Source organism: Vitis riparia, chromosome 6 (genome assembly GCF_004353265.1).
Source record: "Vitis riparia cultivar Riparia Gloire de Montpellier isolate 1030 chromosome 6, EGFV_Vit.rip_1.0, whole genome shotgun sequence".
In the NCBI taxonomy this organism is placed as follows: domain Eukaryota; kingdom Viridiplantae; phylum Streptophyta; class Magnoliopsida; order Vitales; family Vitaceae; genus Vitis; species Vitis riparia.
Window position 1 is genome coordinate 6,736,116 of NC_048436.1, and position 72,089 is coordinate 6,808,204.

Genomic DNA, 72,089 nt, shown 5'->3' on the forward strand with positions numbered 1-72,089 from the left:
ATCGATACCAAAACTAACAATAGGCATCGAAGTCAAACTCTCCCTATGATATTGATATTTTAATATGGAACTAGTTGATATTAGAATGAGGCCCTCAATATTACTTTTGATATCAATATTCACTACTTTGAAATTTATGCCATTTTTTCAATCATCTCATTCTTTACACACTACTCGAGAATCCTTAAGTCGATCTTTGAATAAAAAATTGGCAAAAGCCCTTGGAAAATAAGATCAATACCCCCACAAAGTCAAGAAATAGGACGATACAAATAGAATAGATGAGTATGTATGTATTGTGCTTCTAAAGATAAAATTAAGAGTCTACAAAAAGCTTCGAGGTAATATGTGATTGTGTTGATTGAAGATTAGAGAAAGTTTGCTAATAATGATTATTGTTGGTCTAATTGGAAGCATTCCTAAAATGATATTTACTTGTTGCATAACCAAGTTTGGAGCAAATTTATTACTTGATAGGTTACGATCATGTGTGCCATTTGTAACTAAATGAAAAGAATTTGTTATCGTGTCGAGAATAAAATTGCTAACACATTTTTGGTTTTTTGAAACATGAAAGAATGCATGTGTTGTTGGTCCAAAAGTGCTCAAAAGTAGAGATTGTGCAAGATTTCTTACCTTGTTTTTAGTGGAATGTTGTTAGGGCTTCAAAAATTGTGGGGAAAATGCATGAGGGAAGGTTAAGAATTTTGAGTTTGGAGTACCATAACCTTGAGTAAGCATTATTGTTAGTTAAGAAGATTATACCATATGTTACTAAAAATTATTAATGGATTGTGATGCTTGATTACTAAAACAAGACGATGATATTATGATCCTAAACCTTTCAAGGTATAGTGAACACATTTGAATCTTTTATGTACTTATTGATGATAGCAAGAGAATCAAAAAGTGATTTGATTTGAGAGAGAATTGTTGGTAGTGGTCGTTCCCTTAAAGATACATTAAAGCTCCTTGAGAAATTAGGTTTTCCTTGTTGCTAACAATTGCTGGAATTTTTTTCAAGTGTCTTCCATCCCTCTTTTTCAATTTTAAAGGCAAGTAGTTAAAGATGCTAAGAACTTTGGATTACTCCGTTCCTTGTGCTAAATCACATAGGATGCATGCAAACGATCTTAGGCTTCTCTAAATCTAACATAATGGAAAATAATGGTTTGAAAAATTATAAACATATTAGATTTAGAGATTTAAGTTTCATAGTTACAATTTGGATGTTCCTAAATCGGTTTATATCCAATGAAGACTCTGAAACCGCGGTCATCATCGTAAAATTTGTCTACCCAACTATTTTTCACCCAATCTCTCCTTCCTAGGTCTTGGCATGAGAGAATGATAGATTTTTCTTTCTCTAAAGGGTGTCTAGGGTTTCTCTCTTTGGAATTTCAGAAAACTGAAATGCAAAACTGAAACCCTAATCTCTAAGAGGGTTTATATAGGTTTCCATGTTGCCTTAAGTGACTTGAGCCCAAATTGGGCTTGGGTCACCTAATTTAGCTTATTTGGGTCCTAATTAATTAATATGCCCTAATGGACTTTAATTAATTAATTATCTCATTCTAAAAAGCTAATTCATAAGATTTAGCACAACCTTACATTTTTACTAAAATACTCTTATGCATACTTATGAATAACATACCCAAAATACCCTAAAAAAGTATCCCACCATGAACAAAAAGCTCGAGTAAGAACCATTAGGACCCATAGGAAAATATTGGATCCCTCAAAATTTGATTTTGAAGTTGACTCAATACTCTACTAAAGAGAGTCAACTACACTATAGTATTTTATAAAGTTACAACGAGACAACGTTCGGGTTCGTGACCTACTATCCATTTCATGCAAACTTGCCATGAATTGGAGTTCATAATCTAATAAGATAGTGTTGTAGGAAATCTTGAATTTCTCCATCTCTATCCTAAGCTCAAGTTAGGTGCATGAAACCAATCTTAAGGTTTCTAGATCTTGACAATGGAAGCGAAAATATGATTTTTAATAATCAAGGACTAGAAAAATAGTGCTATGATGTTTTTAGCTAATCTAAATGCTTCTAAATTGATTCCTTGCAGTGAAAAAGATGTTTGAATATTTTAGAGATCTCATACACCCAAGTCTTTCACTCAATGACTCAAACCACAACTTTGACACTCCAAAGAGTGGACTTTGGAAGGAAGAATGCCTTAACTTTCTTTCATTTTTTATGGAAATGGAAGATGAAAATCAAAAGCCTTTAAAAACCCTAACACCTAAAGAGGTACTTATAGGTTCCCCTAATGGACATAAGTGACTTGAGCTTACTTGGACTTGCGTTGCTTAATTTACTCTAAAATGGGTCCTAATTAATTAATTAACCATACATGACCATCTAATTAATTAATTAGCCTAATTCAGAGACAACTGAATGGGTCTCTCTTTTATAGAAAGTATGAAGGAGCATTCCATTAGTAGGTTTCCCTTTTATAGAAAGTAAAGAGGCGATTTACAAAACATAACTTTAATATTTAAATTAAAATTATTTTAAAGAGAACTTTCTATTAATATTACAAAGTATATTTTAGATTTAAAAATAGTTTTAAAAGTATCATATTTTAAAAAATATATTTTAAAATTACTGTATTTTTTTTAAATCCCGAAATAAATCGTAAAAGTTTCTCTCATTTTTAGAGTTATTTGGAGATTTTTCTGTAATTTTTTTTAATATTAACATATTATTTTTTATTTAATATTTTAAGTCATATTATATATATATATTTTTTAATTCATTTCTTCTCCAAACCTAAAATTACTTTTTTAATAAAAAAATTTTATTTCATAAATTAATTGTCATAAATTTATTTATTTTTTAAATAAAATAAAATAAAATAGATAAAAAAATTATAATTCTTAGAATATGCATAATTCCTCCACTTAAAAGACATGGGAATTAATGTATAAACTATCTTATCACTTATCTTATGCAATGTACCATCTCATTACTTATCGTATTTCATCTTATTACCTATGATATTAGTATTATTTCATCAATTATAAGTGGTTTGAATGGACTGTTCTTACCTCATTTCAAAACATACTTGAAATAAAATTTACTATCCCACGTCTTATTATATCCCATATCTCATCATCACATGATTCTTTCACATTCGTGTCAACAAAACAAATTCTTTCGGCCACATCGTTCCTAGGACATGTTTGGATCTATCGTATTTGAATTATAACCAAAAAAATGAGAAATAAGAATATTTATTGTCATAAAAATTAAAATATGTTTATAAAGATTTTAATCAAACAACCCTTTTCACTCCATTCCAGCATGACTAACCCTCACCAGCATTCTTCAACAACCACCTTGATTTAATCAAGAACACCTATTGTGACTTTGCCATTGAATCTATGTTTATTTAAGAGGGGTTCTATTTTTCTTGGCCTATGGTCTGTAAACAAGTGGATCCCTTGACCAATGTTTTGTTTGTGCTCTCTACTAAAAAGTAATAATCATCCTAATGTTTAGCACCCCAACCAACAAATCAAATTAATCACCAACCACATCATGAAATTATGTTACACATGGATCATGCCCACTTTGTTCATCAAAATGGTCAAACATTTGAATAGGTGCTATCATATGCATCTCATTGTGATTTGACATCTTAGCCTTGGTATATGACCCTTCGGTTCCATGCACAAAAGCACCACCAATCGGATAGTTACATGTAATATTTCAATGATCTTTCGTATTTTTTTATAATATTTTTGTAATATTAAAATTTTTAGTCGGTCGAAAGAGACAAGACTAAAAGCAAAGTATAAATAAACGAGAACAAAATATATGTATATATATATAATGTGATTAATCTTACTTTTTAATAAATATTTTTTTTGATATTATAACAAGACATAATAATGGATGAGGTTTAGGTATTGAAGTGCTTTTTGTAGCAACTTATATTTTTAATTTAAATATTTAAATTATTAAATTGTTTTAAATTTAATAAAAATTTATATATTTGTTTTAGTTTTTTAAGATAAACTTTCCCCTTTGAAAGTTAAAAAGAATTAGGACTTGTTTGAAAATGAGAACAATTTTCTATTTTTAAGAATAAAAAAATAAAGAAAATACATTTGATAATAAAAAACTGTTTTTTATTTTCTTTTTTTAATAATAGAAAATAAAGTATTTTTAGATAATATTTTTTAATTGTTTTATGCTATTTTTACTTGTTTTTTAAAAAGTGTTATAAAAATAATTATGTAAATATATAGAATGATTAAAAATAAAACACTAAATATAAAACTTATTTTTAAAATATATTTAAAAATATTAAAATAAGTCAATAACATTTTAGATTTTAAATTGGTTTTTGTTTTACAAAATATCATAAAATAGTTTTCAAAAATTGTATTTCATAAACAATTTTTAAAATTATTTTTCATAACTATTTTTGAAAATGATTACCAAACATATCCTTATTGATCAAAATTGTTTTTCATAAATGTTTTTGAAAATAATTACCAAACATGTTCTTATTGATTCTCTTGTAAACTATTATTTTATTCAATAAAAAAATATTTTATATCTAATAATTTTTTAATAATAATATTATTATTTCTTTTAAAATTAAAAATTTTACTTTTGAACTAGCTTTTAATTAATTAAATAAATAAATTTATCCTAAATTGGGTCTTAAGTAATATTTTTTTCAAAATATTAAATTTACATTATTTATATATTGAATTAGATACAAATTATTAATTTAAACTAAAAGGTAAAAAAATCTTTATACCTTCTCATTTTTAATAAAATCAAATAGGTTTGGTTATTGCGTGCATGAACTGTTGTATGTCTTGGGTGCAAATGGTATCAGAGTGATTTTCTACTTGAGAACCGAGTGGTGTTACGAGTTGGAACAGTAATTAATCGTAGATTTAGTCCTAACTTAGTTCGGGTTGAATTTCGGATTGGTCAGCCTGTGATAAGCGGTGTTTAAGGGCAGAAGGAGCGTAAGTCCCGTGTTGATCCGCTTGTGGTGGTTCCTGTTTAGGAAATTATCTGAATTGATTAAGGATAAAATCGTGATTATTTTCTGTTACAATGAGTAATATTATAAGGAGATTAAGTAAAGGTAGTTCTTCCAGATCTCTTAGGTCTAATGATAGTTCTGCATCTTCATCAGTTAATTCTGCACATATATCACTTGCACAAAATATTGTCAATAGTCAAGAAATAAATATAACACAAATAGAAAATCAATTAAATAATTGGTCAATTCCTCACATGAAAATTAATACAATATATCAACAAGGAAATTTTGAAATTAGCCAAAATTATTCAATAAAAACTGAAGAAAAAACTATATCTCTTAATCAAAATTTAGAAAGTCTACAATTATTAAGTCAAAACTCTATTAATCATCATAGGAAGAAATTTAATTATATTCATATAGGATTAGTTCAAGTTGCAATAAAACCTTTGTTTCGTCTAGGTCTAGATATTCCTGTTTTTGTTTGTTTAAGAGACGTTAGGTCAATAAGATTTACTGATTCTGTCCTTAGCATGATTGATTCAAACCTTGCCAACGGTCCCGTTTATTTTAACTGTTTTCCAAACTTTTCCATGATTATAAATGACCAAAGTATTCTTTCAAGTTTAACCTTAAACATTAAAACCAAAAATATGAATTTTGTAGAAGAAGCTCAAACTATAGCAATAATTTATAGGATATATTATAAAGTCATGACAACTCAATTAAATCCTAGAGCTATATGTCAATCTGTTAAAGATAAAACATTATTATTACAATATAATCCTAATAATACTCAAGCCTTTGTTCCTAAAAAATTAAAATGGAATGAAATTACTCAAGGAGGTCAATGGGAATTAAAAGATTTAACTCTTCCAAAAACCAATTAAACCTTTAACAACTCCTTCAAAAATTATACAACATACAGATGGTACTATTCAAGTAGAATTTAGTCCAACCTCTAGATATTCATTTAGTCAAGATTTTATATCTGCAAGACCTTCTACCTCAAATCCTAGTCTAAATGGTGTTGATTTTACTCCAAAAATTCCTATTCCTGTATATCAGCAACAAGAATCTCCTTCTGCGTCACCTACTCATTCTGATATGTATCCAAATCAAGTCAATATTATCCATAAGAAAAATTATAAAAAGACTCCTTTTACTCCTAATATAGAATGGATAAAATCAGATTATTTTGCCCCTTATAATAATACTAAAAGAGCTTATTTTCAATCATTTCCCCCTCAAACTAGAAATGCATTAAGAAAATAATATGAAAAATATATGAATCAAAAGAAAATTACTATTCCTTTTTTCTATTGGTTTTTCAAACTTAAAAAACAAAGAAAACAAATTATAACCTTAAGAGATAAAGAAGGACATCAATTAGCAATAAAACACTCAGAACATGTTCAAAAAAGAATTTTAACAATAACTTCAGAATTAGGTTCACAACCACCCTTAAATAATCATCAATTTAATTTTGATAATAATTCAATTTCTGCATCACCCTTCAAAATTCCAAGAACCAAAAGATGAACAAAGTCCCATAATTTACAAGGATATTAGACAAGTTCAACAACAATTAAATTATACAAATCATTCTCTTCAACATCTAAATCAACAAACAACAAAAATTTCTAAATTTTTGTTTTCTTTTACCCCGGGAGGGAAGATAGGAGAAACAGAAACATTATCATCAAAATCCTTAAAAATTTCCTCAACTTTATCATCATCATCATCATCTTCTAAATCTTTAGAACAACCTTTTATTATTCCTATAAATGCTGCAAAATCAAATATTCAATTATCCACACCAATAGAAACAATGTTAAAAGAAATACAAATTAGATTAGACAAACTCAATATTAATGGTATTAAGAATCAAATTCAAACTATAACAAAAGGAAAATCAGAAATAAATAAATTAGAAGAACAATTCAAAATGTCTCCTGATTCAATAGAAAAACCTCCTGCAACAGTCAATGCAATTTCTAATAATTTTGTAAGTAGAAAAAATTATTATTCAAAACCCTCTTTTCCTGATGTCCAATTAAAGGATAGAAATTATCAATTAACTGCTAGTTATGATGGTAGTAGTTTTTATGAATGGAATATAGATGGAATGAGTGAACATCAAATAATTAATTTACTTCATGAAATGATGATGGCTGCTAATGCTTATAGAATCAAAACTAGTAATTTTGACTTTCATGCTGCCGGTGCCCTATTAATAGGATTCATTGGTTTACTTAAAGGATGGTGGGATCATTATTTGAGTCAAAATGATAGAGAATACATATTAAATGCAAAAAAGACAATAGTTAAAGAAGAAGGAACATCAGTCCAAACCTATGAAGAAGATGCTGTCAATACATTAATATTTGCTATAACAAAACATTTTATAGGAGATCCAGTTTATTTTCAAGAAAGAACTTCTAAAATCCTTAATAATCTTAGATGCCCAACACTTCAAGATTTCAAATGGTATAAAGATATGTTTTTGGTCAAAGTTATGACAAGACATGATTGTGGAAGTCATTATTGGAAAGAAAAATTTATATCAGGTTTACCCACTTTATTTGCAGAAAAAGTTAGACAAAGAATAAGAAATATTCATAATGGTAGAATTCCTTATGAGTCATTAACATATGGAGAATTAATTACTTTTGTCAATAATGAAGGATTAGCCCTTTGTACAGATCTTAAATTAAAGAGTCAAATGAAAAAAGAAAAACAAGATAGTAAAAAAGAATTAGGAAAATTTTGTTCATATTATGGTTATGATACAATAGTTGCTCCTTCAAAAAGAAAAAATAAACAAAATAAAATAAAAAGTAAAAAACCATACATAGAGTCAAAATTTCAAAAGAAGTTTGTAAAATCTACTCCTAATAAATCAAAATCTTCAAATAAAACAACTTTAAAAAAGAAAACACCAACATGTTACAAATGTGGAAAAGTAGGACATTACTCAAGAGATTGTCAATTAGAAAACAAGATTAATTCATTAGAAATAAGTGATAAACTTAAAAATCTAATGATAGGATTAATGATTGATAAAGAAAATGAAGAAACAAGTGAAAATTATGACTCAGAAGAAGATAATCAAATACTAATAACACAAGAAATATCAAGTGAAGAGTCAAATATAGAAGAAGAATCAGATAATAAAAAAGATTGTGATGGTATTTGTGCATGCTCATATAAATCAATAAATGTGATTTCAAAATATTCAACAACTCATTTTAATATCATTATTCGAAAATATGTGCCTCTCATAAACTCAATATATTTTCAAATTTGGTATGATAAAGACAAAACCATTAGATATTTGTTTTATTCTTCAATAGAGATACTAAAATTTGAATTTTGTCTACAGATGGAGCAAGAAAGAATTACATTTGGGAAATTTACTCTTCTAGTAATTCCTGAATGTAATCTGTCATTCCAGATTCATAAAGACATAGAAGGATTAGACAGATCACAAAAATGCATTTTAGACAATTTCTGGAATGCAAAAAGTAATATTCAAAAGTTGGAAGCTTTAAATGCCTTATCCTTCCATTTTAAACAGTTAAATGATAAATTAGAAAGTTTTTCTAACCCTTCAAGTTCTAATAAACATTGCACCCCAATGGATACAGATCTTGAAAATTTTATTTGCAGGGAAAAAACAGAAGAATCCAAAGATGCATTTTCAATAGCTTTTCAAAATGAATTTCAAAAAGAACTTTCAAAACCAAATGAAGATTCAAAACTTTATGAGGAAAGCTAAGAATGTCAAATTTCCAGATTTTCATTTTTCAAGTTGAAAAATTTGGACATTCTTGAAAGCATTAGACAGATGATCTGTGAAAAGGCTAAAGCTACAGGGGAAGCAAAGCAAGAGCATATTATGCAAATCCTTGTTGACTGCAGCACTTTTGGAATTACTATTCAAGGGATGAGCTTCACTTGGATTTCTTATTATGACAACACTTATAATAATTGTCCAAAGATCGATCCCTTGTGTAAGGAAATTCCATTAAAAAGGCATGAGTATAAGTGTGCTCTTACTTACAGTATTTGCAAAGCCAACATTGACTTAGACAGTTACAAAGCAATAATCATTAAATTCAAAAATGAGTCTATAGAGCCAACTCCTTCTCTTCTCATGGATTATGGAGTTCTTTATCAACTAATTTTCTCTCATCCTAATCAAATCGATGGATTTGGAAGAAAATTAGCAGTCTGTGTTTTAAATGCTTTCATAAGAGATTTTAAAGTAGTTGAACTCATCATAGAAAGTAAACCTCCTGAATGGTCAAATGATGGAGAAGTTTACCCTGCTCAACACCTCATCCTTCTCAAAGCCAATCAAAGAAAATATCAATTGTTCGGTACAGAGAGCCATTGGCCTTGTACTAAATTTGTCCTCAAAAAACAAATCAGACATTGGAGGTCAAGAATGATTTCAAGAAATCTTGATGCCGAGATTTATAGTTCTTCTAACTATAATCTCATTGCTGAAGACAACAATCAAAAAATCATTTCTTCAATTTCCAGAAGTCCCTCTTCTTTTTCAGACTCAATTTACTTATCTTGTTGATAAGTACAGAAAGGAATATGTCCTTGAAGAAGAAGCCAGAAGAACTTTTGAAAAATATCTCTTAGAAATGCTCAGTTAAGAGATATCAAGAATTTTTTGTACATTTGTAATTATCCGGTAGTACAAAAAAAAAAATAAAAAATTAAATTGGTTTTTGTTTTACAAAATATCATAAAATAGTTTTCAAAAATTGTATTTCATAAACAATTTTTAAAATTATTTTTCATAACTATTTTTGAAAATAATTACCAAACATATCCTTATTGATCAAAATTGTTTTTCATAAATGTTTTTGAAAATAATTACCAAACATGTTCTTATTGATTCTCTTGTAAGCTATTATTTTATTCAATAAAAAAATATTTTATATCTAATAATTTTTTTAATAATAATATTATTATTTCTTTTAAAATTAAAAATTTTACTTTTGAACTAGCTTTTAATTAATTAAATAAATAAAATTATCCTAAATTGGGTCTTAAGTAATATTTTTTTCAAAATATTAAATTTACATTATTTATATATTGAATTAGATACAAATTATTAATTTAAACTAAAAGGTAAAAAAATATTTATACCTTCTCATTTTTAATAAAATCAAATAGGTTTGGTTGGTAATTAATATTATCATTTTTTTTCCTTGGGATAGTATTTTTTTTAATGAATTTTAAAGGCAAAAGAAAATTTTCGAAAAGGAAAAATATCATTTCACAAATATAGAAATATAGAGTAAGAAACTTTGGAAAAAGCCAATGACTGTACAAAAATCAGTTTTGCTCGGCATTAACTACGACTAGATTGTGAATAGGAAAATTGGATTTGCCAAATCCTTTTTCACATCCGGTTTTGTGGGGTTTGTCTGCAACAACTGAAGTGCAGCCATGGCTATGGCTTCATCACAATTCTTCTGCGATCACCAACTTCACCCTTCCTGCAATTCCATCAGAAGAACCACCCTCCCTTCATTTAGACCACATGGGTCATCTTCTTTTCGCCCAAAACCCCAATTTCAGAGGACTCCATTTCTCAGAGTCAGGGCTTCTGCTGGTAGAAAACAAGTGGAGGTTTGTGGGTTTTCATTAGTTCTATGTTTGGTTGCTGAGAAACTGGAGAAAAATGGAAGAAAATGAAAACTTCAAACTTGGGAATTTTTTTTTCTTCCTTTTTTTTTTTCTTGGGATTTCTAACCGACCAAACAGAAATTTTTTTTTGTCTTGAATGAAACTTTTGAAAAATTTCCCGATTAATTGTTTCTTGGTGAGTTTATAGATAGTGTATAATCCAGATGAAAGGATAAACAATCTAGCAGATGAAGTGGATAAGAACACTGGGCTTTCAAGGCTCACTCTATTTTCACCTTGCAAGGTAATCGACATATGTTACTTTGAGTTGAACTTACTTCAATTTTTGGCTGAAAGTTGAATTTGGTATTTTGTGGAGTGCAGATTAATGTTTTCCTGAGAATAACCGGCAAGAGAGCAGATGGATTTCATGATTTGGCATCTCTCTTTCATGTATGTATGCTCAATTGATTACTTTTTTTTATTCCAGATCCTGTTTTAGTCATCAAACAAAATAACAAAGGCATTTTTTAGAGAGCATCTTGGAAGTTCTTCTTAATTCCATTTGAAGAAGGCAAAATTTGGCTTTTATTTTCACTCCTTATAGCAGGGCAAAATTTGGCTTTTATTTTTGAAATGTTATCTAACCTGTGACTAAGAAAAAACAGGAGTCCATTTCCTTTTGCAGCTGTTGATTGAGAAGTTCGTTATTGTTGGGTTCACTTCTAGTTTTGCAAATACATCTTCTATTATTCTGCAAATAATCGATCATGTGCCATTTTCTTCCTCAAGGTAATCAGTTTAGGAGATATAATTAAGTTCTCTTTGTCGCCATCAAAAACAAAGGATCGCTTATCAACCAATGTGCCAGGGGTCCCCCTTGATGAAAGTAATTTGGTAAGCCATAACATACTATATTCTGTTGTATATCTCTTCTTATTTGTGATCATAATATTAGAATTTTATGCATTTGCAACCTCCATTTTGCAGATCATAAAGGCACTTAACCTTTACAGGAAAAAAACTGGCACTGATAACTACTTTTGGGTAAAGCAACTCAGCTGAATTTTATTAATTTTTTCACCTTTTTTGTAAAAGAGTTCATAGAATGATATCTATTCATATGAGATGAAAATTTTATTTAGGAATTGATTCTGAATATGTTATCCATTTCAAAACTGTGGGCAGGTTCATCTTGATAAAAAGGTGCCGACTGGGGCAGGGCTTGGTGGTGGCAGCAGTAATGCTGCAACAGCACTGTGGGCAGCAAATCAATTTAGTGGTTGCCTTGCCACTGAGAAGGAACTCCAACAATGGTCAAGTGAGATTGGTTCGGATATTCCATTCTTCTTCTCTAATGGAGCAGCTTTTTGTACTGGCAGAGGTGAGGTATGTCTTCATCTTACATGGGATGTAGTTCAAAGTTGACAATTGTTGCCTTCCAATGTTCTCATCAAACTTTATGGCTGCACAAAATCATATTGCAAAACGTTTTCATATTTTAAGAATAGCTTGCGAACTGGACTATGTTAGAAAGCATATATAACCATGTGATATTGCTTATGGCCTGTGGTAATGATGCCAACCAAAGAACAATGAAGTTGTGGGATGCAAAATTCAGTCCAGCTCTTTTAATGTTGGAAGGTGGTCACATGGGGACATCAGGAACATAAAGTTCTTTTTTATAAACAGAACATTATTTATTTTTCTTTTGTTTTGTTTTCTTTTCATTTTCTGCTTTTCAGTTTACATACTCGTATGAGAAAATAATTTTTGCAATAAGATTGGTGGAATTCACCAAATAAAATGTTAAAGAGCCAAGGCACTGCTCATGCTTCTTTGGGTTTTGAATCTGTCATAATCATGAGCAAATTAATTCCATAATTTCCATCTTCAGAATTACTAATGTTTGAATCCAAACTGTATGATCCTTCAAGCATCATAAGTTTGCAGCACTACATGACTTTGTCATGTTTTCACTCAAATATGTGTACATGTATTTGCTGTTAATTACACAAAATTCATGGATTTTGAGAACTGTATATAGAGCTAAGTTTGATGTTATTTATTATACTACTTTATTGTGACCTTAGCAATGTTCAGTCATGGATGAGAAAGGAAGTTGCTGACTTCTTTTAAGCTATGTTTGGTTCCTAAAAGGTTTTGAGGAAAAGAAAATGGAGAGGAAAAATATAAGTAAAGAGAAAAGATTATGAAAATGTATAAAACTTTTCCTGCTTGATTGTCTATCGAAAAGTTGAGGGAAAGAAAATTAAATTATTGAGGAATGCACTTTCCCCAAACTTTCCTCACCTTTATCTAAGGAAAATGGAAGGATTTCCCCTAGTATTTTAGTCCTCTCTTTTACATGGCATCTAATATACTAAAATCATTTTTCTTCTTTATTTATTATTATTTTTTCTCCTTTCCTTGGTACTTTCTTGGAACCGAACGTAGCCTTATGGAAATCAATTGGACTTTCTTATACTAATTCATAATAAGTATGTTTGGGGATGTGTTTTAACGTATGCTAAACGAATTCATATATGCAATTTCTAAATATTTTTAAATGGGATTTCATGGTGATAAGAAGTTAGAACTAGAAGTTTGCTCTGGTTTGCTCAGGTTGTTGAAGATATTTCCCTGCCAATACCTTTGGACATTCCAATGGTTCTTGTAAAGCCACCGCAGGCATGCTCCACCGCTGAAGTTTACAAGGTAATATAGATTTGATGAATTTAGTGAAGAGACTTTTATTCGCCATGTTTTTATTTTCTGATCAATTTATCTTTCTAAGACAAGTTTTGATTCTCAGCGCCTTCGGTTGGATCAAACTAGTAAGGTTGATCCCATAACCTTGCTTGAGAAGATCTCAAAGAACGGAATATCTCAAGATGTTTGTATAAATGATCTAGGTATGGGCTTTGATACCTTTAATTATTTGTTCTTTATAAATTTTATACATGTTGAGGATGGCAAAGGGGTAGGTTGATGAGGTAACCTGCCCCAAATTTGATTCTATTTGGCTTGGCTTAGTGCATGGAGAGTTGGTATAGGCTTTGGTTGAACTGGTTACAAAACTGAAGCTCAGGGCGGGATCAGTTTTACCTTGAAGTATTTAACCATTAGCACCATCTAATTCTTTTATAAAATTTCCATTTGAGGCATTACCCTAAAGTATTTAACCATTAAAATTTTATATTATAATATTTTAAACCCCAGATCAAGCTTGTTTACCCATCTGTCCTATAGTTGGATTGAAGTTCGTTCCCACTGGGTTAGATTAGGTTTAACACTGGCACTGTGTGCCATCTTTATTCCAGGTATTCATCTTTTGACATATTTTTATATGCGATCTTTGCAGAACCTCCTGCATTTGAAGTCCTCCCATCTCTGAAAAGATTAAAACAGCGTATAATTGCAGCAAGCCGTGGACAATATGATGCTGTTTTCATGTCTGGGAGGTATAAAATTCAGTAACGATTTTAAACTCCTGTTCAAATTCATAACTTCCCACATCTAGCAATGTTGTAGTTAAGAAGATTTATAGGAGTCTTCGTTTTTTTTTTCTTTTTTTTTTTCCTGTTAACACTTTTCAATAAAATCAATTTTTTCCAAATTGATGCGTGGAAAAGTGCTTCAATTTTTCACAACCATCAATTGTTTCAAGTTACTGAGGTTATCCTTTCTGAGGCATGATGTATGATCAACCGTTTCAACTTCTCAATCAATTAGTAAAACTTTTAACTGGATCTTAAGTCTGATTGTGATCTTCTCATCTCAGTTGCAGCAAAAGCAGTTCACAAACAAAAAGGCTTGAAACAATCTTGTCTACTTGAAAATGAGGCCCAGAATAAGTTTTATGGGCACTAATACCTAATGATCAAGTTTTTTAACAAACACTCCTAAATAATTGTCAGAAGATAGCACACACAGTTCATGAAGCCCCTCTTTTACCTAAATGATTTATATACATCTTAAAATTTGAAAATCGCTCTGAAAATTGAATCATTGGAAAAGTAGTCATCCAGATTAATAGCTTCCAAGGCTCTGAGTGAGTTGCTAAAACAAACACCTTCTTTATGAAAGAAGTTAAATAGAAGTGATAAACTAATCATAGTTTTGAAACTGAAGACAACTCCCACAAAAAAATTTCTGGATCAGCTTTTAAGTTTTGAAAGTTACCCACATTTTAAAACTTTCATGCATCTTCCTATGCAGCAGCCCATGCAAATGGTATCTGATACCAAAACTTTCTAAAGGAACTCTTGAATTGTGAAAAACACATATTTAGAAACTTCCCCACATCTTTGTATGCATTAGCTGATACAGTTTATTTGCAATGCAGTGTAAAGCCATAGTCCTCCATTTATTGCCCTTCAAAAGTTTGTGAAGCACTAGATACTTGCACATTGTTATCTTATGAAAAACTCTTGCTGCAATCTGAGAATTGTTGGTCTGATCTTCTATGCACAGGGGTGTCATATAATAATATGATGAATTGCTGAAATAATAAACTGTAGTACCATAGTGCCTGTGCTTTGTACTACATGGACTAGTGAATGCTTCATAATCTATTATGTAGTGTGGATGAACTATGTAGTGTTTCATGATTTGTTTTTAACTAATATTGGCATCCTTGAGGTTGCTTCTTATCTTTCCTTGCCCTTGGATATGAAGAAAACAAAGCATGTCCTTCAGCAAGGCAACATTCTGACTCAAATATTTTGCCTTTTTGTGGCTCTAACTCTATACTATCTGCCAATCCTAGAATTCAAGCCACAAACACAAAAGACACAAAACTTCAGGTATACATCCAACCACTACTGACCTCTTCCAAGAAGATTACAAGGAGCCAACCTTGGCTTTACTTCAGACTAGAATCCAACACAGTGGATGCCTGATTGCTCAGCTAGGCATGTGTTCAAACAGGCCTTTTTGGCAGTTATGTCCCAACTGTCCACCATTGGCTCAATCAATCAGGCCTTGCTCTACACACATTGTAGTTGTGGCAGTTATCTAATTGCCACAGATAATTTTGACCAAATCAGTTCACCTTGGCTAATTGATAGCCTGCTTTCAGCTAACTTTCTACCCCAACTCTTGCGTATCTTGTGCAGCACATACTTTGTGAAGACCATGCTTGATGGTTCCTTGGTCCAATCAGATGCCAACTCATTCCATCATCATTAGCATCATCCAATTCTTTTAGAACATTGCTGCCCTTGAGGCTTGGCTCAAGTAGTAAAGGGATGGGGAGGGTTTGTGGGAGGTTCTAGGTTCAAGTCCCAATGGGGACAAAAAATTTACCTATATATATATATATTCTTTTAGAACATTGCCGTTCGATTTGTTACCATCTGGTTACACCTTTATTAAAATTTTATGTTGCAGTATTCCAAAACCCTGGTTCAGATTTGAGGCTGAGTAAGAAGTTTGTTTACCTATTTGTCCTATGGGATTGGAGTAGATCCCCATTGGAATAGAGTAGGTTTGGAACTGGTCCTGTGCCCAATTTAGTCCAGGTATTTTCTATATGTGGGTATTTGCTGAGCTTCCTGCATTTGAACTTTTTTGGTATTTGAAAAGATAAAATAACATGTATTGCAGCAAGCCATGGATAATGTGATGCTGTTTTCATGGTTGGGATAAATTAACTTAAGTAAATTCATAGTTTCCCATGTCTAGGTGAGTAAAATTGAATTGGCCCCTGAATGATACTCCTTCATTTAAGTGGTAAGTAAAATCTCCAAACTCACAAAGTAAATTCGATATTGCCAAGGACCCAAAGTAAAGGACTCTATCTAACAAATAATGGACTAGAGTCTCTCTCAGCTGAAAATTTGAAAGAATTGTGGATTTAAAACCTTCATTAGTCAAACAAAATCACAAGAACCTTAGTGCTAATGGTGTCCCCAAGAGCTCTCTGCTTGAAGAAGAGAGATGGGGTATCTTCTGATGATATCTAAATTTCCACTTACTCTCAATTGGTCTGGAGTACCAAGAGATCAGCTGTTGAGTTTAACCTTGATAATCCCCATGAGAGGGAGATTCTAAAAGCAAGATGATATTCGACTTTCTCCTACGAGAGCATACACAATCTGGTCATCTGACTGAGCATTGATGAAAATCCTGGCCATTCCTAGCATCCCCCACCTCCCCTAGAACACACACACACACCCACAAAAGGAAAAAAGAAAAGAAAAAAAGAATCTTTGGAAGTAGATCCCTATAAAGAAGTGAAGAAATACTCTCCTTCCAAATCACCTGAAACCAAGAAGGCTCTCTCTTAAAAATCCCAACATTCTTTCCTTTCAAATAATTCAGAACATCATCATGAAAGGACAAGGCTCTAAGGCAGTGTTTGAAAAAATTATAACACCTTAAAGTAAATTATGAAAATTCAATTTATCAACATGAGTTATATAGTTATAACATGGATAATGAGATTTGTATTTATCACATACATGGATAATCGCCTCTTGTTAGATAATGAACTACATAGAAAAAATCCTGTTTGTTAAAGATAAAAATTAGTCTCGCAAAGATACAATTGTAGTCTCAAACATTGGATTAGACATTCACAAGCAACTAGTTGTATATAGCCATTTGGAAAAACGTATAAAGGAGTGTGGTGATAACTACGATAATGGAAGAGACAGTGATGGTGAAGCAGTGGTGGTGCCAGTAGCAATCAAGGTGATGAGTCAACAACATTGGGTTTGGTAGTGGGGATGTATGTAGCATTGAGGCTGCAATCAAGGTCATGGTTGTGATGGGTGGCAACATGGTGGCTACAGTTGGTGGTGGCAGTGGTGTTTGGTGGGAATGGTGCTATGGTGGTGGAAGTGAAAGTCTGTTTTTGTGCCTATCTTGCTTTGTTTGGTTTATTGATAGAGAGAAATGCTAGAATCTTTTAGGAGAAGTGTCGGAGGGAAAAGCTTTGGGATAAAGTTCTGTTTTTTAGCTTCTCTTTTTTCCTTGGTTCTTGCAGAGTTTAAGGTGGGGGTTGGATGGCGGGTTTCCCATGTGTGTTTTGTGCTTGTATGGATTTCTCCTCCAACAATGTAGGTATAATTCACTTTGACAGCATTCACTCTGGAATCTGGGGAACATTATTGGAGCATTTTTTGGGATTGCAATTTTAGCTTTCTGAAAGCCGGAGGGAGTTTGGAATGCCATAAATGCAGTGATTCTTGCTTTTGAAGCTGTGACATTGGGCTGGAACATTGATAAGGTGGGCTTTGGGAAGAGATTTTTCTTCTATTATTAGATGGTGTTCTATTAGCATTGTGGAGGATTACTCATTACATGAAATTTACCATAGATGTGGGATTTAAGAGGGTTGTATATCCTTGGTTGAGGAAGCTACTTCCTTGCCAAGACAGGGGTGCGTTATCCTCTTTTGTTTGGATCTCTGGTGGGGTTTGAGCTTTAGTGCTTCAACCCAACTAAGGATTTTGCTTTCTTTTTTGTTTTCTGTCTTTTCCTCTTTTTCCTTTTTGTTTTTGGTTTTGTGGTTGACTCCTTGTCCTACTTTGCATTTTCCTTTCCATTCTCCTAATAGATCTATCATAGGTAGATGGGTGCTGAGGTTTTCTGCATTCTGTACAAGGTAATGAGATGGGAATGTGCCTTGACTTAAAGGGAGAGCAACTCATCTTGGGAAAGGAAGTGCTAATTAGCAGTGGTGGTCCAAAGTGTGGGAATAGCTCAAAAGGGTCTCATTTGGTATAAAGACTCTGATGTGAATCTTGTACTTGCTCCAGTTAGGCCTATAGGCCTGATGTGGATGAAGGCCTTACCATATGAGTGAATGGAAGTTACTGCTAAACCTCAAGACCTAGTTAACTAGACCTAGGGAGACGATGGGTGCTAGTATTGACCATATTAATGAGGCTAGATGTCACTAAACAGAAGGATGATACTTGCTCATTCTCAAGACACCCAGGAAAGATGGCATGAAAGGGTACAGATCCATCCTGGAGTCTTTGTCTTGAGCTACCAAGACAAGGCCTTAGGATTCCAGAGCTATATCAAAATTGTGGGCAGGTTCCACATTGGTTCACCAAAAATAGTGCTCATCCATATTATAGGCAAGGTGACCCTCTTGCCCTGCCTCTGCCCCAGGCAAGTGTTGAGATTTTAGTGCTTAATCACCACCCAAGGGCAGTTTCAGGCTTTAAGGTGGCCCCTAGTCCAGCATTATTCTTGTCCTTGCTATCCAGCTTCCCATGTGGCCATTTAATGAGGGCCACAAGTCATTCCACCCTGTGGCAGGTCCTAATTAGCATATCTACATCATTGTTTCTATAAAGAAATCGTAGAGAAAATTAGAAAAGATAATTCCTATGTTTTTGGACTGAGTTGAAAGATAGCTAATTTTCCCCATATGATGTTGGGTAGTATATAGTAGAACAAAGTACAGAATATCTGATTCTCCTATGTACTAGATACCATCTCTCTTCACGGCCATAAATGTGGAGGATTGTAAATTTAGTATGTCCTCATGGAATGTGTAGACAAGAGTAGAGCAATGAGGTGCTATCGGATTAGTCCATTCTATTTTGCTACAGATTATTGTGAAAGTGAATTCTAAATTTCCCAGGTTGTCTACTCTTTTATTGGTCTTTTACAATTAAAGCTACTTCTTGCATCAGCCTTAGCACCAGATCTCGTCCTTCAAACTTTCATTGAATACATGTTGCTCATGTGGTGCTATTCACAACACCACCACAGAACCCCATCCAGGAGTTTTTCTAAGATAAGGATAGTAAGTACTGGGAGCTAATTGTCCAGATTCAGGCCTCTAATGTAAGTGAAGCTGTGGTCACCGTGAGTGTGTGCCCCACAGGGACATCATGATTTAAGGTGTCACTAGGGGTAACTTGAACCCTTTAAGGCTGTTCCTCTTCCTATTCAAAGATAATTTCCAAGATAAGCTTCCCATTTTTTCTAGCACTAGATGCAAACTTGTAACATAACCAGGATGTAAATTGTTCAGCTTACTCATGTCATGTGGAAGTCATCTTGCTGTTAATGGATTCCATCCTGTTAAAATCAATGTTTTTCAGGAACTGAAGAAACCATTTTTTCTAGCACTAGATGCAAACTTGTAACATAACCAGGATGTAAATTGTTCAGCTTACTCATGTCATGTGGAAGTCATCTTGCTGTTAATGGATTCCATCCTGTTAAAATCAATGTTTTTCAGGAACTGGAATACATCTGGAAGAAAAGATTTTCCAATCAATAGTTTGATTATCTTGCCTAGAGGGGAACCCTGGGCTATGTTTAGTTCCCTAAAAATTTGAGGGAAAGAAAATAGAGATGAAAAGTAGAAAGAAAAAAAAAATGTTGAGGGAAACAAAAAATAGATTTAAAAGTCAATAAATTATTTTTATATGCTACTTTAAATTCATTTAATTTATTTTAATGTTTCTATGTAAAGATTAAATAATTTGAAAATATATTAGTTTATGATTAATTTTAATTTTCCTTTTTATTTTCCATAATAAAAACAAACATGGGAAAGTCATTTTCCCTAGAATTTTTTTTTCTTTTCTTAGTACTTTCTGGAAATAAACATAGCTTTAGTGTTGGAAAGGTTTGGGGGTCTTCCTACCCTCCATGGGGTTCTAGGGCCGGTTTTGTTCTTATATCTTTCTTTCTTTCTACACATTGAACAATCGGTATCCTTTTCTTTGTCCCCCTTTCAGTTTTTTTTATTTATTTTTAACTGAAAGGAAAACCTTACTCTTAAATTTGAAGCATTGGTTTATCTCATGTATTCTGTTTGTAAGGTAATCTATTACAAGTACTTGTCATGATGTTTGGGCTTCAAGGTGACATATTATCCAGGAAAAGATGGAAATGAAATAACACGCTCTTCAAATTGTCTAATACTTGGTTGCAGCTTGTGTTCTTGTATTTCTTTTTCTGATCATTCATGAAGACAATTGATGTCCACATTGAAGTTTCATCATCTTAATTACGTCATTGTTATACAGCCTTAACTGTGTTTTCTTTGATATATTTGATGCAGTGGAAGCACTATTGTGGGTATTGGTTCTCCAGATCCTCCACAATTTATCTATGATGATGATGAATATCAGGATGTGTTTTTGTCAGGTAAGCTTCAAGTAATATGTTCATGTTATTCATCTGAATCGTGTGTTACCTTTGTACTTTCTGGTTCTGTAAATATTCTTTGCAAAACCACAGCCCTAAAGCCCATCACAATACATATGAAGTAGTTATAGAGATTTATTTCTCTAGGAAGTTTAGTTTCATAGGATTTGTAAACCACCATCTAGAAAATAGCATCTTGGATGAGCCTTGCCTAACAAAGTTGTGTCCCCTGCTTTTTAAAACTTTAATCTGACGGGTATATCTCAGAAGTTGAGCTCCTATCATCGAATGTAGACCATGTGCCAAAGTTACTTATTAGATATTAGTCAAGCTGGAGAATGAGTCACCCCATCCCCATCTGTTGTGGTACGTGTAGTGGACATGGAACTTGGTGCTAAGCTTCAAGACATCCAGATCTAAATCTGGTTGAAGCTCAAAATTCTGAATTTAGGGCCTCATTCCTGTGGAACCTCTCTCAATCCATTTCATATTTAATTATGTTCACTGAGCTTGATATATGCGTGGTGGGGTTGGGGTGGGGTCTTGTAAATAGCCAATCATGCAGCTGTATTTGAGTCCTCTACAGTTATCATGATTGCATATGCCTCATACTGAGGCCTGCTTGCCTGTGAGATAAAATGGGGCAGCCCCCATCTTGTTAGGATTGGATGTGATCGGGCTGACTAGCAGCCATTATGGTCTTTATTAATTTCACCTCTACTATTAGGGATGAGATGAGGATGAATGAACTTTGGCCTCCTGTTTTATGCTCTGTTTTAAAGTTATTTCCATGGTGGTTTCTTGCAACAGAAGCTGACAGTTAAAAATAAATTCTTAATGCAGAAGCCAGCTTCATCACTCGTGCAGCCAATCAATGGTACACCCAGCCGGCTTCAACTGGTGCTTGTTATAACTCACCAAACCAATCCATGGAGTGATTTATTCATGAACGCTGCCCAAGCCAACCTGCCAGTGTTTGCTTATCCAGTGTTATTAGAATAGAGCAGCTGCGCAAAGGACAAGGCATAAGACCAGGCATGTAAATGCATCTCTCTATTTTTCAACCAAACCCAAAGCAATCCATTTCCTCCTTACCTCAATTGATTCATCTATAAGATTTTTGGTTGCTTTGCTTTGTGAGCATGGCCTCACCAAAAGGCAAAAAAGCGTTATGCCATTCCAGCTACATCACTAAGCACATGCGTCTACGATTTATATTTTAAATAAGTTCTGTCCTTAAACTTCCTTACAGGCCAAAAAAGCAGCAAGGAAATTAAGGGCCAAAACCTAAACTCAAACTTCATCTTCCGCAGATGATCCCAATTATTTTTGTTATTATTATTAATCCTAATGAACCTAGCCTACTTGTATCTTTTTGAGCCAGCAACTTGACACATACAAAATTATGTACAAATGGGGATCAAGGACATGACCCTCAGACACGCTTTTCTTTCCGCTAACAGATGCATCATAAGAATCAAAATCAACAAAAAAATTCAAGCATTTCCTTTTTCTGGGGGTCTTTTCATTTTTTAATCCATTTATTTTTTCAAATTCTTCTTGCCTCACTCTCACTGAGAGGGAGAAGAAACAAACTGTCTGGGTAAGCTAAAAAGGTCTTTCCCTTCGAAAGGTGAAGTCCACTCTCGAGAACTAGCAGCAGATGCTTCAGCAGACGCCATTCCACCATCCTGCAGGAGTGCGTTAGAAATCATGTTTCCATTGGGGAGAGCTGTACTCATGGTTGGCTTAACACCCATTCCTGGAGTACTTGAATCATACATGGGGGTGGGATTGTTCATAAAAGCCAGCCCCTGCCACAACCCGCTTGAGTTGGTTGACAATGGTGAACTACGATCCAAAGACCAGTCTATGTTGGTGTAATCTAATTGATTCATTGAACCACCCGAGCTCCAATCTACTGAAGAAGATGAACCTGCCAAATTGTTTGAACCCAACCAAGAGAAAAGGCCAAGGGAGGACGCAGCAGAAAGGTTGGGAGATGTGCTCATTCTGCTCCAGGAATCATTCCCCTGGATAGCTCCTGGGGGGATAACCGGGCTGCTACTTGAAACGAGTTGGGCTTGATGGTGATGGTGGTGGTACAATTGATTTGCACTTAAATTGTTAGGGCTGAGGCTTCTAGCGGTAATAATGTTTGACAACAACCCATTCGACTTCATTACTTCAACATTATTAGGGTACCAACCAGCAGCTGCTCCAGGAGAAGAGCTTATGCTAGCTAGGACCTGTTTAGAATTGATGGATTGGGGCCGCTGCATCACAATAACTGGTTCCCTCAATGACCCCGGTTGAAGGGTTTTAGGTTCACTCCCAACAGCCACATATCGGGTTTCTGCCTTAGGTGGTGGAGGCGGCACCTGCAATGATGATGCCACAGAATAGGAAACAGAAGGATTTGAACCAGCACTTGGCCACCTTTTCTCAGCCGGTGTCGCAATTTGTTGCGGTTTTGCCCACTCCAGTTTTGGTGGAACCCTTTTTGCAGGTGGCACATTTTTGCTCCCGGCTTCCAAACATGCTGGGACTCCAACTGCTGTTTTCGTGTAGTTGAAATCTTTTTCTTCCTTTCTTGTTTGTATTGTTGAAGATGAATTGGATTTTGATTGTGCCCTCAACAGGTTCTGAGTGACAGCAACCGAGGGCCTACCATTATTGATATTTGGAGGATCACCAGTTGCTTCTGGCTTTGGTGTCGCAGGTGGGTCATGCCTCTGTGCTCTCAAGGTCTCTGCTGCCTTCTCAAGATCACCCTCACCTGCAACAATTGCTCTTTCAACATCCTGCCTCAAGCAATTGTATTTAATCTCCATGTCTGCAATCTTAGCAAGCTCTTCCGCTATGTCAATTTTCAAATTACTCCCACCATCAAGGTTTTGGCCTTTGTGGTTATCTGCTTCTTCACCCCCTTCAAATAGCCATGCCACTGATTCCTCTACTTTGCCTTCGTTCAATATAAGAGCCATGGTGGCTCTTTCTGAAGAAAAACCCATCGTCACAAGCTGCTGAGCCAGTACTTCCAGCTTTCTTGACATTAGATAGCCACTGCATCGCTCATGCAAATCCTGGGCTCTTCTCTCCTTCTGGCGCAGATGTTTTCTCTCATTCTTCTGACGAATTTTTCTCGCTTGTCGTTGTCTGCCCCTGGTATTGTCCCCTGCTTCCCAGTTGGATTAGATGTTTTCTCTTTGTGGTCTTCTGATTCACCAGACCAACTATCATTGTTGGAAATAGCATCATATTCAAATCCAGTTCCAGGTGAGCTTCCACTATTCTCATCTGTATCATCTATGTTCCGGAAGCGACCATTACTATTTAGGGTTGAGGCGGAAGACAATGATGCTGTTTCGAGCGTATGGAATGTTCCCAAAAGTGGATTATATCCACTAGTTAGGGTACCAGAACCTGTGCTAGGTGGTGCTGACGGCTTGGAAGAAGCCTTCTGTGGCTCCTTACCCGCTCGTTTGTCCTTGGACTTAGATCTGGACGCTGGTAACATCTCTCTGGAATTGAATAATTCAATTGTTCCTGCATGTTTAAGATAATGATTTATGTCTTAGTTATTGACAAACAACACACAGCTAGAGGAAACCATACAAGTACAAACTGGTGTTTAAGATGATGCCCTGCTACTCGTATCTTCACATGAGCACCAATGATAACGAACAATATATGCATGTTAAGTGGATGCAGATGACGAATGTCTTGGTAATAATATTGTACTCTTAACTAAAATAGAAAGAGGCAATTCAATTTTGCCTACACATGTGGGAATGCAAATATGCCTTCATTTTCTATTATAAATTTTGTTCTTGAAATGACAGGTTTTTAACAGTTCATTTATTGTATGGTAATATAACAATCATTTACACATTTTTAATAATTAATATAATGTTCGAATTATATAATATGCATGAGTAACATAACTTTTGTACTGAGTAGTAAACTGGAAACAAAAACTAAGGAAACATATTATTTCCCAACTTAAAACTAATACAAAGATATGAAAATTGTGTATGGACTACATAACTTAGCAAGATGTGTCTTACATGCTTGATGTTCTAATTGAAAAAAATGGTCAAATAAATTCGCAAGCAATCACAATTCATAAACTATCTTCCCAGCTTCTGCATTTGGGCTGTAATACATTCAGTTCCTAAACAAAATTTGAATTCTCTTTTAAGAAGTGCTCAGACATTGTAAGGAGTAACTTTGTTTTAAAAGAGAGTATATCACTAAACTTGGAATTAAAAGATGTTCAAACAATAAGAAATGAACCTAAATTTGATGATAAGTTCATTGTATAAACATATTTTGTTCTTTCCATGCAAGAGTCATCTTACACGAGGAATAGACTCGACCAAAGGACAAACATTCAAAATACAGATAACTTAATCTTCAAACAAGATATCACAGGCAACAAAAAGAACCTACCCAAATTTGAAAGAAGGCCATTTCTGAACACAACTTCTCAAATTGGAGGGTTACCAGAATCATCAAACACAATAAAACTGGCCAATGAGGTGGGGAGTATCACAGACTGGGTTTTTGATCGATCAACTTACATCTGCCAGTATAATCCCTTTTTTCTTTTCCCTTTTTCTTTGAGTAAGAAACAAAGTTATGGATGACTATAAGTTTATAAAACATAATCTGTGATTTGAATACTGCAACTTTACAGCTGACATAAATTGTGTTAAAATAAGCAATACCCAACAATTGAATAAGGTGTCCCCAACATGCATGCACGCTTATGCAAAAAACACATTTCCCCCATTACTAACTAGACAAAGTTCATTCAGATTTCTTTTGCATTTCTGAAAATGTCCGAGTTTGAAGTTTCAACACCTAGCCTCTCATAGTCTATATTACTTATCAACATTAACTCCTTTCTACATCAGAAACCACAACATTCACTCAACAAGTTCATTGGAGCTTCTCTTCACCATTCAAGTTTTCAACTTAGAAACATTGACAGAATATATGTGTACCTCAATGATGGTTGAAATATTTATCAAGTGAAGGCACCCATTTCTCAATTAGACACATAAATACTTTAATGGGGACAAAACTAACACCTTGGGCAATCTATCTAAAAGGTTTGAAAAAATTTATATAACAGTTCTACTCAGTGACTCATTAACCAAAGCATATACAATCCTAGGCTGCAGAACCTATTCAAACAACTAGAGTGAGTAATTAATAAATACCTTCACAACTTTGGACAAAATTGAATGATCACTCAAAATTAAACTGATCAGCTATAATTCAATATATGTATCATTCCTTCAAATGTTTCTAGTAAGCTCTTAAGGCCACTTTCTAGTATGTAAGACACCAACTAGAGTAATATAGAATCTAGTTGAAAATAAACTAAGTAATTCATTTCATTAATTGCTGAAAAAAAGAAAAAGAAAAATAGTAATAAAGAGCTTTCCAATCAAACCCCAAATGGAAATACATGCATAAACTCTCTAAGACGCAAATACAGACTCGAACAATAGTATTGTAATCTCAACTGATATAGAACAAGTAGTTGTCAATACAAGCCAAATTGCACATTTTTAGTCAGTTATAAACTTCATGCCTGTAAAAGGAATGTATCATAATGCATAAATGCAACAATTCACAAAAGAGATGGATAAAAATCATAATCCAACACAACTTATGCCACAGCTTTTAAGGGTTTATTTTTTCTTTTGATAGGTACAGCTTTTAAGGGTTTATATTTATATATTTTTTGATAGGCAACAGTTTTTAAGGGTTTATAATGAATACTACACCCAATAAAGCCCAGCCTATTCAAAACCAACTCCCAACGCAAAGTAAAATTTCACCAATTCACTGGAACTAGAATTCCAATCTTAGCTCAAGTCAATCTACTAATTTCAAATGTTACACACAAGAATACATTCAACCAACAGCATTACACAAACATAACAATCACTTAGCAACTACAACAAAGTAAAATCACATAGTCCATACTCGATTTTCATTCATGTCCAAAAACCCATACCCATAAAATCAAATGCAAAATCCTCGGGCAAAAAAAAAAAAAAGGTTTTTGACTTGATTTTTCATCCAATCTTCATCAGAAGAGCACCAATACCACTCGAAACACCCGAAAATTGAGGGCAAAAAACAAGCCAAAACGAAATCGAACAACAATTGAGGACCGCCAAACGCCGGTCGGGCAAAGATCTAACCAAATCATATAGAAACCCAGCCGAATAATTTCACAGAAAAAGAAAACCCCAGGACAAAAGAAACACATGGGTAATCCATTCAAAAAACAACCAAAAAATCAGAGACTGAAAAAATGGAGATTGGATGAGCAAATGAGCATGAATGCGAAATCGAAGAGAAACAGATTAAGAGATTGGGAGAGTAACCTTGTTTAGAGGAAGAAGCAGCGGCAATCGATGGATCGAGAGAGAGCGAGGGAGAGCGGTATAGGCAAGGGGTCTCAGGGTCTCAGACCAAATCGAAGAAATTAGGGTTTTTGGATACAAAACACCAAACAAAATTATAGGTGTCAATCTAACGGAAGTTTTATGGATGGCCTTGTCGCCTTTTTCCTTTTTAATTATCCTTTATTCATTATCTTTTCGGGCCACAAACTTGGCCTTAGCTTCAACTTCGGCCCATGGTGGGTGGTAATAGGTTGGATTGGGATGGCTTGAGTTGGGCCATGATGAGGTTGAGGTGACGCAAGTTAACCATGGACTTACTTGGAATATTCTTTAAATTCCACGTTTACTAATAAAGAAACTTGAGGTAGGCAAGTTTGCTCTTATTGGTTTCATTTTTGGTAAGTGTATGTCAACAATGTTTTACCAAAAATAACAATAATTTAAATCTTTTTAAACCCGAGTTTCGCTGAGGTTAAATCCACTTTTATTCTTTCTCTTACTCGTCCCTTATAAAATTCTAAAAAAGAGAAAAAAAGAGGAGGGGGAAAGGAATTAGTCACAGATATTTGATTGTATCTCTAATATTCTTCACCCCTTCTCATGTTAATTAAAAAAAGGGAATGTCAACGCATCCGGGAATAAACGATTAATCTCTATCAATAGACCTGCTAAGGACCCGAACCATATAGTACTTAGTACCGGTGCCGTGGAAAGATATGTTTTTAGATCTCGCATTTAAAATCCTCCTTATTTATTGTAATACAAAATGTATGAATTTCTTAATTTAATCATTTTATTATTTAAGAGAGTGTGTGTCAAATATAGCTTATGTTTTTATTTTTTATTTTTTATTAAAAGTGATGAAATAATCCTCAAATTGAAAATTTAATTCTTCTCATGTTTTTTTAAAAAGTAACTCATTTTTTTTACATAAATTTCTTTTTCGATTTTAAGTATTTACATATAGCTTTTAAAAGAAAAGGTTATTTTTACAAAAAAATAAAATAAAAATGATGAGGGCATTTTTGTCCAAATGATGCTAAAAAAGGGTGGAAGGTTAAATTTAAAAAATTGGGGTTTAAGAGGCCTTTTAATCAAATAACCCTAGAAAAAATGTAGCATCAATTTAACTTCCTAGAATGAGAGCAAAAGTTGGAGGTTCTTTTCTTCTCTTTAAAAAGGATTTCAAATTTCAATATAATATGACGCGTCAAAAAAGGGTAGCACTTTATTGGTATGTAGTCTAAGTTAGTATATATGTGAATTAATTTGTTGAGTAAATTACACATAAACCCTTGATGTAATTCATAATTATATTTTAATCCCTCGTTTTTTTATTTATTTAAAAGGTCATTGAAAATCTAAATTTGAAAACTTATTCCTTTACAATTTTTTGGCTTTTTTCTGTTAATAAAAATACCTCTTTTTTTATTATAAAAATAACATTTTCTTTTAAAATTTATATGTAAAAAATCAAAATGATGAAGGACATTTATGCTAAAAATTGATTATTTTTTAAGTAAATACATGGAAGGGTTAGATTTAAAAATTAAGATGCACAGCCCCAGAGCTGGGGTCTGAATAGTCTGATATAAATTTGGGTTTTTTCAAGGTACAAATTTGATTTGTGTATCGAATAGAAAAAAAAAAAGTTGATTCTCGGGGAAACCAAAAGTTATTTTGGTCATAATTTGGACTATTCTATATGATATGATTCCCCTTCATTTTCAATATTATGACATATTTCCAATCCTTTCAATCCCAACTCAATTCAAATTGAACTAAGATCAAGCACATACAATTTGAGCTTATACTATCTTATGTAATAATATTAATTTTTTTTTAAATATCAAATTATATTATATTATATATATTTTTATTTTTTAAAAATATATATAAATTTATTTTTACTTTTTTTGTTATTTAAAATTTTTCATATTCATTATTTAGATTTTCATATAAATATATAATTTTAATATATATATATATATATTATGCAAATTGCCGGTCTACTTTGATCACATTGTATAAATTTGAACGTCAAAATTTCAAATACATATGAACTGGTTGATCATGACTGGTGTAGAAAATGGGATAAAAGTGGTGTTAAGTCATTAAATGAGATCGGGACCCACCAAAGTGTAGCGTGAAGGCACGCGCGCCATCCGCGCACATGGCTGAATATTTGATCTCACGATCTCTCATGAGCCATGAGCCATGTTCACTGCCCTCCGCATCACTCTTAACTGGCAATGAACAGCATTGGCAAATTGCAACCTCTTCTCATTATTATTATTATTATTATTTATTAATTTTTGTTTCTTTTTACTGGGTTCCTTCTTTTTGTACTTTTCCTTATTGGGTTTCTTTTTGTACTTCATCCATTACAAGCGCATGGTAAAATTAATATATGAGATTAAAGTATATAAAAATGAGACTAAAGTACAAAATAATGGAATCAAATCTGGGTACAAAATAATAATATCTAAAGTATACACGTAACACGACTTGAGTAGTCCTGTTTTTCGATATATATCAAATCAGTACTATAAATAACCCTATTTAGATACATTGTATGTGATAAGGCAATAAAGTTGTAAGAAAATGTCGTTACGAAGAAAATGTGGTCATGATACAAGTCAACTCAAGCCCCACATATCTCATAATAATAATACATAGGTCTCTCTTCCATCAACACCTATCTAAAGCTACGACACCTCACCAACTTCATTAAAGAATAGAATGAGAAAGATCATGCTCGTCAACTATACTTTAATATTACTTTTGTATTTGAAAATTTGGTATCGGAGATTGGGATGGTGTGGGGCTCGTTTGATATGGTTCCAAACCACCCGCCTATATTGGGTTTGAGGGACTGGGTTCCTAGGATTCAGGGCATGGCATAAATGTTGAGTTTTTGTACATCTTTTAGCCTATAAAAAGGGCTAGAATTGTTTCATCTCTTTGAAGATGATCAACATCTCAACAAAGAAGGTTGCAATTCAGGTCGAATTGGATAAGATTTGAATAGATTAGGATCAAGCTTATCAACTTAAAAACATAGTTGTGAAAGGCGCGACGCCACTCTCTGACGCCTCGCCTAAAAGCAAGCGACGCCCCTTCACGAAGGTGCCGCTTAGGCGCGCAAGGCGCTCGCCTCTGGCAAGGCACGATGTGGTCGCTTGACTCATCTTTGGCCAGGTACGCCCTCCTCCTTTTCCTTCTTCTTCTTCTTCTCATTTTCTTTTTTAGTTGCCGTCAGGCTGTAGAAGCCCTAATATATTTTTTTTTTGGTCCAAAACGACGTCGTTTTGGTCTTTTTTATTTTAAAAGGAACAGGCCAAAATGACATCGTTTTGGAGCCTGTTCCTTAAAAAAAAAAAAAATTGCCAAAATGATGTCGTTTGGCCCTGTTTTCTCTTCCGGCCCACTTTTTTGGTATTTTTAAACTCGACACCACTCCCAATCATGCCCTAGCCTCAGTCGTGCAGTGGAAAAGTGAAGAAGAAGAAGAGGATGAGAAAAAATAGGAGAAAAATAGAGGAAAAATAGTCACTTCACTAAAACCCATGCCTTAAGACAAATAAATGATTATTAAATTTGATTATATTATATAAAAATATATATGTAAATTAGGGTGCGCCTCACTTCATTAAAGCTCGCGCCTTAGGTGCGTCTTGCGCCTCAGGCTTCAGGACTACTTTGCGCCTTGATGCGCCTTGAGCCTTTTAAAACTATGCTTAAAAATATTAGAATTAATGTCCATTGAAGGTCTAGGCAACTCATCGAAACTCAAACCCACACATTATTTATTTATTTTAAATTATATTATTTTGTTTTATTAAAATATAAAAAACATAGAAATAATAAGAAATAACTAACTTTTCTTAATTTTTAATTATATTATACTAACGTAGAAGCACCCTACCAACTTCTTTTTAAGGCATGAAACATGCAAAAAATAAAAATAAAAAAAGATGAATCTTGGAATTTGTTAAAAGTTCTAACTTATAGACCACTTGTCCCACATTTTTTAGCACCTTATAAAGACTATAAGAGTAAGGTGCAAGTTTCTTATAAGTTCGTAGAGCTAAGAAAGTCTTCTTAAAGGGTTGTAACTTGAGATACACTAAATTACTAGTTTCAAAATTCCTCTGTCCTATTCTTGTTTACTTCATTTTTTATTATATTTTGAGCTTGTTGCAAGTTCTCTCGAAGAAAACAGCCCATTGCATCCCTATCCTTCAAGACTTGGTTCGTGGTTGTCACTAAAGTTTGCCCAAGAATGTAGTGGTATAAGTAGAGGGTTGCCTACCAATAAACTATCTTTAATAGGGTCATCTTAGAAGAAAATTTGAAACAAAGTGTTGTACCACCTCTATGCTAGTAGCAACCACGTGCTTCATTCTTTAGGCTTATCTCTACTCACACATCTTAAATATTGCTCAACACATTTGTTAACTATTTTCATTTGGCCATTGTTTTGTGGGTGATAATAAATACTCATTACTTATTGAGTCCCTTGTAATATAAGGAGATGCTGTTGAAAGTGAGTTGTGAAAATTTGATTTATGTCACTTACAATAGTTCTTGGCAAATTATATAACTTATAGACATTATCCTTGAATAATTGTGCTACATATTTAGTTGTGTAGAGATGTGTCAATGTAAGAAGTGTGCATACTTGCTTAACCTATCCATGATCATCATAATGACCTCTTTACCATGTGATTTTGAAAGCCTTTCTATAAAATCTATAAAGATATTAGATCAGATTTGTTCTAGTATTGGTAGTGGTTGCAATAGTCCTAGATAAGCTATATTTTTAGCCTTATTCATCTAACATATATCACGCTCTAATACAAACTTACAATTTTCTTGCTTCATTTTTTGCCACTAAAAAGCCATTGTTATCCTTTCCAAAGCTTCTTAACTTCAAAATGCCCCCTAACTACCCCATTATGAGCTTCTTGTAGTACCTTCATTTCAAGATCATATTGACTCTCTAACAAAAGTCTCCTTTTTTTACTTCAATTGCTCATTTTCCCAAGTAAATTTTTGAATGCAATGTCAAGTTTGCTTATATTGCTTGAATGAGTTATTGTATTTTTTTCATTTTCCTTCCTCTCATTTTGTAACATGTGAAGCCATTTTATAACTATCGAAAATGATAGGGCCACAATGTATGATTTGTCTTCCTTATCATGCACTGTTCTTCTTGCCACTACTATAGATATTCTCATAGTCATATCCCATCCATTTACTAAGCCAATTATGGCGCATTAGTGTGAAGATCTATTACTCCAGTAAATACTTCAAGCTTAAGTGATCAATGACTATCTTGAAGTGTTTTCCTATTAAGTAAGGTCGCTACTTTTATACAATTATAACAACTAAAATATCTTTTTTGTATGTCGAAAGACTAAGATTTTTGGGTGATAAACTCTTACTTATGTAGGCTATGGGTTTTCCTTCTTATAACAACATTGCTCCTACCTTATTCCTAGACGCATCACACTCTATCACAAAGTTTTTATGAAAGTTTGGAATAGCTAACACATGAGTGGTGGACATGATACTTTTGAGTTGCTTAAGGGAGTCTTTAGCTACTTTAGTCCACTAAAAATGATCTTTCTTCAGTAAGGAGGTAACTGGTTGTCTAAACTTGCCATAATCCTTGATAAATCTTTTGTAGTACCCTATTAATCCCAAAAATCCTCTTAAGGATTTGAGTGAGTTAGGCTACGATCAATGTAACATGCTTTGAATTTTGGTCGAATACTACTTCTGCTTCTGAAATGATATGCCTTAAGTACTTAATCTGCTTCTTACCAAAACACTCTTTGTTCCCTTTATAAATAATAGATTTTGTTGTAATACTTCCAACACCAACTGCAAATGCCCTAAACATTTTTTCCAATCACCACCGTAGATTAAGATGTCGTTAAAAAAGAAAAAAGAAAAAAAAAACAAACTTTTTCAAAAATGGCTTAAATATTTCATTCATTAAACTTTAGAACACGAATAGAGCATTAATTAAGCCAAAAGGCATAACTAAGGAACTCCTAGTGGCCCTCATCAGTCCTAAAGATTGTTTTATGGACATTTGAATCACGTACTTTAATTTAATGATATTCTAATATGAAATCTAACTTGGAAAAATACTTTGCTCCAAAAAATTCATCCAACAACTCATCAATGACAAGGAAAGGGAACAATAATTCAGTTAAGGGCCTTGTAGTGGACACACGTTCTCTATGTATTGCCCTTCTTCTTGACCAATAGCACAGACGAAGAGAAAGGGTTCATACTTCTCTTTATAGTAATAACTTCAAGCATTTCTTGTAATACATTTTCAATCTCATTTTTTGTACATAGGGGATACTTGTACCATCTAATGTTAGGTGGGGTTATCTTTGGTTCAAGTGGAATTTTATGGTCATGTGCTCTTTGAGGTGGCAAACCTTTAGGTTTTAAAAATACAATCAAGAATCACTAGAACATATGAGCCTAATTCAATTTTTTTTCCTCCCTCTTCAACTATATTTTCCTTATCCACTTGTACAGAGAAATTTTGAGCTATATTACTTGAGACATGAAACTTAGATCTTTTTGTATTTGATATGCTGAAACTAACTTAATGAGGCTTATAGTCGCACTTCTCAATACTAATTTCCTACTATCAACAATAAATTCCTTTATCAAATTCTTGAAATCTTATAGTATGGGTCCTAATTTAGCTAGCAATTGAATTCTCAAAACCATATCACACCTATCCAAAGGTATGTGCCTCAAATCTAGCTACTTGAATTTTTTTTTCCTTGCATGTTCCATGTCAATTGCTTGTAAATTGCATCACTAGTGATTTTAGTTTTATCCACCATTGCTATCTTTCTAGGGTCGGTAGTTTGTATTGAGCATCTTGTTCTTTTAACCACTATGGGATCAAGAAAGTTATGGGTGCTTCTTGAATCAATCAGTGTGGTAATGGTCTTCTTCTTAATGTTTCCAGAGATCCTTATGGTTTGATGAGATGTTAAACCATGTATTGCATTGATTGAATTCACAAGATCACCCTCCTTGATATGGTTGTCAGCTTAACACGTTGCTTCCCCTTTACTTTCATCACCATCTAATAGAAAAATCTACTTTCTTCTACATTTATAGTCAGACTCATGCTGCTTATCATAATAATAAAAAAAAATCATTTTTCCCATCTCTCTTATATCTCTATGGCTAAAGTCTTCTTAATGGTGGTAATTGACCATTTTGATTCATTTTGATTCTCGTAGGCTATGTTTGGTTCTGGGAAAATTTGAGGGAAAATGCAAAGCAAAGAAAATAAAGAGGAAAAGTGAAAGGAAAGAAAAAGTGAAGGAAAATAAAATATAGAGTTAAATATGATAAATTATTTTTATTTGCTACTTCGAACTCATTTTTTTTTATTCTAACTCATCAATATAAAAATTAAATAATTTTAAAATGCATAAGTTTCTAACTAATTTTAATTATATCTAATTTTCTTTGGAATATTTTATAGGACAACCAAACATGAGAAAATCATTTTCCATAGCTTTTTTTTCTTTCCTTTGTACTTTCCGGGAACTAAACATAACCATAGAGTTTATTGTACTCTCCTTACTTCTATTAAAGCCCATAACTTCCCTGAGAATTGCCTTTATTTTTCTTTCCTACAACAAGGCTAACCTAATTGCTTAGGCTAGTATGTTCAATTGAAACATGATGATTTGATTTTTAATCGTCTCTTTCAAGCCACTAATGAAACACTGAACAAAAAACTCCTCACGTAACCTACTAGTTTAGGCCATTAACACTTCAAACTGCTCTTGGTATGCTAAAATTGTAGAAACCTATTTCAGTTTGGTTATTTGCCCAATAGGATTGTCAGAAGCACAAGAGACAAACCTAGAAACAACATCTACAAAAAAATGTCCCTAATTGATTTCCTTATTACTAGCTTCGTACCTTGAATCCATTCAAAGACTCTTCCTTTTAAATGTAAGGAAGCCAATCTACCTTCTCATGATCCCCAATTCTATTAATTTTAGAAAATCTATCACGTTTGGAAATCTAGCCATTAGGATTCCCACCTTCAAAATTTGAAAAATTGAGTTTAAAAAACTTAGTTTGAAAGAAGTTTGTATTATGTGAATAATAGTCAGTCCTACTTCTTTTGATTGAAGCACTGTCCCCATTACCTGACTCATCTACTCTAGAAGTCATGTGTTTGAATTTCAAGTTTATAGTTGCAACCATATCTTCAACAGTTCCGATAAGGTGATTGTTTGTTTATTCGATGAGTCCTTCAACTATTTAACAATATTTTCAAGTTTATGGTGTTCTTATGCTCTAGTCCCTTCCACCATGATTGGTACCAAGTTTGTGCTCTGATACCAAATCTTAAGACCCAAGAAGAAGATGCAAATTGAAAGAACAAATTTTGGGTTTTTCTTATTAAGATTCTTTTTCATGTCATTCCCCTATTACACTCCTTATTTTATATAGGCTATTTTCCTTTTAGAGGATAAATGAGACAAAGAAACTAAATTAAGATAAGGAAATTGAATGAACTTAAATTAAAGAAAGCAAAGATACTAACGACCCTTCATTACAACGGTAACAAGTTCTCTATTGCGTGTTTGGGTTTGTAGAAATTCAAAAGAAAATTTCACCTAGTTTCCCTTGGAACTTTATTTGAGGGAAAACATTTGATAAAAAGATCTATTTCTTTTCCCATAATTAAGAAAATCCTTCCAAAATGCTAATATAATCACATACATCCAATATCCAATTAATTATATATGAATGATTCAAAATATGAGGTTAAGTAATGGTTATCTATTTAATAAAAAACTAAATATGAAGTTATTTTCGATTCATATGTGGATATTAAGATTATTTATTGAATTTGATTAATAATTTATAATTATTCTATTTAATAAATTTCAATTGGGAAATTATTTTATTATTTAATACTGCTTAGTAATTTCAACTAGTAATTATTTGAGGATAATTAATTAATACTTACCATTGAATAAAAATTTAAATATGAATTTATTTTTATTTTTTATGTGGATATTAAGATTTTTTGTAGAAATTAATTAATAATAATCTAGGGTTAAGTCGGATTGATCTATTGAACAATGATTTCCATACAAATAAATTTATTTATTTGTAATTAGAATTAGTTATATGTCATAGGTCTGAATTTTTCAAAACATCATATGCCAACTATGGTTCACCCTTAATACTCAACATTGGTCTACGGTCATTCAAATGGTCAACCATGATGCAAAAATATTTGTCATAAGAGGTATTAGATGTGTGATTATGTGAATTAAAACTGTTTTCTATTTTCTAGAATATAAAACACAGTAAAAAAAATAAAATAAAAATGTTTGGTCTATTTTATTAAGTTAAAGAACAAAAAAAAAATGTTTTTTTTTTTAATTTATTTAAAAAAAGGTTGTTTATAAAAATAATTTTTCTATTTTGATTTTGGTTAATATTGTAAATTTAATTTATACAATATTAATTAAATTTAATTTAAGTCTCATTAAAAATAAATTTATTTTTGTGATTACAAATAAATTAAAAAATGAGTAGTTTTTAATAAAACATGAATAGCAATTTTACAATGAAATTATAAATCTTATTTGTTTGTTTCTTTCTCTTGTTAGCGAGACAAGTTGTAAGTATCACAATTCTTCTACGGTGAAAGGACATGGGTTTAGAATGGTTGTTGGGACTTGGAGAATAATGCGTAGACTTGCGGAAGACTTGTATGTATGACTTCAAAAGGGCAAATTGCTCTGGCCATCTCTGTATTGTCTTCCTCCCCTTCATTTTTGTGTCGGTAGAAGTTGGAAGCCTTCATACGTAGAGAAGCCATGAGTCCATATTGGATGGATGCTCATTCGAATTCTGCTTTTCTTTTTGCTTTTCTCATAATCTCTTCTTTCCCCTCTACCTTTGCCGGACTCTTAGACCCATGTCCAAATGTTGCAAACCTCTCCACTTCATGGACCAACACCCCTGGAGAATGGCTGAGCTCCCCAGATTGGGTGACTGTGAAGCCCATCCTTCTCAGCCTCGGAGAAACCAGTGGCCCAGGTTTCCTATGTGGCTTCTACTGTCTCCATGAGAGCAATTCATGCCTCTTTGCCATTCTTATCTTCCAAGACGTATATTCTCCACAGCTTGTGTGGTCTGCTAATCGAAACCGTCCAGTTCGATTTAAAGCTACTCTACGACTCACTGAAGATGGAAATTTGATCTTAGCAGATGCTGATGGCACTTTTGTTTGGTCTACAAACACAGCCGGCAAGTCTGTTTCAGGCTTAAACTTGACTGAAACTGGGAACCTTGTGCTGCTTGACCGAAACAATGAAATGGTATGGCAGTCTTTTGATCACCCCACTGACTCCTTAGTCCTTCAACAGAAGTTGGTTCCTGGGAAGAAGCTCATCTCCAGCGTATCTGCATCAAATTGGACTCATGGTTTGTTTTCACTTTCCATTACGAATTATAGTGTTGCTGCTTACATACAGTCAAATCCTCCCCAGCTCTATTATGAATGGCGGCAGGGTTGGGATATGATTAGTGGGGGTATCAAATACACCAACGGAAGCCTCTCTATGTACTATGATTGGAGGTTTGAGGAAGACAATTTGACTCTGTTCGCTCCAATTCCTAGAACATTATCTGCTCAATACATGAGGTTAGGGTCTGATGGTCATTTGAGGGTTTACCAGTGGCAAGAAACTGAATGGCAGGAGGCGGTTGATCTCACGGACGAAGTTCTAACTGAATGCCAGTACCCTTTGGCATGTGAGAAATACGGTATTTGCTCAGCAGGGCAGTGCACCTGTCCTGGAGCTTCTGATAATGGAACAATTTATTTTAGGCCAATAAACGAAAGGCAAACCAACCTGGGCTGCTCCGCAATTACACCCATTTCTTGCCAATTATCTCAATATCATAGTCTTCTTGAGCTTCAAAACACGAGCTACTACTTTCAAGTGGACATGCAGTCTACAGATGTGGAGATTTGCAAGCAGACCTGTTTGAAGAACTGTTCGTGCAAAGCTGCTCTGTTTAGACATTCTTCAAATCATTCAATTGGAGATTGCAGCTTGCTATCTGATGTCTTTACAATCCAGAACATGGAATTTAGTACATCATTGTTTCTTAAAGTAGAGAATTCTCCGACTGAAAAGAATGTGGGGGAAGGTGGAAATGTAGTTGAGAAGAAAGCAGGGAATGCTCGAATCATACTTGGATCAAGTCTTGGAGCCCTTTTTGGTGTGCTTATTTTGATAGGAGCTTTCATTTTTCTTTTCCGGAAGAGAAGATATTCCGAGGAAGCTGAGGAGGATCATCTAGACTGCATACCAGGAATGCCTACTAGATTCTCCTTTGAAGACTTGAAAGCCATCACAGAAAACTTTAGCTGCAAACTTGGGGAAGGAGGATTTGGATCAGTCTTTCAAGGGACTTTGAGCAATGGAATCAAAGTTGCAGTTAAGAATCTTGAAGGGTTGGGTCAAGTAAAGAAGTCGTTTTTAGCTGAAGTTGAGACAATAGGTAGCGTTCACCACGTCAATTTGGTAAGACTGATTGGATTTTGCGCAGAAAAATCTCATAGGCTTTTAGTCTACGAGTGCATGTGCAATGGATCCTTGGATAAGTGGATCTTCCATGGAAACCGAGACCTTGCTCTTGGTTGGCAATCCAGAAGGAAGATCATCCTTGACATAGCCAAGGGACTGTCCTATCTCCACGAGGACTGCAGGAAGAAAATATTTCACTTGGATATCAAACCCCAAAACATCCTCTTAGATGAAGATTTTAATGCAAAAGTTTCTGATTTTGGATTGTCAAAGCTCATCGACAAAGACCAGAGCCAAGTTGTAACAAGAATGAGGGGAACACCTGGTTACTTGGCTCCTGAATGGCTGACCTCCATTATCACAGAAAAAGTTGATGTTTACAGCTTTGGGGTTGTGGTATTAGAGATCCTGTGCGGAAGGAAAAACCTAGATCGGTCTCAGACCGAGGAAGATATGCACTTACTAGGTATTTTCAAGAGAAAGGCAGAAGAGAACCGACTTGCAGATATAATCGATAAGTGCAGTGAGGATATGCAGTTACATGGAGCAGATGTTGTGGAGATGATGAAGGTGGGTGCATGGTGCCTCCAAGGTGATTTTGCAAGGAGGCCCTCCATGTCAGTGGTGGTGAAGGTTTTGGAGGGTTCAGTGGATGTTGAGGATAACTTGGAGTACAGTTTCTCATATTCCTCACAACCACCAAAAATTGCAGGCATGGGGAACAAGGCTGCTGATGCTGCTACTGCATTACCAATACCATCTGTTTTATCAGGACCAAGGTGAAGAGACAGGAAATTATTTTAGTTGAATTAGCCATAGTGTTGAAAGAACGAGTCACGCTCTGAATCATAGGATGTTACTCTTCCTTTTTCTCTTTTGTTTGTTGTTTGAAGAAAATCAGTCAAAGATGATCAATTTGTTCTTGGAGATTGATTAATTGATCTTCTTATCGTATAACAAGTTGGGTTAATCCTTTATAAATCATCTCAATGACTTATGCCCAAGTTCTTACTTTACAAGTACCAAAAACAAAACCAGTGGATCCTCAAACTTGTTGGTATATATTTTCTGCATTGACAACAGTGTAGAGTTGAAGAAGAACCTTTTTCATATGCAATGAATGGAGGTCCAGTAGCTGATGTAAATTTCTCAAGAAAACATGCCATGGCCTGCTACGTATAGTTAGAGAATATGCATGAACGTGCTTTACTCTTAATTTCACTTAATTTCACTTAATTTTATTTTCACATTCCTTGATAAAGAATCAGTTAGTATTAGGACATAAATCATCTAAGTAATTTTAAAGTGTGTTTGATAGTATTTTTAAGAAAAGTGTTTGACGGGAGTGTTAAGTATTTTTTAAGTGAATCACGTGTTTGTTTAGAAAATATTACATTTGATTTTTCAGCACTATAAATCATTTTTCAAAATTTCTCTTAAATTGAGCTAAAAGCCGTATTTTTCTTTTTTAAAAATATTTTTTAAAATTAAAATTATTTGTAAAAAACATTATCGAATGGAATAATAATTTTAATAATATATTGCATTATAAAATAATTTTAAATATTAGTAATTTTTTATATAAAATATATACAAAATAATAATAGTGCGGACCTTATTAGGGATACCAAAGATGGAAATATTGATTTTGATGGATATACCGATAACTTGATTTTAAGGATAAATTAGGAATTATCTATGGATATTTTAAAATAAAGATTATTTGTCAACTCTTACTTTTCCTTCCTCTTTCTCTACGATTGGAATTCTTTCCGACTTCCCCATTTTCAACAACGACTCATATTTGGGAATAAAGAAGCAAAATTTATGCACAAGAAAGTAAAAAACTCTTCTATTAATTAAATCAAATGATGACTTTTGCATGTGCATGAGTAATTTATTATGAAGTCTTTTTCATAAGCAGTTTAATGGGGTTGTAAAGTTAACATCGCTTTCGGTGGAATTCTTTTTGGGAAAGTTATCCTTAGGGTGAGCGGGGTAAAAAAAAAATGTTCTTTAACCCAGCTATAGTTGGTCAGTATTAAAGAAGAAAAAAGATAAAAAGGAAAAAGCACTGGGTACACTTCAGGTCATGAACTGAAACGGTCTCCACAAAGCTTTTTTTTCTTTTTTCTTTTTTCTTTTTTTTTCTTTTTTTTGTGAATATAGCAAGAAATCCATTGAAGGTAAGAAAAAAAATTTTTTTTTTTAAATGCCAAAAATACCTCATTTTATACTGAAAAAAATGGTAAATAATTTAAAACTCGGATGAAGGAACGAAATGTTAATAATTTTAACAATGTAGATATGATATATTAGATCTGAAAGATTGAAAGAGGTTTTGAGAAAGAAATAACTTTTTTTTTTGTGTAAAATGTTATTAAAATTTATTTTATCTTATTTTTTTATATATTTTTTTTGGTCATATTGAATATGTGGTTTATTTAATTATTTATTTATTTATTTTTTGAGTTGTTTGATAGGGTTATTATTGATTTCAATTGAAAAGGTTTTTAGTTTAGCTTTGTTGTTGGGATCGGTTTGACATGGCATAGGAAAAAAAATTTCTTATTTGTTTCATGCTTGTTTGGGACCACTTTGTCTTTTATTATGAATTTGTTAAAGAGTTAGAGTCACTATATTTTTGTTATGAATTTGTTACTTTTTTATACAAGTATTATACTGGTATGATGAGTTGAATGTTTAGTAGTTTGAAAGTTGTGTAAAAAAAACCATTACTTTAGTTATAAAGTATAAGCACGATACAAATGTAATATTGTTACAATGTAAAAACATTAACATTATGATACATTATAATATATCAAAATGACAAAATATTGAATTGTTTTTTACTAAACTGTCATTTCTGGGCTATTATGTTGTATTCTTATCATGCTCAATGTTTTGAAGCAACCTTGCAAGCCAAATGAAATAGTAATATGAATTCACAATAATCTCAATTTAAAAAAAAATGAGTTAGTTATTTCAACGTATGAAGTTGTTGATGGTAATCCAATGATGTATAAAAAGACATCTATAAAATTAAATTTTTTATAAAAAAAAATAAAAAATACAGAGGTACAATAAAAATACACTACAATTACAATACTAATACAATAACATTACAATAAGGTAAAATTTTAAAAATTTCAAATTTCTTATGAAACTAAACAGTTGTGGGTTCTTTGACATATCCCTAACATGTCTAATATACAACAAATATTGTTCTTTATGATATAAAATATGTCTTAATTGATTACAATTTTCATTTGTTTGTTTTGTATTTGTTGTAAAATTTTTCTTAGTTGTAATATTGTGAAATAGATTGATTTTATAAAATACCGATACGATACAAATACAATATAGTTACAATATAAAAACATTAACATTACGATACATTATAATATACCAAAATGATAAAATATTGAGTTATTTTTTACTAAACTGACATTTATGGGCTATCATATTGTATTCCTATCATACTTAATGTTTTGAAGCAACCTTGCAAGCCAAATGAAGTAGTAATATGAGTTCATAATAATCTTAAATTTTTTTAATGAGTTAGTGATTTCAATACATGAGGTTGTTGATGGTAATCTAATGATGTATAAAAATACATCTATAATTTTTTTTTTAAAAATATAGAGGTACAATAAAAATACACTACAATTACAATACAAATACAATAACATTAAAATACATTACGATAAGATAAAATTTTAAAATTTCTTACGAAATTAGGCAATTGTGGGTATCCTAATGTCGCTCATTCCTCCATTATAATCAAAACTTAAAATGATTACAAAATAGTTTCTCTTATTTGTATTACCAAATCCTCATCTAGAAACAATTTTTATAATATTAATCCACCTTTATTTAGTCTTGCAAATCGAAGAACGTAACACTATACCCTAGAAACTAAAATCACAATAAATAAGATTTCTTATATTTAAGTGAAAAATTTTGAAGTATTTCACATACGATGAAAAATATGTGGTTGAAGATGTCGTCAAAGGTACAATGTCGAAAATGGAGACACGTCGACGATGATACAAAATGAAAGCCTTCAACGAAGGCACCACTAAAATAGAGGAACTGCAGATGAGTACACGAGATTGAGTATGTCGTCGATGACACAATGCGATACCATAATGAAAACAACCTAACAATGCGAAAGGGAAGCCTTCACAGGTAGGACACTAGAAGTACAGGTTTCTTATCCTTTATTTCAATTTTTATTTTCTTTAAAAATTGTAATTTTAGAATTTAATTAAAGGACAAATTGGTCTGATAAAAATATGAGGCTTTTAGAAGAATTATCACACCCTTCCGAGTCATTTTCTACCCACTCCCACTCTCAAGGGTAATTATCACACTTTAAAATTTATATTATATAAGTATTGAAAGATTACCAAAAATCATAAAATAAATAAATAAATAATAAAATAACTCTTCATCCTTTTTTGGCTTCATCCCGACAAAAATGCTAACTCTTTGTTTCAAAACATACATATAAATACTTGAAATAGTTAAAGGCATTTGTGTCAAATATAGGTTACTAAAAAAAAAAAATTCATAAATATGAGGATTATTGCAGCCCTTTTAATCAATTAATTCATACCAAAATCGTTAGACAACTATTGACAGAGTTCATAAATTTGAAAATAATTTTGCAACCAATATAAATCCTATATTTTTACAACTGCCACTTCTTTTTACAAATATTTATTAAAAATTGATAAAAATATTTTGAAAATCCCAAATAACGCAATTTAAAGCTTGTAGCATTATGAAACAAACTACTATAGCTTTTGTTTGGATTGACATATGAGAGGACAAAAAACTCTTTTCTAAGCTCCATAGAAGTTTATTTAACTAATTTATTTAAAGTGCTTATGGATTTAATTTTTTTTTTTAAAAAAAAAACTAATATGAAAATATTAATTTTTATATAAATTCTGTTTTAAATTTATAAAAAAAAATTCTTTCACAAAAATTTTATAATATCAATATTATCATTTAAAAAAATTATAATTCTGAACTTGGCTTTGCCTTTATAAGGTCATAGAAGCTTATCTATGTCTTCTAAGTTTCATTGAATGCATATTTTTATAGCCTGAAAGTTCTTTTCTACTTATATCTTTGGGAATTTTTTTAAATGTTATTTTAAAGAAATATTATTAAAATAATGTTATTTAAAATTAAATACAAAAATATAGTACTTTTCATCATTTTATTTTTATACTAAACTCGTATTTCAGAAAAACAAATTCAATTTTTACACTGAACTTGTATTTTAAAAAGATTTGAGTTTATTTTTTATGCTGAATCCATCTTTTGAATTTCATTTTTACTTTAAAAGTTTTTATATTGAATTTGTCTGCTAAAAGACACTTCCACTTGAAATTTAAAAGTATGGTAGTTTTAGAATTATTTTTTATGTTACATTATTTTAAAAAATATTAAAAAAAAAATACTTTACTTCCTACAAAAATCCTGTATCTTTGGCCATGCATTAAACTAATTTAATATATGCCAAATTTGTGATTTAAGTTTTATTCACTTGAAAATAAAATATTATTTCATAAAAAAAAAATCAATTTAAATCTTTTGATAAAGGGTTTAATATACTCAACCTATCACGCATTTTACACATTACCCCCTTAGGTTTAAAATTGAACAAATTGCCCTCCAAACTTCTTAAAAACCAACATTATGCCTTTTTATTGGATAGTGTTAGTTTAATTGGACGGAAATGTCATGTGTTATGCACATGACTTAATAAATGATGGTAAAATTGTCATTTGAAATATAAAGTCCTAAAACATCTTCTTCGTTCTTCTTCCTCAGAGAGCCCTAAATCCCCAAGTCCTAAAATCCGATTTTAGTTTTCTACACATCATATCATCCGGATTTCCTCAGTTGGATTCTCTCTTTTGTTAATCACCAATTCCAAATCATGTGCTCGACAACTATAACTAAAAAATATATACACAAAATGAGAGTTCAAAACATCTCTCTGGTTGCATAGGAAAAAGGGGAAAGTAACACTGTTCATAGTAACACTCAGTTTTCCTTCTTTTTTTTTCTCATCTATTTTCCATCTCTTTCCCAAGACTAGATGGAGTTCAAAAACACTCAGTTCAGGGGTAAAAAAAAAATTGCTTCTTTCCTAGACCATTTTCTTTTCCTTTCTCTCCTAAATTCTTGAGAACCAAACAAAGGAGAACTTTCTACATAATAAGCACATCTACAATTATTTGTAAAATTGAAGTCTAACCTATGCATCAAAATTCGTTTTCCCCCATCAAAAAATAATAAGTATCAAATCGAAGCAACAAAACTTCAATTCAAATCAAAACTCTCTTTCGCTTTCGCAATCCATCTTCAAATCAAAACTTCAATTAGAAAACCTCCTAGTGCTTCATTTTTTGTGAGAGTGATCGAGGTTTGAGTTAGGGTCTCAGTGGTGTTCCATAGAGGAAAAAATTAGGATTCCGAGAGAGTAATAGTCTTTGATAGAATCTTGAGGATTGAGAATTGCAATTGCCATTAATGAAAAAGAAAATGCAACAGAGGAAAATTGCATGATGTGATGAGTAGAAACTGAAACTATGAAGAATTTGTGATAATCAAATTTTAAGATGGAGGATTTAGGGCTTTGGAAGGAAGAAGGATGAAGATGAGAGGTTTTAGGGCTTTAGGTATTTTAAAGACATTTTTACCCTCGCTTATTAAGTCATGTGCACACCATATGACATTTCCGTCCAATGAAACTGACACCGTTCAACAATAAAGGCGTAGTGCTGGTCTTTAAAAAGCTTGAAGGGCAATTTGTTTGATTTTAAACCTGAAGGGGCAATGTGCAAAACACGCAATAGGTTGAAGGGGTAAAGTATATTAAACCCTTTTATAAATTAAATAGCAATCCTTTTTATATGAATTTAAAAAAAAAAAATAGAGATAGTAATATTTAATAAACCAAAGCTTTGAACCAAATCAACATATAATGGAGGGCCACAAGGCATTCATTCACCATAATAAGGTGAGAAGTCGAGAAACTAACATATGTAAGTTGGGAAGGGAACTATGAAAGGATACCTCTCTACTTGAAAGAAGAGAAGAAGTTAATGGTGTCAACCAGTGCGTGGATAAAGGCATCAACATCCTCTTTAGTGTTATAGAAATGGAGACTCGCTCGTGCACTTGCACTCACACCTAAATGCCGATGGAGGGGCTGGGCACAGTGGTGACCCGATCTGATGGCAACTCCATGCTGAAATAAATACATAATTCAGTAAGCAATCAAAATTAAACCTTAAATCCCTCTTCAACCACCCTTTAAGCAATTGGTAGAGATTGTATGGATCCCTTATCCTAACTTTTATTAGCTAGTTTTCTGAATCCATTGATCTAGGGTTAAAATCTTATCAAGTGTTTCCCAAACGGAGGTAGTGCATTTGGGGACAAAAGCTCAAATCTATTTCCTCTATGTCCACCAATTAAAGCATTTTATAAGCCAACATAAATGTGCAAATCCGACAGTAAACCTCTTACCTGTTGATCAAGGAAAGTTGCAATATCTGTTGGGTGGATATTCTCAACATTGAAAGAACAAAGAGCAGCACGGAAGACAGTTTGCGAAGGTGCTGGACCATAAACATGAACTCCAGGGACTGAACGCAGGCTTTCATATAGATAATTAGCCAGCTCTACCTGCAAAACAACATTTAAAACCAAAGAAATTCCATCTTAGAAACATGGCTAATAAAGAGCAGGATAATAAGAAAAGGGAATGTGTTTACAAGGCTATCCTTACTTGGAAACGCTAAAGACCATGCTTTGCTTAAGCAGTAACTAACTAGGAGTCAGTATTAGTACATTACTAATAAGTTCTATTAAGTAAACTCTGTGGTGTCAGTTCATGCTACTGTTGTAGCAATTTATTAGGGTTTCCTTTTATTTCTACCTTTTACATTTTTACTTGGAATTGCAAACAAGACCAAATATCTCGAGCACAAATGTGAAAGAAGAAGAAAAGGTTACCAAGGAGCAAAATGGAAATAAGTCATTAAACATTGAAATCCAAGTTAAGAACCTAAAGAATTATTGAAAGGAAATGCCATTCTACCCAAATAACCGACAAATGGTTGTATTCCTCGGATCTAGGGTTTCATCCAAAAAGTAAAAGTTGTGGACATTGATTAGTTGCAAAATTGGGTCCACCTGAGCATGATAGCCGCTGTATTTTTCGCTACATTTCTTATTTTGTTAAACACTTCAAAACAATGCCATAGGTAACAGCAAATGAATAAGGACACAACCTATTAGGTAATATAAATATGTTGATGCGCCTCATATTTGGGATTGCCATTAGGTGCGCCTCATAGATCAGTGGCTGTTTGGGATGGAGTGGAGGAGAGAATGAGGAAGAAATTGGCTAGATGGAAGAGCCAATACATTTCCAAAGGAGGTAGGATCACTTTGATTCGAAGTACATTGGCGAGTATGCCCATTTACTATATGTAAGTGCTCTCTATGCCCAGAAAGGTCAGATTGAGGTTAGAGCAGATTTAGAGGGATTTTTTGTAGGGAGGTGGGGCCCTTGAGCGGAAACCTCATCTTGTTCGGTGGGGTTTGGTTTTCCTTGAGAAGAGTAATGGGGGGTTGGGGGTAAAGTGCCTTCCTATCCTCAATAAGGCACTTTTGTGTAAATGGAGTTGGAGATTTGCTATTGAGAGAGAGGCTTTTTGGAATCAAGTGATTAGGGGGAAGTATGTGGAGGACCAAGGGGGTTGGTGTTCTGAGGAAGTGGGGGGGTTTTGGTGTGGAGTTTTGGAAAACTCTTAGGAAGGAATGGAATGTTGTAAGAAGTAGGCTATTTTTTGTAGTGGGGAATGGGCAAAGGGTAAAATTCTGGAAAGATAGATGGTGTGGAGATGAACCTCTTTGTGTTTCTTTTCCCTCATTTGCTTTGGTTGTCTTCAAGGATGCTTGGGTTAAAGATGCGTGGTGTTGCAATGAGGGTGGGGGGAGTTGGAACCCGCTTTTTTCCAGACCGTTTAATGATTGGGAGTTGGATGAGGTATGCAGATTCTTTTTGGGCTTAAATGGGAAGAGAGTTCAGCAAGTAGTGGAAGAAAGGGTGATTTGGAGAGAGACTAAATGTGGGAAGTTTTCTGTTAAGTCTTTCTCCAAATCATTAGTATCAGGCCCTCCAGCCTCTTTCCCTTCGTCAAACATTTGTAAAGTTTACGTGCAACCTAGAGTGAGTTTTTTTGGATGGAAAGCAACGTGGGGAAAGGCTCTTACCTTGGATCAACTTCAAAAGGGAGAATGGGCTCTAGCGAACAGATGTTACCTTTGTCAAAGACACGAAGAATCAATAGATCACATTCTCCTCCACTGAGAAAAGGCAAGGACTCTTTGGGCATTGCTCTGCTCTATTTTCGGGGTGCAGTGGGTGCTGCCAGCCACTGTTAAGGAGACGCTTTTGGGGTGGAACGGGTCTTTTGTGGGAAAAAAGAGGAAGGGCGTTTGGAGAGCAAGTCGTTTGTGTCTATTTTAGATGGTTTGGAAGGCAAGGAACAAAGTTGCTTTTGAAGAAGAGTTGTCAATTCAAAGCCTTAAGAATTCTTTTGTATATTTTCTTTGGTTGGAGACAAAATTGTCTATAAAAGATGGTCCTTCGACTTTAGTTGATTTTATTGGTTGGGTGGGAACCCGCTGAGGGTGTGGGTTCGGCTGCTCCTCTGGCCTTAGCTTTCAGCTAGGGTGTGGGGGGTGTTTTCTTTCTTGTAATCTTTAAGCCACTACTTTGGTGATTTTTAATACAATTCCTTTACTTATCAAAAAAAAAAAAAAAAATGCTGATGCAACTCTTATTTATACTCAAACCATATAGATTCTACGTATTCCTGCTTCCCAAAAGATCCATATGGCAAATATCTTTATGGGCGACAATCATTGTTTGAAAAGGCTTGAAAGGGGAAAGAAAAAACCTTGGAGAGGGCAGAAAATGCATCTCACCTCATAGTCATGAATCTTTTGCATGCCAATTGCTGATAGATAATCAATAGCTGCTCCTAACCCAATGGCTTCCCCAATCGCTGGTGTTCCGGCCTCAAATCTGATCAGTAAAGGAACACATGTACACCAAGTCATGAATCACAAACTATCAAATGTAGCGGTTAGTAAGACAAGACGCCTAACTTGGCATACTGAATAACTTTAACTCCATAGTTAATTAGAGTTGATATTATATATTTAAAATTCCTGACAATCCAATGTGCAGCTTGAAACAGTGACACATATGATGCTTTATACAAAGTTTTTAGTATAATTTTTTGGTTTATGCCATTTGCTCAGAAGGGGAAAATAGAAAGATGTTCATAAGATGAATGCAACTGAATGATGATGTTATGATGGATGAGAGAGTTGTTTTTGCATTCTCTCTTCTTTGGCTTTGATTTTTTGTGTCCATTGTATATGTCCTGTGTACTCTTTTTTTGCACTAAACATACATCTTTTATTGTTTATCAGAACCAAAAAAAAAAAGGAAAGAAAAGAAAAAAATGATGAATGAGATCAGATCAGAACTAGGAGGTAGCACCTATGGAAAAATGTCAAGAGGAAGTAAACTTGCAGCATTTAATCACATGTAAGAAAGGGCAATGGCTAAACTAGTAAAACATGATTTGGTTGAAAGGAGCATGGATGGAGATTACAAGAACTGGGCATGATGGCCAGAGATGGTTTAAGAAAAATAGTTAAAAGAACATATGGAGCAGAGAGCACTTTAGAAAAACAAGAATTATGTTCCAACACCAAATCGTTAGGAAATGTTGGAAAACAACAAAACAGAAAAATATGCACTTTCCAGACCAGAAAAGACGATGCACTCCAAGCAGTGCCTCAAATGACCACCTCCAGGTATATATATTATAAATGCCATCCCCACTTCCCTTAAAGTGGCTGAGTGCAGCGAACATGCATTCATCAATAGGGGTGGTAGTAGTAGTAGTAGCTAATTCAACGAGGAAAGGGAACTCTTCAAACCAAACTGAGACTAGAGAGGGGGGTGACTCCCACATAGATCAATAGATCAAGATCCAGAGTCCATTCTGGATCTAGATCAAGCTTCTTACTCGCCCTACTTCTAAGGATAGAAAATCATTTACCGATCTGGGGTTTTTTTTTTTCCTGTATTTTTTTATGGAAAGTAAAAGTGAATTTCATTCTAGACTAGAGCTGTATGAAATTCACAAAAGATGTTTGTAGACTTGTTCAATTCTATCTTCGTTTCTTTTCTTGTTTATCTTTATCTCTTCTCTTCTACTAATAGAAAATAGAGGAACCTTTTCTCATGTTATATCATCAGGATAACAATCCGCCAACCTTATAGATCTTTTTATAAGACAAACAGGAGGCTATGTATATACTGAAATGGTCCCCTCCAACAGATAAAAGAATAGAATAAATATTGGCTATGCCCCTGCCTTGATGGATAAGAATAATGGCATATCATGTTCAAGTTGTAAAGAAGTTCACCAACCTGGAGGGAGGTTCAGCAAAAGTGGAATGGTCTAGAAATACATCTGAAATCATTTCACCTCCACCTGAAATGTAAAAGAAAAAATAACTTCAGGACCAGCTTCTAAGAAAGCCAATGTCTCAATGACTTCATCATGCTCATAAATATGGACATTGGATACGTCAAACCCTTGAAACCGAAATGAGAAGTCAAGAACAGACAACCTCCCTATCCTAAATTCTGCAGTAAAAAGAAATAAACATACCTAAGAAAGGAGGCATGGCAAAAAGGAGTTCACTCTTGCCATATAAGAATCCGATGCCTGTAGGCCCACACATCTGAAGCATGTTTATTCCTTAACTTTGAATGCCCACGCATTAAGCCTATATTTTTCAAAAGTACAGCAATAATCTTACCTTGTGAGACGAAGCAACAAGAAAGTCAGCGTCCAGCCTCTGCACATCAACCACCATATGTGGAACACTTTGACAAGCATCTACCAGAACTTTCGCCCCAACAGCATGTGCCCAATGCACAATATCATAAATAGGAAGAGCAGAAGCTACAAAAAAGAGCAAAGAGAACAAGAAATTAAAGAAATAGGCCTCCTTTTTCCCTTCTTCATGCCAATAGGCTAATGATGGCACTCAATTAATTGCATCAGAATAAGAATCTTCTTAAAAGCTTAATGTAAATGATTCATTTTGAACACACCTATGGAAGCCATTGTTAACCACCATATAACCCAGCTAAAACCAAAAGTGGGCAGAGCAGGATGTTGTTAACTTCTTATTATATCAGGAAACAAGCAGGGGTCAGTCCTCACCAACCCACCAAAATTGCCACAATAAAAATAAATAGTAAAACAACAACAATAATGGAAGCAACAACAAAGTTGTCACTCCCCCTCCTATAAGCCTATGAACCTTAAGACCAATAGGTGGATGAAATCATATCGAGGCAAACCCTTTTTGTCCTTTATGCTACTGAACATAATAAAATATTAAAGGAAGGGAAAAAAAAAAAAAAAGAAGACACAGTGCAGGTGTTTCTGTTAGCACAAATTAGTGGATTAATGATGGCTGTTGAGGACCTCACTTCAGCTAGTTATAACTCAACTCAATTCCCTAAAATCTGCCCATTTAATACAAGTCTTCTTACAAAGAGAGAACCATCAGAATGAGCAGTGTTAGTTCTTTCTATTGCAAGGCTGGTTTGGTAGAGAAATTAAATACTTGAGGACATTCCTTCCAATTAAAGTTGAATTGGATGAAACAATGTGTTTTTTGGGGCACCTAGAGTTTATCTATTTTATTGTAATTTATTCAATACTTTTCCTCTCATCAGGAGGAGACATCCTCCATATCCACAAATTTTTACTCCCTCACAATAAATCTCCCAAGTGTAAAAATCAGATGATCAAATAGAAGCTCTGGTAAAAAACAAACAGAACATTGCAGAAGTGATTTAAAAACTACACTGCTTTATTAGTAAATTGGTTACCAAATGAGGAAAATAACAAAGTTCAGGAATGCTAGCCAATAAGGAACCATAAAGAATACATGAGAGTGGGTGCACCCTAGATATTAAAGCCACCAAGCATGCTGCTCTGCTGCTTGTTCATGCATGAAATTTGACATCGACTAAAATTTCTTTTTTGTTTTTCCACATTCATTTTATGAGAAAACTCTTAGATGCAAATCAAATCGACAGACCTAAAACCACTTTAACCAGATAACATCCTGTCAACATGATGTAACAAATATATGAAGACCTAATACAGCAGTTGGAGAAACCCTAAAGACATAAAAGGAAGAAGTGGATATTCTAGATAAAAATCATTACAGCATCAAAATCGTGACATAAAAACCCTGCTTGCATCCTCTATCAAAGCCAAGCTTTACTTGATAAACAAATTAAAGAATAATCAAGAGAAAACATATTGCAAGGTTTTAGCACATGAAATGGATGCTAGTATCAAAATCTGACAAAAAATAAAATTTGTGGAACTCAACAAAGTTCAAAAATTAGTAAATGAGAATATGGTAGCCTAAATAATATAACAAGTTACAACTATATTTATATAATATCTTAGATTAAAGGTGCTATGCAATTCACTAATAAACATCTATATGCAGCATATTTGAACATATATCCAAAGAAAAAGGGAACTAGACTTTCATACAAGAATCTGTGGACGGCAATGTCCAACAAGTGTCTAATATGGGTAGTTCAATCATTTGGAAATATACATCTAACCTAGCTAGCAGCACTATAGAGATTATGTAGTAACATCCACTGCAGTCACTAGGCAATGCTCCTTTCCCTCCAGATTATCCACTTCCATTAGGCTTCTACCTAACTTTATAGCCCTAATCACCAATCTTATTCTTGTCACTAATAATTCACTAAAGACAAGAAGCTCTTGGGTACTCAGATAGTAGATATGGTTTCAAACTACTGGGAGGAGTGCTATTCCTGCAATGAGGGAAACTCACTATGGACCTTGAAAAAGCCCTTCAGACATGTCTTAACTGGCAAGGGATTGGTATGGGGCAGGGGAGTTCTAGGTCTATTCTCTGTAACAATGAAAAAGGAGGGAAAGAGAGGTGGCTGAAGCCATCTTTTAGGATTTCAAGAGTTCTATTTCCACACCAGATTCATTGTCTGGAGGATCCAGAGACTGTGTGGAGAAGAATCCTACTGGGAATAAAACTTTTTCCCCTTGCTCGTCCTGAATTTCTACCCTCAAACGAGTTGCCATTTTCTTTCTCAATCATCTCCTTTTCTTTCCTGGGACATTTATTTCCAACTCAATAATTGGAGGCTGATGAACTTGCTTCCCTTCTTCAGATCCTCAAGGAATTTTATCTCTCCTTGACTTCAGTGGTTTAGAAGATTTGGTATGTTGAGTGCAAGTTGTTTGCTCTCTCCCAAGTTTTCCTTCCAAGCTCTGTTAGGAAATCATTGTTTGGAAGGCTAAAGCCCCTTGCTAAAGCTTCTCTTGGTTAGTTGTACGTAGAAAGAGGAATACTAATGGAACCCACAAGAAGGCTTTTCAAAGCTCTGTGTACACTGCAAGAGGAAGGAGGATGATGATGACCACATTCACTGCCTTGGAGAGGGACGATGAAAGTAAATTTAATGGGACCTGGTTGGTGTGGCCTGATTCGTGTAGAGAGAGGGGGGGAGGAGGGGGGTGTGTGTGGGGAAGAGAAAGAGAGAGTTTTTAAGAGGAAGGGTTTATGCAAGAGAATGATCTATTTTGCTTCGTGCTGGCCTCTGTGTCTAGAAGTTCAAGGAGGTTGCATGAAAATTATTTAATATGATATAGCAGGATGCCAGATCAGAGTGTTGTACAATTCAATTTTATTTCACTTTCTCTATGCTTGCTGGAAGTGGTTCTGCTAACAAAGCTGAATTAGAGCTTTGTCTGAAGGTTAGCAGGAAGCTCAGCATAGGAACTCTAATGGTTGTTTAGATGGGGGTGATTCTTCTACAGTCATTTTGAGGTTGAGAGAGTGAACCCTGGGATCCTAGAGACACGGATATTTGATGAGAGAAATCTGATTTTTTTTTTTGTTCCCCTTGAGCGTGCAACATAGGTTTGCTAGACTGCCAGTGATAACAATCAGATATTCTCTTGCTAAGAAAGGAGCTCTTATTTCAGAGAATTTCGAAGGAAGCTTTATTCTTATTCAATTTTCTCTGTAGATTTCTTTGACATTATAACTCAGATTCTTTTTCTTCCCTTTTCTTGCATTTTCAAGGATCACTTGTCCTATAAAATTTTTTCCTCCATTTAAAAGAAATGTTTGCTCATAAAGAAAAAAGAAATAAGGGGAAAATTTTCATACACCAATTGGAGCTTTGATGACAGTACATCAAATCTCGAGCCAAAAGTATGAGAAGATCAGTTAGGAATAGTCAATGCTGAAGGCATTCACCTACCAAGCACATTTGAGATATGGTGAACAACCAAAAGCTTTGTCTTCCTCGAAATCATTTCTTTCAACTTCTTTACATCTGGAACTTCATCTTCAGTCAAATTAACAAACTTTAAAATGGCACCAGTCTTTTGAGCTACAAGTTGCCAAGGGACAATAGCACTATGATGCTCAGCAACTGTGAGTACAATCTGCAAAAAAATAAATAAATAACAGTAAATATAGAAGAAAATAAAATTATAAAAAAAAAAAAGAAAGAAAAAAAAGTTGAAGCAAGGCTTGTAGGATTCCCAACCAAGAAAAAACAGTAACCATGTTCTGGCTAATCATTTTTGGAGACAAATCCTAGTACATGCAAGGGGTAGAGGGTTCCTCTCAATAGTACTTTAAATAAAAAAAAAGTGACTCAAGATGAGTTCGCAGAAGTAATTTCAGAATGTATTTCCATCTAGGTTCAATGTTAAGAATGAGAATAACTTTTAGAAAGATTAAATGATCAAATATATGCCCACATGCATGCATGTCAAACGTATTTAAACTGAAATACATCAAAAAGCTCTGGAACTACAAAAGCTCTGGAACTGCAAAAGCTCTGAGAGGGACTTTTGACATTAAATAATATATGCTAGCCAACTAAACATTTAGAATTTTTAAGTCCTGCCGTCGGCAAGGAAAAGAGTGAAAGAACTTCTGAGAATCCATGAATTCCCTAAGCAGACCAATCCAACTCTGCCCAAACACTATGTTAAGATGGAGAATCCATGAAATACTAACAAACCAACACCAACCACTCACAAGCCCAAACAGCTAAGATATTTTTCTTATGAATGCAACAAGAAACACATTTTTCTTGAATTGACAAAAAAAAAAAAATATTAACATCAAACATCAAGATTACATCATGATGCTGAAGGTGAACTTGGAGAAGCAAAACAAAAGCACACCTCATCTTCTGGTTTTAAATTTGAAAGGCCCCAAGAGTAAGCTACTAGATTGATAGCTTCAGTAGCATTCCTTGTAAATATGATCTCTCCAGGCTCAGACGCATTGATGAAAGCTGCCACCTTTCTCCTTGCAGACTCATACTCATCTGTGGCCTTTGCACTGAATCCATAAGACATGGTGAGTATTATCAAATAACTGAATTTAATAACTTCCACCCCTCCTCACACACCCAACAAATGCCTTAGAAAGAGGGATTGTTATTGGAGTAAAATTTTATGAAACATCACAACACAGAAAGCACCAAAAACAATTTGGCTAAATCTGTAGCTAACTTTTGACATCCTCAGGAATTTAAGATTATTTAAGATTTAGTTGCTTGCGAATGTGCGTAACTGATTAAAAAAGGAGAGGAAAAAAATGCATGTGAATATATGAGGTAAAAGAGCACATACGCATTCATAAAAGTTTCTTACCAGAGAGAGAGAGAGAGAGAGAGAGAGAGAGAGAGAAACTACCCAGGTTAACCCTAAGGCTTACAAGACAAATAACTCAAATAAGCTCAATTACGTTACTAGATTAACCTTACTTATAGATTGTAGAAACCTATTAAGCAAGTAAAGACTTCTAAAATAAACCTATGCAAAGTAGTAAACAAATACATCTCAATTTCTCAAAGAAAAAGGTTTCTAAAAGCTCTTAAATGGCTAAAATACGTTACTAGATTAACAACCTAACCAAAGTAGTAACCAAGTACAATTATAAATTCTCAAAGCAGAAGTTTCTAGTTCCTAATGGACTGATTAGCATCCCAAGAAAGCCAATAACAGCTACAATAGAAAGCTCAAGGAAGGTAAAAAAATAAAAATAAACAATAAACTAAAATAATTTGATGCCTCAATAGTGAAACAGTAAACTGTACAGTAACATAAACAGCACTCACAACAATATGATGGATAATATCAGTTATAATCCCTTGCTACAGCACTACTTCAGTAGCTACTTGCCAAAACTACTAATATTGCCTTCTAATCAATTACTGATCTAAGTCCCATATACTTATAGTATTCCCAACAAAAAGAATGTCCCAAATATAGCAATTTCCTTTTGCCTGGAACAGCAACCTAAAATTTCTACAAAGTGGTGCTCTGCTTGTTAAAATCAAAATAATAGTCTGTAATGAACCTGCAACATCTTTCCTCAAATTTTGCCTAAGGCTATATATCTGCAAACATGTGCAATAATAGCTAAAGAAAATTAAAATTTTAGGAAAAGATAGGTTCTTTTTGTTCTAATACCTAAATGATGTAAGACAATGCACAAAGCCTTGAGGCAAGGGTAGTATGACAAAGGAAGGTAGTGAAGCACATCCAGGAAAAGAGAAAAGGTTTAGAACAATAGAAGGATGGATAGGGAAAAAAAAAAAGACACCCAGAACAGGTAAGGTTAGAGAGAGAGAGAGAGAGAGAGAGAGATGGGGAGGGGAGTGACAGAGAGGGGGAGGGAAGGGGGGAGAGAGAAAGAGAGCATACCTAGAAACCCCCAGTTTTCTAAGACAAAGTAATTAAAGAACAAATTCAAATTTTATTGATTCTAGAATTACCCTGTCATCATCGTAACTTTATCTATAAACTCTAGAAAACAGGCTCAGTAAATAAAGAATCCTTAAAACAGAAAAAACCCAACAACAGTGGGAAATCAAATACAAACCAAACTTTTAATAAGTTTATTAAGGCGCCTTATTGGCTGATTTGCAACCCTAGAAAACTCCCAATTGAACCTAAAATAGTAACTCAGAAGCATTAGAATAATGCTCTACAATCCTGCTTGTTAAACTTAAAGGTCATCCCTTGCAAAGCATGACAGACAGAGATCATGGATGTTAATTGGAGTCTGTAAATTTGCAAGGATGAATGCTGTTTTGAACGTTCCGAACATACACATACATTAGAGCAGGAATGAACCAGAAGTAATGGCCCAATCAACCATGAAATAGTTTTAACACATTGGTTCAAGGACCATCCTCAAAATAGGGTATATGTGATCTTCATCTCCACAATCATACATTATCCTTTAATACTATGGAAATTGAATATCAAACCTCAAGAAATGAATCCCACGGTGCACATTCGAATTGTAGGCTTCATAATAATTCTGCAAAGCCTTCAAAACCACAGTAGGCTTCTGTGAGGTTGCTGCATTATCCAAATAGACAAGTTTTGAGCCATTTACCTCCTGAAAAATCACATTTGAGGCCCATAAAACAATCCCATTAAATATTATGCAAATGATACAATTTCTAGATGAGAATCATATGATCGATCTAGTGATCGAACTGTCAACAAAAATCTATATCATAATCATACACTACTTCCAAAAAAAAAAACAGAACACTAATAACAATCTTTAAAAAACCGAACTAAACCATGAGAAAACAAATAAATTGAAAGATGAAATTCCAGTGGTCGAAGCTAAGTTGATCCGTGGGCCCATTTGGAATAGTGCATCACAAAAGGCAGAATCATCCTCTTCTAATGACCAACCGGTAACAACAGAATTAAAGCTCAAGAATTACTTAGACAAACTACATCACTGATAACCCAGTCCGAGAATGCACCATGGAAACTCAGTGCTAGATGAACATGTTTAGTGAACTTATCAAATAGACTTGTTCCAAACAGCTATGCCCCATGGCGCAAGTTTTAGAAGCTTCAGTCCCCCATAAAATTATTTCCCGTATTCTTATAATTGAACTATACTCATGCAAATTAGAATAATGGACAGGAATATCGAACATTGGAACATTGATTTCGATACCATGACATGAACTCACAAGATTTTCACGGAGAACTTCAAATGCAAGGAACTAAATGAATTCAAATTTCAAATCTCCATTTCTTTCTCTCTCCAATCAAGCAGCGCAGGAAATAATCGAAACAGTAAAAATACCTGGTGGAGAATGGGAAAATCGGGCCTAGTGAGATGACCGAGGGAAACCGATCCAATATTGGAATCGCCTTCGACGGCGGCTGAAGATGGAGCCGAGCAAGAAAATCTACGGAACCCCACCTGAACAGACGCGGAGGTGGAGGAGATGGGGTTAGGGTTTAAGAATTTGAAAGAAGGGAATTTCAGTACACTTGCCATTATCCCAAACAACACAACACGAAGCAAGGAGATAATCAATAGAAATAAGTTTGGCAAATTCTAGAGCATAGACGAAACGCAGCGTTTCAATTTGACACGGATGATGTCTTCAAAATTTGTTCAAAAAATTAAATAAATTTTTTAATTCATGTTAAACGTATGATTTTGGTAAAATTAAAATAAAAACTTCAACAATATGTTTTTTTTTTACTTAATTCTAAATACAACTTAAAACTAAATAGTACTTACTTTTGTTAAGTATTAAATTCTTTATTTTTATAATATTTTATTTTTATTAGATATTAAAAAGTAAATATCCAATATCTTTTTTTTTCATTTAAAAAAAGTCAAATATTTTTATTTTTTCTATTCAACAAAAAATTTATGATAAATCATAAAAAAAAATAAATAAATAATTTAAAGTTTAAAAGCAAAAAAAAAAATTCCTCAAAAAGCTAAAAAATAAACACCCCTAAAATGTTTTTAAGTAGAATCACATCATGTTTGAATATAAATAAAAATATTTTTAAAAAAAATTATGATTGAGAATATTTTTTATATTATGTTATATAATAAAAAATAATTTTTAAAATAACCATATACCACATGTTTTTAGAATTTAAAAAAAAATTGAATTTTTGTAAGGAAAGAGTTTCAAATATTGTGAGATACTTCTAAATCTCTCGTAATCATTCTTTCTAAATCTCATAATGCATTTTAATTTGACAATTGTTTTCAAGAATTGATTTTTTCCTTCTTTTTGGGTTTTGACAAATATTTGTTAAGAGATAATTCAACTTAAATATGTAAAATTTAATATTTTGATTTAGTTTTATAATTTTATAATTTGTTTTTTTAAAAAAACAAAAACATGCTGTTTTTTATTTTTTATTCTTAAATATAGAAAATATGGTATTTTCAAATAACATCTTTTAGTTGTTTTCACTTATTTTTTAGCGTTATTTTAAAAAATAATTATACAAATATGTAAAATGATTAAAAATAAAACATTTGATATAAAAATTTATTTTTAAAAATATTAAAAAATAGGCTAAAAATATTTTAGGTTTCCAAATAAACTTTTGTTTAATAAAACATTAAAAAACATTTTTCAAAAATTGTTCTAAAAAACTATGAGTCCTATTAGTAACTATTTTTAAAAATAGTTTTGAAAATGTAGTTTTTGATATCTTACTAAACTCTAAGCATAGAAGCTTAGGTCATATAAACTATAGGGATCTTGTGCACTTTGTGAATAGTGAAAAAAATTTAGAAATATCCCTGAACTTAGTCGTGAACCTAAACCCATTTGTGGTGAGTGCATCTCACAGAAAGGTAAAGGATATTAGGACCACTAATTCTTTAAATCTCCTTCATATGACTCTTATAGGTCCTATGCATATTGAGAATAAAGGTGGCAAGAGATAAGTCTTTGTTGTTGTGGATGATTTTTTAAGATACTTTTTTTGTAAGTTTTCTTAGGGAAAAATATGAGATCATGGAGCACTTGAGGTCATTGTTCAATAGAATACAAGTGGAGATATATCATCCAATTATAAGGATTAGAAGTGATAGGGGGAGAGAGTTTGACAATGTCGATGTTGACATCTTTTGCGAGTTAAAAGGTATTAAACATGAATTTTCAGCCCTTAAAACTTTTCAATAGAATGGAGTGATTAAAAGAAAAAATAGAGTGTTACAAAAATTGGCTAAGGTGATGATTCATATTCATAATACCCCTGTATAATTTTAAGTAGAAGTTATTAATATAACATGTTACACTGCCAATAGGACTTTTCTTAAACCTAGAACAAAAAAGACATCTTATGAATTATGGATTGGGAGAAAACCTAGTCTTAAATACTTTATGTCTTTTGCCAGTGAATGTTATATACTCAGGCGTGGGGAGAACCTAGGGAAGTTTGATGCAAAATCTGACATAGGTATCTTCCTAGGCTATTCTACTACTAGTAAAGGTTTATAATCAAAATTTACAAATTATCAAGGAATCCTCTAATGTGATCATAAAGGACACTAGGTATGATCTGAATATAATTCAGAGTCAAATTTTGACCCAAGAATAAATTTGGAATAACCCTGAAAATGTGGAGACCATAGAAAAGAACCTTAATAATATCCATGAAAGAAACATTGACCCTGATAAGGATGAAATTGTATATTTTATAACCTAAAAATATATTGTATTTAGTTTTGATATCGTAATTCCTTAAGAGTGACTCTAAAAGGGGAAAAAAATATTGTATTTAGTTTTTTTTTTCCTAAAGGAAATAAACTACAATTAAATAAATAAATAAATAAATTTGGTAGTCAAATTTGAAAATAACCAACTTCTTTGTTTGGAATGTTGATGCTAAATGAGGTGAGAAATTGCAAAATAAGAATAAATAAATAAATAAACAAAAATAAAATTATAAACTCAATACTTATCGGATTTAGACTTGGGTTTTAGAAACATTGTCCTTAATGTAGATCTATTCTTCTCAAAGATCAAGTCTCGGTGCAATAAGAAATTAATAGACATTCTACCTTTAGGATTCTATAGTCACACAAGTCTTTCAAGGTGCACTCCTTAAACAAGCACAACTCTCTACACAACACAAAATGTTCCTATAATAATCAAAAGAAGTATTTAAAGGATTGGAGACGTTGAATTTTGGAGAGATTCTAACTTTTTGATAATGGATGCGTTAATTGAAAATTGGAATTGATCGATATGATGAGAATTAAATTTTTTGGTTTAAAATAAATAAAACATGATTTAATTAGTTTTGATTATTTGGAAGTCAATTATTGACATCTATTACCATGTTTAAATTGAGTTTCAATTTGCAATTGAAAACAAGTTGGTAATTACCACGGTAAAATCCCTAATTCCCTATGTTTAAAATTAAGAAAATAAAAAAAAATCCAAAATTTTGCTAAAATGGAAAATGACAAACTTCCTTGTTTGTTATGTCTTGAATGATCAAATGCATCAACACATTTAAAACGTGAAAAAAAAATACTTAAAAAAACATATTTAAAATGGCCTACTCCTAATGCCTATGTCATGAGATATGATTCTTTGATTTTGCAGTTTTACCTATCAAAAAAGCCCCATTTTAAAACAAGTTTAGTATAAAGACTTATTTTGAATATGAAAAAGAGAATAGCTCAAGATGACTAACAATGACAATTACAAGGGAGAACAAAATTCAAAGAATTGTTTATTTAGTTACTATATTATAATTATTATTATTATTTTTAGGAGTTAGGGTGAATTTGTCTTTATTTCATTTTATTAGATTTATTTAAACTCTAATGGTGTTGTATCTTTTTTTTAAGAGTGTTCATAATAAAAAAAAAAACCATAGAGTTTCTTTTTTTCTCTTTGAATGTTTTTAGATTTTACATGGTATTAGAACAAAATTGATCTTTAATGGGACTTTTGATTTATAATCTCATGGAAGAGAGTTTCATCTCATATACTAAACTTTTTTTTTTTCATATCCATTTGATCATGGAACTCTTTTTCGTCATGTTTGACCATAAGATATCATAGTGGGTGATCGTATCATTCTTTTCCTATTTGATCATGGTATTTGATTTTGTATTCGTTTTCTTTAGTTTATATCTACTTTTCTTTGTGGTTATTTGTTGTTTATTTTTCATGGTTGGTGAACGAGATGATTCCTTTCAATCTATTAGTCTGAGATTGAATAGAAAAAATTAGTTATATTAGAATTGTGCAACGAAAAATTCTCGAAGGGCAAAAAGATGTGGGGTTATATTATAGGCACCCTACACAAACCTATAAAAGAAAAAGATGAAAAATATGTAGAACAACTATATGTTTGGGAAGTAAGCAATTCGAAAATTATCACTTGGAGTAACTATCACGACCCAAAACCTAATCCAAGGGTATGACAATCATTTCACACCTCAAGTCAGAAGGTTTAAAGTAGAAACGACACAAACATTTATCTTGTAACTAGAAATTACCAATTTAAAAATTCCTGTTCAGAGTAGTAAAATAAATTAATTCTAAAATCTCTACATATCAACTTGTCCAAATAACTCAAATAACTCCAAAGTGTTATTGTCAAAATAACTCCAAACTCAAATAATTCAAATGGAAATTAAATTTTAACATTTAAACAATGTCCAAAATAAAGTTTGAACCAAAATCCTAACAAGAAAAAATTCCTCAACCTAGTCATCACTTCTCACCCAAATTGAGAGTACCTGAAAAATTATCAACAAAGGGGAATGAACTTAAAGCCCAATAAGAAACATCAATATAGTTTCATGGATCAAATAATTTCAATTATACTTGTAAATAGGAGATATGAGATACGATCATTTTTATAAAAACATTTCAGTTCAAATATGCTAATACATTTCAAATTGTTCAACCAAATATTTTCATTTATATCAAAACCATTTCACATTCAATCCAAATCAAATACAGTTCAAATATTTTCACTCTAACTATCATATAATAAATGGTCTCCGGTTAAGTGAGACTTTACAAATGAGTAACTAGTTTCAAATTTATTTCATTTAAGGTGAACAAAACCAAATGTCAACAATTATGACCCTTTGACTAGGGTCATAAGGTCAACTATTATAACCTGTTGACTAAGGTCCTATAATATTAACTATTATAACTCATTGATTAGGGTCGGATATGTCAACAATATATTATAACCTGTTGACTAGGGTCATAGAAACTAGAGTCAAACATTTCATTTCATTAATTCAAACTTATAAACCAAAGTATCATATCTCCACAATTTTCATTTTTCATAAACAAAGAAAAATGCTCAAACATAATTTCCATGCAAAACATATACTTGATCCGTGCATAGAAATAAAATAATATTTTTACACATTTCAAAATACAATATAAAAAAAAAATTATTTCTTCTTACAAAATCTACATTAATTTCCCTTACCTTGAAAAAACCCTAAAAAACTTGAAGTATTTAGCTTGAAAAATTTACTCCTCACCTAACATATTATCATACACAACTATTATTATTAATTATTTATCTAAAGGTCTAAATTTAACAATCCTAAAAATATTATATTTAGTATTAGGAGCCTAATTAATTTCCCATGTTAATATTATTAGCACCCAATATTATTCTCAACTTCTTAAACAGTGATAATATAAATTTAATAAGTTTTCAAATTTTCATAAAATTCATATTCCTTCCTAATTTTACCCTAACTATTCATTTCTTTATAAACTTAAATTAAATTAAAACTTGTACCAAAAACTATAATAATAATTATTATTATTCTCATCCAACCGTCACTTAACCACAATTCCATCATTTCACCCATTGTATATTATTATTATTATTATTATTATTATTATTATTATTACTTTCAATTACCTGCAACACCATTACTCCAATCCACCAACTACATCTATTATTATTATTATTATTATTTTAACTCTTTCCACCCTCTAACTTACAAACCACCACCCTAATGTGTTTTTTTTTCACTCAACATTCCGCACATATTCACTCTTCTTTTCTTTATTTTTATTATTTCTTTTTCAAATTGCCACCCGACATAATTCCTCAAATTCCAAAATCTAGAAATATGCAATTCTTCTTCTTCTTATTAATTTATTTTTAATTTTTTTCCAATTTAAAGCCTCCACAAACAATTTATTTATTTAATTTCTAAATCTAAAATTTCTCTTATCCCACTAATTTTTCATTTATTTATTTTCTATTCAATTGAAAATTTTCCTATTTTGACCAATAAATTAATTTGCATTCATAAATTTTCAATCTTTTGATCTAAAAAATTAAATAAACAAACCCTAATTTAGATTGGTTTTTTTTTTTTCAAAGAATATCTAATGTGTTCAAAACTAATTAAAAAATCTAAAATATTAATCTATGGGTCAGAATCTTACCTGAAAAATCAATTTTCAACCTTAAACTTCCAAATATTCAGTTTTGCGTTTCCCTATGCTTTTTTATCTTTCTAATCTCTATGTAAAAGGGTTTTCTGAATAAAAAAATATAGGGAAAAACTAATTTATACCTATGATTTTTAAAAGCGAAACGATTTTTCTATCCTTATTAAATTAATTTAATTAATTATTTTTTAAAATTACGATTTTACCCCTAAAGTGGGTTTAGGGCACTACATTAACAACTTCGTTGATAATTTTATCAGTACATAGTTGGTGAAATATGAAACTGCTAAGGAGATTTGGGAATATTTGGAAAGATTTCATACACATACTAATTTTGAAAAATAGTATTAGTTAGAGATTGATATTTGAGCACTTGGACAAAAAGACATGAGTATTTAGGAGTTTTATTTTGTTATGACTAATCTTTACGACTAATTGGCTATCATAGAATCAGTAGAGCTTCAAGCCTTGTACCTTATATTGTCCGTAGAGAGGAACAACACTTGGTTCAATTTTTTATGGCCTTTCATAGTGATTTTGAAGCATTAAGTGGGTCAATTTTGCATCCCAATCCACTTCCTTATGTTGATTTAGTGGCAATAAACTGTTGGTTGAAGAGATACATCTTAATCTCAAATAGGAAAAGGTATTCTCTTCATACCTTATACATTTGTTTTAACAGTCCTTTCTAAGTCACCTTCCAACAATCAGAACAAGCCTTACTCAAAGGTTATCGCAAATAAATGTAGTTGCTATAAATAAAAGGGTCATTAGAAGATTCAATGTCCGATGATCCCCTTAAAATGCATCACTAGCCTTTTCAACAGTCTTAGTAAAATTAGTGCATTACCGGCCAATAGCATTTTTATAGATCTCCACAATCTAATACTACAAAAATTGTTTCTCCATCTAACTTTTCTATATTTGGACCCACATTATCTTCTAATCTTGAATAGTCCTAGAAGTTCCTTGCCATATAGCCACATGCTATGTCTACCTATTCAAGTTTGCCAACTACTAATTCTTTAGGTATATCTTCCTTCATATGGGTTTTGAACTTTGAGGCTTCTCACCATGTCTCTTGATTCCTTATTTTTTTGCATATTTATCTCCTATGTGCTTTATGTTTGTCATGATTGCTGATGACACTCCTTTGTCGTTAGCATGTATTAGTTCTGTTATTAGACCTTATTTATCTTTTTCTCATTTCTATCATATTCTCAATCTTACATTGAATCATATCTCTATTGGTCAATTATGTGACTCTGGTTACTCTTTTTTTTTTCTTCTACTTTTTGTTTTATGTTGGATCTTTAATCTCAGAAGTTAATTGGGACAGGTCGTAGGCGAGAGGATTATATATACTAGACAAGTTAAAAGTTGTAGCTCTTAGTCTTGATTTGTCTTCTTTTCATTTAAGCTTTTCTTTATCTAGATTTTATTTATGCATTCTCATTTAAAACATATTTTAGCTTCTTGTATAAAGTATTTAATTTCTACAGAAGCATTAGGAAATTTGCAAACACAAGATATTTTTTATTATAATGGTTGTAAACTTGGAAAATTACTTTATATTTTGATAGAAGTGTTTCATCTTCTTGCGTCCCATTTGGTTTAGTTCATTCTAAAGTGTATGGACCTTCTCCAATTCTATAAAAGAAGGGTCTTAATATTATGTTTCCTTTATTGATGATTATACTTGTTATTGTTCGGATTATCTTATGAAACAACATTCTAATTTTTTGGAATATGTATAATGCATTTCAAGCCTAAGTCAAAACTCAACATTCTACTATTCAAGCATTTTAGGTGTGATTTGGGTGGTGAATATACTTCTAATGCATTTTGTGAATTACTTGCTTCACATAGAACTATTCACCACACATTTTGTACTGACACTCTAGAACAAAATAGTGTTATTGAAAGGAAACATATGCATATTGTTGAACTGCTCATTCTCTTTTATTGTTTGCATGTGTTCCCACTTATGGGGGAAAACAATTCTTACTACAATTCACTTAATTAATAAGGTCCCCTCATCCCACACCTCTAGTTTGTCACTATTTGAAAAGTTGTACGATTAAATCATGCGGTGGCTTTGAATTATCCTTGTCAACCTAATGCCCCATTTCCTGGACAAATGAATATTGATAGGGAGGCAATTGGCTACCATGTGCAATGGTCAACTCATCTCGTGATATTTGGCCAAGTATGTATTTCTCATATCCTTTTATAAGCAATAACTATATATGTATTTATTATTATTTTTTAACTAGTGTTATTTTTGTGTTGTTGATCCATTATTTCATAGGACTCAATGAAAGAGAAGAAAAAGAAGAAAGTTGTAAAAAGTTCCACGAAATCGTATTTTTAAAACCCATAAGATATAAAAAAATTTGCTTTGCTCACTTATGTTGAAGGATGGTAATAAAATTGAGGTACACTTCCCCATAGAGCTTTGTGGGATAGGGTTTAAGACTTTCATAATGAGAGAAGACATGGAGAGTATGATATTAGTTCAAGAATTGTCTGCAAATTGCATCTCATTCTATATGTGGGGAGAGGCTTTTACATTTATTTTCTTATATTTATTGGAAAATTCCAATCCTTTTTCCTTATATATATTGTGTTGTGTTTCATTATGAGCTTGTATAGACAATTGGTAGCTTTAGGGACAAGAGAATGTATTGCTTTTGTCAATCCTATGACGGTCTCTAAAGCTAGATCAACATCATACCAAAATGAAAATAGAGCACAACTTATTGCAAACATATTGACAAAACCAAAGCAAGTTGAGTATATTTTTATCCCATATAATCCAAAGTAAATTCTTCAATATATCAATGTTATGGGGATTATGACTATAATATATTTTTCCTATTGGTTTTAACTTTTATGTTTGTAATGTTAAAGGTTCCATCGGGTCTTGGTAGTTGTTGAACCCAAAACAATGACTTCATTCTACCTAGACCTACTAATGCAAGAACCATGTGAAGATCTTAAGGAGATTATTACTAAGTAAGTTCATTTCTTTCTATACACAAATACAATTTACAAAATTCTAACCATATTAATTTATGTTAATGTAGGGGACTTAAAATCTATGCATCTCATAGGAGAAAACCAATTGAGAGGGAACTTGATTGGAGACTTGTGCTAGTAAGTTAGACCACTTTTTTTTTAACATATTCATGATTAGGTAAATGCATGACATTAATTTAAATAACATATTGTTCGTGTCCAAGGCAAGAAGGTGTTGTAGAATACGGATACTTTGTCATGAGATACATGAAGGAAATTATTGATGATCCAAACCCTTATTATGTCAAAGATTTGTGCCTAATGAAATGATTTTTATTTTTTATTTAAAAAAAATTCTATTAAATAATTGAAATGACAATTAGTGTTTTAACTTTTGATAGTTTAAAGGTCAAACATATTCTCAATGAGAGATTGATCAAACAAGATTTTAATGGGTATCGTTTGTAACTGAATTGATACTTAATAAGGGTACACCAAAAGCATGTTAATTAAAATTGTTAATTTCTTATATTTATATTATTTATTTTTTGATAACTTGATTTGATGTAAACACCTTCTAGATTTTCATTTTGTTAAATGATTGTACTTGCATGTTTTACTTGAATTCGATATATGTTTAGGGCTAGGTGCAACCTTAGGGGGCAATTGGTTACATTAATTATATTTAAAATAGTGCAAACTTTATGATGTAGATTTGTGAATAGAAATGATAAAGTTGTGTTGAACAATTGAAACATAAAACTTTTATCTATGTTTTAAATTGTTATATATAACAAATTGAATATTGTAATGAAAGTTTTATCCTCATTACAAAAAATTTGGTAAGTTTTCTATTAATTTCTTGCTTTTATATAATTTGTAATGCTATTTTTTTTCTTTTATTATTGTTTTACATTGCACTACTTCCTTAATAATGCAAAGAATTACCTAACAAATTTATTGTGTTATTGAAAGTCACAAGTTTCATATGTTGCACAGAGTAAATTGTTTATCAAACAAAATCATGGGCTACAAGAGATTTTTAAATTTTCTTTATAGATCAATCATTTAATTTGTTACATATGGATATGCTTTGTACATGTTCAAAATACTATGACTACAAATCATTGGCTATAGATTTTGTAAATTTATTATTAATTACTCACATATATGTTTTGTTTGTTTTGAAGTTTTTCAATGTTCAATAATTGTTTTTTCTTCTCATCATCAAATTATATTTAGTTAAATTAAAAAGATGAGTGATCTACCATAGTTGAAAACAAGTTCGAAATAGCATTGTAACAAGTCTCCAACAACGTAAATACTATAGTACGTACAAATAACCTTTTTCAAAATAATTATTATATAATTATAATGATTGAGGAAAAATACTAGGTAAGCGTGAAAATAGTTATCAATGAATAATAATGATCGGTCAAAATAGACAATAGTAAGAGTAGATGATAGGAAAGAATAAACATTATTAAGGAAAGACAATCGAAATAAATAGTCAATAAACGAAATAATGATAGTTAAAAATGGGAATTATTAGCAAAAGATGACCGAAAAGAATAGATATTATTAATAAAAAATGACTTGAGACAATGGTCAACAAATGACCCCTCAATTGATAACTGCCAGAAAGATTACTGTTTTGGAATAGTCATAGTTAACAAAGATGCCTTATGTTCCCTTGTCATTGTCTCCTTTTTTTTCTTTTTTGGGTGAAGCTTTTGTCTCCGGCCTCCATTTATATACAATTTCTGATTCTTGTGGCAATAAAAGAATCAATCTCTTTTGTCTCTGCCTTGGCTGATGCTTTTCTTTCGTGATAAAATCTTTTTGGATTTTACGAAAGCAACCAATTTTAACCCAAAACTATCAATTTAACACGCTTATAAGTTGTGAACTTAAGTTTCTTAACCATGGTACGTACAGAAGCCTGCAGGAACATTGACCTTCTGGTTTGATTGTTATCATTAATACAAACAACCAAGCCTTCCCTTTATAATCCCTATCGTCCCTAGATTCTGATCACGTTATCACTAGAACAAGCACTTAGATCCCTAAATTTCTACTCTACACATCCCGAATCTCTTTTGACTCTACACTAACTATTTTCTCCCACTCTCATGGATCCAAGACTACACCAGGCTGCAAGGCTGGGAGACCTTGCTGCTTTGAAATCACTATTAGAAGAAGATCCACTTCTCCTGGAAAAGGTTGCTCTATCACCCTCTGCTGACACTCCACTGCATGTCACTACGCTTGCTGCTAAAACAGACTTTGCAAAAGAGATTCTCCTTAGAATGCCAAACTTTGCATGGGAATTGAACCAAGAGGGGTTCAGTCCCTTGCACATAGCTGCAGCCATGGGCAACATTGAGATAACCAGAGAGCTGTTATCCCTGGGGCCGGGGCTCTGCCTTGCTAAGGACAAGCTGGGTCGAACTCCACTTCACTGGGCAGCTGTCAAAGGGAGGGTGGAGATAGCTGGGGGGTTGCTTTCCCACTGTTATGAGGCTGTTAGAGAAATAAGTGATAGAGGGGAGACTGCTCTTCACTTGGCTGTGAAGAACAACCAGTTTGAAGTGCTCAAAGTTTTGGTGGAAAAGCTTGGTGAGGATGATCGTGATCAGCTCATAAACGCCCAGGATGATCAAGGCAATACCATCTGTAAGTTGGCTGTGGCTAAGGGTCTGGTCAAGGTAAAAATTATTTTTCTTAATAATTTTTTTTAATCTTAATATTTTCCATCAACTAAATATAAGCCAAAGGAAAAGAAAAAGGTAGGTGGGAAGAGGAAAAACACAGGTGGATTTAAAATGAAAAGATATTGCTAATAGCTTTAACCTACTGATTTCCTACTCCATTGCAATGGAAAAGCTACTGATTTTCAGATGCACAGCACATGGGTTGAAATAACGTGTGGTGGTAGATTGGAAGTAGGACAGACAAATATTTGTTCCATGGGTAGCTTCCAAAATTAAATTACAAAAAAGTTTGATATGACATGATATCATTAAGATTAAAAAAATTATATTTTCATATTCAATTTTATCATCATGATAAAATTACAAAAAAGTTTCATATGACAAGACATCGTATAAGATTAAAAAATATATATTTTCTTATTTTAAAATTAATTAAAATTTTATATATTTTAAAATTATTTAATTTCTATATGGAATAGGAAAAATTGAATGAAGTGAGCTTTAAATAACAAAAAAAAAAAAAAAAAAAAATTTTATTAATTTTAAATCTATTTTTTATTTTGTTTTCTTATATTTTTTCACTTTATTTATTTCATATTTCCTTTAGTTTTTTGGAAAGCAAAGATAGCTTACCAAAATTTTACTTACTTTATCCCTCACTAAGAGCATGTTCAACAAAACTTAATGTTTATTATTTAATGACTTAAATTGAATTTAAGTTAAATTATATTTAAAAAAATTAGATTTAAAACTTATTATTTAATATTAATTTACTTTAAGGTTATTTGATAAAATTACTTTAAAATTTATTCTAAAACATCAAATTGGCATACCCGATTAATTTTAGCTAATATTTACACTTATTAATTTGAATTAAAATTTAATTTAATTAATCTTAAATAATAAATCTATTTATTAAATATCCATATTTAAAGTACAGTAGATACACAAGATTATCACCACAAAATATTTATAATAAAAAATGAGTTATGATTATGTAATTATGGTTGTAAAATATACTATCACTAGATATAGACAAATAAGGCAAAAAAAAAATTGAGATTAAGAATAAGATAACTATTTTGACTTAATATTTACTACCAAACATATTTAATCTACTTCATGATTTAAAATAAATTATTAAGTAAACATTTCTAATTGGTCATTATTTTTTTAAATATTGTATTGCCAAAGTTTAAGGGAAGAAAAAAAAAAATATTAAGGTTATGTTTGGTTCCAAAAATTACTAAGGAAAGGAGAAAAAATGTTAAGAAAAAATATTTTTTTCATATTTGATTTTATTATGAAAAATATATTAAAAAAAAGTCACATATAATTAAAATTATTAAGAAATTTATATATTTTTACATTATATCATATTTATGTAGAATAATTAAATAAGTGAAAAAAGTTTGAAATAGTATATAAAAATAATTTATTGACTTTAAATATTTTCTCATTTTAGTTTGAACACTATGGAAAAAGAAAAAAAAATTAAATATAATTAAAATTAGTTAAATTTTCATATATTTTGGATGAATGCGAAAAAGCATATAAAAATCATTTAATGTTTTTAAATCTTTTTTTTTTTCCTTCACATTTTCTTTCCATTTATATTTCCTCTCTTTTTCTGTCAAATTTTCGGGCAACCAAACATTGCCTAAATTTTTTCATTTATATAATTTTTTCATATATATATATATATGGAAGATAAGATATATACAGAATAACTCTAAAGTAAATGCAGGCACAAAAGTTACTCAAAAATCAAAGCAAGCAAGACAAGGAAGTTGCAGAGGTTTCTCCCCAAGATGTTCAAAACCAGGAACTTCAAACTAATCAGGGGACAATTCAAGTAACTGATCCCTACCCGTTGCACCAACAACCAAATGACTCTAAAAGACAGGCAGAGGCTATGATCCTAGTTGTGGTAAGTTTGATAGCAACAGTGA

The 72,089-nt window shown here is 32.5% G+C and overlaps 4 protein-coding genes and 1 pseudogene across 4 annotated transcripts in view; 3 read left to right on the top strand and 2 right to left on the bottom strand.

Annotated features, from left to right (window-relative positions):
* The first annotated feature begins 10,416 nt into the window (after positions 1-10,416).
* Positions 10,417-22,014, top strand: LOC117916071 (4-diphosphocytidyl-2-C-methyl-D-erythritol kinase, chloroplastic/chromoplastic). The gene is made up of 11 exons (XM_034831888.1): positions 10,417-10,691; positions 10,897-10,992; positions 11,073-11,141; positions 11,481-11,585; positions 11,679-11,735; positions 11,877-12,077; positions 13,314-13,406; positions 13,504-13,603; positions 14,053-14,152; positions 20,734-20,819; positions 21,663-22,014. The coding sequence occupies exons 1-11, from the start codon at positions 10,509-10,511 to the stop codon at positions 21,755-21,757; spliced, it is 1,185 nt and encodes a 394-aa protein (XP_034687779.1). The 5' UTR covers positions 10,417-10,508; the 3' UTR covers positions 21,758-22,014.
* A 158-nt stretch (positions 22,015-22,172) lies between these two features.
* LOC117916070 lies at positions 22,173-27,384 on the bottom strand (annotated as a pseudogene).
* A 9,698-nt stretch (positions 27,385-37,082) lies between these two features.
* LOC117915804 (G-type lectin S-receptor-like serine/threonine-protein kinase SD2-5) lies at positions 37,083-39,897 on the top strand. Its single transcript, XM_034831493.1, has one exon. It carries the CDS (start codon positions 37,165-37,167, stop codon positions 39,667-39,669), a length of 2,505 nt encoding a protein of 834 aa, XP_034687384.1. The 5' UTR covers positions 37,083-37,164; the 3' UTR covers positions 39,670-39,897.
* Positions 39,898-45,858: 5,961 nt separating this feature from the next.
* Positions 45,859-58,459, bottom strand: LOC117916767 (cysteine desulfurase 1, chloroplastic). Its single transcript, XM_034832938.1, has 10 exons — positions 58,258-58,459; positions 57,410-57,543; positions 55,311-55,470; positions 54,371-54,557; positions 50,836-50,981; positions 50,685-50,757; positions 50,441-50,504; positions 48,916-49,015; positions 46,444-46,602; positions 45,859-46,162 (listed from the first exon to the last, which is right to left on the bottom strand). The coding sequence occupies exons 1-10, from the start codon at positions 58,453-58,455 to the stop codon at positions 45,992-45,994; spliced, it is 1,392 nt and encodes a 463-aa protein (XP_034688829.1). The 5' UTR covers positions 58,456-58,459; the 3' UTR covers positions 45,859-45,991.
* An 11,096-nt stretch (positions 58,460-69,555) lies between these two features.
* Positions 69,556-72,089, top strand: part of LOC117916945 (ankyrin repeat-containing protein BDA1-like) — a 3,111-nt gene continuing 577 nt past the window's right edge. The window contains exons 1-2 of the mRNA XM_034833187.1: positions 69,556-70,131; positions 71,885-72,089. The exon at positions 71,885-72,089 is cut by the window's right edge and continues 577 nt beyond it. Of these exons, the coding sequence (XP_034689078.1) occupies positions 69,556-70,131; positions 71,885-72,089 (781 nt within the window). The remainder of the gene's footprint in view (positions 70,132-71,884) is intronic.

Coding starts and splice junctions, on each gene's coding strand:
- LOC117916071 (XM_034831888.1), top strand. CDS start 10,509: ATGGCTATGGCTTCATCACAATTCTTCTGCGATCACCAACTTCACCCT. Junction 12,078..13,313: donor TTTGTACTGGCAGAGGTGAG/GTATGTCTTCAT, acceptor TGGTTTGCTCAG/GTTGTTGAAGATATTTCCCT. Junction 13,407..13,503: donor CCACCGCTGAAGTTTACAAG/GTAATATAGATT, acceptor TTTGATTCTCAG/CGCCTTCGGTTGGATCAAAC.
- LOC117915804 (XM_034831493.1), top strand. CDS start 37,165: ATGAGTCCATATTGGATGGATGCTCATTCGAATTCTGCTTTTCTTTTT.
- LOC117916767 (XM_034832938.1), bottom strand. CDS start 58,455: ATGGCAAGTGTACTGAAATTCCCTTCTTTCAAATTCTTAAACCCTAAC. Junction 50,505..50,684: donor TGCCATGCCTCCTTTCTTAG/GTATGTTTATTT, acceptor TTTACATTTCAG/GTGGAGGTGAAATGATTTCA. Junction 49,016..50,440: donor TTTGCTGAACCTCCCTCCAG/GTTGGTGAACTT, acceptor TTTACTGATCAG/ATTTGAGGCCGGAACACCAG.